Source organism: Mytilus galloprovincialis, chromosome 10 (assembly GCF_965363235.1).
Source record: "Mytilus galloprovincialis chromosome 10, xbMytGall1.hap1.1, whole genome shotgun sequence".
Classification (NCBI taxonomy): domain Eukaryota; kingdom Metazoa; phylum Mollusca; class Bivalvia; order Mytilida; family Mytilidae; genus Mytilus; species Mytilus galloprovincialis.
In genome coordinates, this window is record NC_134847.1 from 16,081,003 (window position 1) to 16,153,091 (window position 72,089).

General features: G+C 31.8%; 1 protein-coding gene and 2 long non-coding RNA genes across 4 annotated transcripts; 1 reads left to right on the forward strand and 2 right to left on the reverse strand.

The window, feature by feature from the left end:
• Window positions 1-14,458: 14,458 nt before the first annotated feature.
• On the reverse strand, window positions 14,459-17,581 carry LOC143049008 (uncharacterized). Its single transcript, XR_012969990.1, has 3 exons — window positions 17,467-17,581; window positions 15,584-15,703; window positions 14,459-14,666 (listed from the first exon to the last, which is right to left on the reverse strand). It is a non-coding gene; the product is annotated as an uncharacterized LOC143049008 (long non-coding RNA).
• Window positions 17,582-44,526: 26,945 nt separating this feature from the next.
• LOC143049009 (uncharacterized) lies at window positions 44,527-46,674 on the reverse strand. Its single transcript, XR_012969991.1, has 3 exons — window positions 46,628-46,674; window positions 45,566-45,721; window positions 44,527-44,813 (listed from the first exon to the last, which is right to left on the reverse strand). It is a non-coding gene; the product is annotated as an uncharacterized LOC143049009 (long non-coding RNA).
• Window positions 46,675-48,413: 1,739 nt separating this feature from the next.
• On the forward strand, window positions 48,414-53,650 carry LOC143049010 (uncharacterized). Of its 2 annotated transcripts, none has more exons than XR_012969992.1 (4): window positions 48,414-48,546; window positions 49,637-49,801; window positions 50,732-50,803; window positions 51,913-53,650. XR_012969992.1 is itself a non-coding variant. In XM_076222828.1 (4 exons), the coding sequence occupies exons 1-4, from the start codon at window positions 48,903-48,905 to the stop codon at window positions 52,891-52,893; spliced, it is 1,272 nt and encodes a 423-aa protein (XP_076078943.1). In that variant the 5' UTR covers window positions 48,825-48,902; the 3' UTR covers window positions 52,894-53,650. The 2 variants fall into 2 exon arrangements, 1 of the variants encoding a protein (XP_076078943.1); XM_076222828.1 differs by lacking the exon at window positions 48,414-48,546 and adding an exon at window positions 48,825-48,956.
• Window positions 53,651-72,089: the final 18,439 nt, after the last annotated feature.

Below are 72,089 nucleotides of genomic sequence, written 5' to 3' on the forward strand. Positions count from 1 at the left end.
TACTCGGCTGGAAACAGGAGTACTATCCTGCTATAGATCCAGTCTATTGAAGAAGCGAATCGATAAAAACTTTTTTATATGACATATAGCGATATTGTCTAATATCAATTGTAAATATGCAGACATTCCATGCGGAAAATGTTGATTTCACCAACGAAAAATTAAGAAAATACTAACTTTCAAACTTATTGTTCAAATATAAACAACAATTGAGTCTAAATGTACATTCAGAAGTTAGTAAGAAGTAAACGTTTATGTCGGTGTAAAATTTGAAGTGCTGTGTTTTTCTTATATACATAAATATGCAAATGCTATTATTTCTAATATCAATGCGATACTTTTTGAAATATCATAGCGGTGTTTTTGTAATATCAATATTAGTACTTATTAGTATTAATATTTGACTGCTGTACCAACATTTTGACAATTTTACCTATTATGTCTATTTTGTTCACGCATTGTTGTAAATATGACAGTATTTGATAAGATTGTCATACACGTGAGAGGTTTAGTGTTATAAAACCAGGTTTAATTCACCATTTTCCAAATTTGAAAATGCCAGTACCGATGGGTTTAAATAAACAATGTCGTAATCAAATAGATGAGTATCATAATTATTGTTCACATTTATAACGTATAGCAAATTTTATAATGAACGCACCAAAATAATATATTTCTGATATGCTCGCAACTCACGCATGGCAGACTTTCTTTATTGATAACCATGAAACTAACTTGTGACAAAGATGAATCATAGTATCCTCGTTCAGATTGATTCGACAAAATCTGACCTGTACTTTTGAATCTCCTTTTTTATACAAATTAGACCGTTGGTTTTCCTGTTTTAATGGTTTAACACTAGTATTTTTTTGTTCCTATGTAGCGTGGTGTTCGCTGTGAGCCAAGGCTCCGTGTTTAAGGCCCTATTTTCATCTATAATGGTTTACTTGAAACAAATTATTACTTTGATGGCAAGTTTTCTCATTCGAACTCATATCTTCTTATATCTATCAATCTTTAAAATTTCCCATTATAAATAATTGCTTTCCAGTCCTCCAAAAACGTCAGTTCGGTGCTGAATCTTTTGTAAAGTGCAATATGAACTAGCACACGTCTAAAGCTTTAGTAGTAACGACAGTTTTGGTGGTACAAGAACGATTACGTCAATAAAATTACCAAATAAACAGCACTAAACTATCTAAATTTATAATATAGAAAAGATACGGATTGTTATTTTTCACTAAGAAATGTTCGCGTATTGATACGATCGGTTACTAGTCAAAAACGAAAGTCAAATATCTGTGGCAACAAAACATTGGAATGCCCTCACGGTCATCGCGATGTAAAAGAGCGTCCAAGCGGCGAGCTGATTATGATCATAGAGATATCGATTTACCAACCGGAAAGTCTTTGATATCCAAAAAGAACTGTTTTCCTTGGCATTATTTTTTTCTATGTTAATAATAAACACATTTTCTGTTTGACAAGATTTTTGATTTTCGATGTATCTGAAGTTGTTTAATTATAGTCTGAAGACTTTTTTATTTTATCGTCTTGTTAAAGTTTGAATCCAGGTGTTTCATTGTTGTTTTTTTTTTTCCTACTTTCTCTTAATAACAAGTATGTTTTTAATTAAGAAATTGAATGTTTAAGACCGATCATTTAAAGTTTTGTTAATTTATTCAAAATGTTTCTAGATTTACATAGATTGCGTGCCTTCTGTCATGTTTTGACATTTATACCTACTTATGTAAGATGTTAATTGACTTATACGATTTTATGATTTATGATTAATTGGGTTTGAGACGTTAAATGGTTAATTTACATCCTTGTCAGAAACCATCCTCTACCAAAATAATGATTAAAAATAGAAGCCTTCGAATATCGTATCAACAGCGGTATATTATAAGAGGCAACAGTATTTTACCAGTGGTCAGTTGTCCCATATTTCTAGGAAACATCGGGGCTATTCTTCAAAATATTAAACAGCTAAAGATAACATAATGGTTTCTTATAGATAAATGATAGTCTTATAACTGAAAAAAGTACGGTCAAAAAAGTTTAATGACGTCACAACAATGTTTTCAACCAGTCGAGTACATCAGTAATGAAGGAACATACAATATATGAGTGATATCTTCTAAAACATATTGTAAAAATATTGGACAGGGATTCATAGTTATTCAAAGGCATCAAGAGTTCGTTCCGACATTTCTTTTATTTCCATTTATTTCTCGATAATAGTTAACAGATTTTGCTTAGCGGCCACCATAGTATCTGACATCATCTGAAAAAAGAAACGGATTTAAATAAATAACGTATGCATCATACATATGTTGTAGAATTAATATTCTCCCTTACATATTTCTATTTACATAAATTTTTGGTGTTTTGTTCTGCAAATTTCTCTTTTTTAATATTCAGCGTTTCTTCTTAAACATCTGTATTTCTATGTACATGAACCTATAACATGAATACTATTTGATGAACTAAAAACTGCAGGGATTTCTTATTCAAGAAGGGTAGTATGTGCAGTATTATATTCCTGTAATCATTAATTTTAAATTCTGTCGGCACAACAGTAATGATCACAAATGAAAGGAAAAAACACGGAGGTGAACTAAATTTTCCCAGAAGGATGAGGAATTACACTGAATGTTTTACTTGTAAAAACTGTGCATATAAGTTTATATTATGTAAAGACAAAGAATACCTGTATTGTGATGGCAGCAGTAATTTGATCCTGAGTGTATATATTTGTAAATTAGTGATCGTAAGATACATGGAAAAAAATCAGTTGTTTTTCCTTTTCTTCTACTCGATTCCTGTGTTGTACTGATGATCTAGTCGAGTTTTTAAATCTTCAAAATATTTTTTGTATATTCATCATACATACAAAAGGAGATCTTTCCACTTTTAACTAGCACAGTTCTGAATGTATAATTGATATTTGAAGGTATAATAGAACTCGCAATTCTAGTGTTTTGAAAGCACATAATCGCTACTTTATGTTTTCGTTACACATATTTGTTGACCAAAATTGATTAACTAATGCACGAAATATTCTTGTCTAAATAAAATGTAGTATATACACCAAGACTGACGTTCAGAATCAAAAATACTTACACGGTTGACAGCAATGTTGTGTATACGAACAATCTGGATGATTGTTTACATCATCCGCTGGATTGTAAAAGTATCCTTTTCTACATCTACGCGTGGTACAATATCCCCCAGTAGAGTGGCAGGGTAATGAGCTACCTTTAAAAAAATAATTTCATGTCTTAGTTTTTTAAATATTAATATTATACACAATAAGAACACAATGCACCTAAAAATACAAAGAATGCTAAAGGTGTGTCACACAAAAATAATAGTCCAACTGTACCGACCTACACATTTTTAAATGTATCAAATGTTACTTTTCAATCCGTTAAACAATAGATTCTTTTTTTATATTTCTACTTAATACGATTGAATGCCATGTATTTACTAAATCATATCCTGTCGGCATGTTTAATATAAGAATTTAATCATACATTCTGTCTTTATCTTTAATGCATCCACAGCTACCGTTTGGGAAAACAATGAAGTACAACGTCCTTCCCCCTATGACTGCCTTATTTATATGGCCTTTTAAATACACCTAACATTTAACCTAGGGTTGATTCTAGATTAATGATCTTTACAAATCAAATTCAACTAATTAAATATTTATTCAGGTAGTTCATTAACAAAAAGAATATCATTAATAGTTATCCCACGAGGACGTGGTGTGTCAGTGTCATATCACCCATATGGCCGGATGCCAGAGGGGGATCTATCAATGACACACCAAGTCCGAATGGGATAACTATTTTACATCCCAGCTGTTTTTTGATAACCATTTACAATTCATAAAAGCTAGATTAGAACACCACACAACCATTATAATATATGTTATATATTACTATTTGATGTATACCCTTTATTACCCCCGAACATGATGAGTAGATATCAAACAATGTCAACTCGCCCCACTGGTCAATCGCCCAACACTATATTACCACTTTATAAAAAAATCGCCCCACTCTTGTTTACCAACTAGCCCCACTTTTGAAAAAGTGTAAAATCAAATTGAACAATCAGTCTAACATCTCACTTATTAACGAAAAGGGTTTAAACCCCACTGAATAAAGGTCTTTCAACTCGCCCCACTTAAAAATATCTTCCTTTAAGTATATTAAATTACTGATAGTTCGTATCCAGTCGTCCTGGTGTAGTGGTATGTCGTGGTTTGATATGTTAAAGATCTTGAGTTCGTATGTTTTCTGCGTGAATTTTGATAGATAGTCTTTTCCGTATAATTAAAAATAAGTTTTATAGTGGATTTGACATTCCCGCCGACATGTTACAGAACAAAGGAAAGCATGCATAATAAAGGAACTCAAACTGGGGTGGTTTGGTAGGGATGATCTGGCTCAGATCTCCCCTGTTCGAACACAGGAGCTGGGATGTAATGATATCAAATTTCCTAACATAGGTTTTGATTTGAAAATAAAAACAACACATTATACATTTCTTGCGTCTGAAGCTTTTTTCCGGATTTACCTTCATTAGTGACGTTCACAGTAGATATTGCTTAGAATAAGCCTTAAATTCGTGAATGCAATGTTGCATATTGTCACCTTTATGAGTCTTTAATGGAGTCTACTGCAATATCAGGACCGATAAGTTTTTAGTCGTTTAAAGAATATTTGTCACTGTATAAGAACAATCGGTCATTCACTAGTAAATATGTAAATATTTTAAACATGTCTTTTCCTCAAACGAACTTACAAACTGTAAACTAATAACAATTCCAAACTCCTAGGAAAATTTCAAACGGAAAGTCTCTAATTAGAAACAGTAGAAAAAAAGAATTAATAATATTATTTTTCTTTTTATATTTCTTAATTGATAACATTTTTGTTACGTTTTGGGGATGTGTTTTTCAACAGACGGCATTCCTATATGGGAACCAATAGTGCCCCTTTGCTTTCCGCTAAAAATGATGTTCTCTCACTAAATAATTCACAATTTGGTGACGATGATGAATGCATCTATCCCATCGAACTAGAGATAAAGAATATAACAGATACAGTTAAGTATGACTCATATCTTGACTTATATCTAGAAATTGACAATGAGGGTCAGATGAAAACAAAGTGATTTTAGCTTCCCAATTGTAAATTTTCCATTTCTTAGTAGCACCATTGCAGCAGCGCCTGCATACTGAGTATATGTCTTCCAAATTGATACGATCCCACCATGATTTCCTTGATAGAGTGTTGCTGCTCACAAGGAAGCTATTAAACCAAGAGTTTCAAATGGTGAAGTTGATTGACTTAATATAGAGCAGTTTTCGTGCACAGAGATAATTATCTCGATTGGATAGTAGGAAATGAATATATGGCGATACACATTTTTTTCAAGGTCTCATCAATTCTTATTAAAATAATATATTTTCTTTTATAAAGTGATGTGTTATATAATTCAGCCAAAACTTTCAAAACACCAATCGATAATGTAACATGCTCCAAAAAATATAAAAAAAATCATATAATATTTCAAGTTATAAAAAAAACAAAGTCAACATAATCACTATTAAATCATGTCATGTTTAAATATTTCTTCGTAGATATGAAAAAAAGAAAGAAAGAAAAGGATAAAAAAAAATAAATGACAAGGGAAGGAAACCATTAACCACCTCTTCTACAAGGAGATGTAAAACAAAATATAGTGTAAGTTATAAAATCCTTTAACATACCTGTTGCAAGTACTGCTGCAAAAAGAAACAATGCTAAAAATATACAGTGTGCCTTCATCGTGATATATTTAATAGATAAAATGCAGAAAATTTCTTTTTAAAAGAAAACATAATCAATTTTGATTATGTACTGATTTTGCAGAACATATGCACGTCGTATTTCATAAACTTGATTAATGAAGGATAAAACAATCATTACTTAAGCTTCAATAGGTATATAGTTTTTCAAATACAATAGCATACGTTTATCGTGAATCATATAATAAAAATGAAAAACAACTTACAATTATTTCTACAGTTTAGACATCCTGGTTTTATAACCCCAAAAAAATACATCTAGAATAACGTCATTAAAAAAGAGTTTCCCCTTTATAGATTAACTTCCTTCATAAATATCATTTTAATATAGAAAACCTAAGTTGCTATAGTCATGAAAACCTGTGAAGTTCTGTAAATTGTTACAAGTTATCAACAACTATTATGTTATTACACAAACCGTCAAAAATGAGCAATAAAAAGGACTTCCATAATCCATATTTACAAATACTTGACGAATCAAAATCGGATTCAAGAGTAGCTAAAGATACAAGAGTGACAGTCATAACGTATATGACAGATAAACAGTACTCAGACTAAAATGCAAACTACTTTTTAAATTATTAAATATTGATCTTCCCAATGAATGGATAAGATTGCAAATGCGGGTTTATTCATCACTAACAAATGGACGTTCTGCAAGAGAAGTTGCTGTGATTTTTGTCGTTTTTTTAATATGAAATAGATTTTTCTTCAAGACCTGACAATAACAAATATATTTTGATTACTAACAGCAATTATTTGTTTTTTTTTTTAAAGTAGACAACGTCTTATCAAATAGATCAACAGATTAACAGTTATTTTCTTCTCAAAATAAAATGTTTGATCGAAGCAACGTGACATTAAAATAATAATGGCTTCATCATTCTCTGAACATTTCAATATTGATTTATAAACCTTTGATTGGCCATCAATCAAAACTAATAGCAGTCCTTTAATATTCAATGAATAGAATCAAATAAATGTAAAACATTTCTCACATCTTGAAGAACTGACACAAACCATGTGAGGACGAAATATTATTGTACAAGATATTTCATTTATTGTTGATGTATGAATATTATTGTATTTAAATTTGCAGAAATAATAGTTTTAAATCACTCAAAATTAAGAAAGTATTTCCATCATGCAAAAACCATGTACTGATTTTTATTTCCCGTTGTTCTGTGTTGTGTGTATTAGCTCTTTAAGGTTTGTGTAAGATTTTGACTTTCTGTCTTCAGCCTTAAATCTCACTCGGGAGATGAATGATTGTCACAATGCGTATCTTGGTAACTTAAATGTTATTACTACATCTGGGTCTTTACATTTGCTGGTTAACTTTTTGTTTTCACCATAACTTTAGCAAAAAAATGGTACTGTAATGAGTAATATACCGATACTTGTGCTGTCCATTTTAAATTTGCTGTTTCAAAAATTAAAAACGATTTCAAATTACGAAATTTAAAACCCCATGCTTTCATGCTTTTGTCAGGTTTTGACGTTCAAATATTGTGACCTTGAAAGCTGGAAAAACTTACATTACCGAAATGCACATACAAATTAAATATATTTAATTAAAACATTTACCACTTTTGTTAACATGTCTTTCATTTTTTCTGTAAATTAGCCCACAAATTGTAAAAGAGTGATAGAATTTAAAGGTATTACTGTTGCTATGTTACGTATTTTCGTTCATTATCTTGTATATAAATAATGTCGGTAGTTTTTCTCGTGTGAATTGTTTTACATTTGTCATTTTGGAGTCTTTTATAGCTGACTTGCTTACTGTTGAAAGTCCTACGATGACATACATATGTTTATTTCTGTGCCATTTGGTTTCTTGTGAAAGTTGTCTAATTGGCAATCATACCACATCTTCTTTCGTCCTTGTATTAGTCTTTGTGTAGTCTAGATGGTTGTATAAATCGGCGGACGGAATAATATATCAGTTAACATATTATGTTAAATAAATGTTACTGCATCAATTGATAAACATATGAAATGAATATCAAAGTTGATCGTCGAATTATGTTTTATGTATGTCCACAGCCTGCAAAGGAATTATATGTTACATAACATCGGTACATTATTCTCAAATGAACATTATATACATATTTATTAATTAACTACATTGTTATTGGACTAAATATGATGTAAACTGCCTATGCAATATAAGGTGTAAACTCGGCCAATATAGATTTTTTTCTGTATTGGCCGAGTTGACACAAATACAGGATTTCTGAACGTCTCTAGTTTTCATATCGAAAATATGGCAAGCCGTTTTGCTATTTATTCTTACTTCAAGACATCTCATAAACTTTATAAGATATATCATCTAGTTTATCAGATATTTAATATAATTGTCTTTATAAGATATCTCATAAACTATATAATATATCTTATAAACTATATGAGATATCTTATATATTATAAGAAATATCTTATATATTATAGAAAATATCTTATTTAGTTTATAAGATATCTCCTAAAGTTTATAAGATATCTCCTAAATTTTATAAGATATCTTATATAGTTTATAAGATGTCTCATATAGATTATCAGATATCTTATATATTATAGAAAATATCTTATTTAGTTTATAAGATATCTCATAAAGTTTATAAGATATCTCCTCAATTTTATAAGATATCTCCTAAAGTTTATAAGACATCTTATATAGTTAATTAGATATCTCATATAGATTATCAGATATCTTATATAATTGTCTTTATAAGATATCTCATAAACTATATAAGATATCTTATAAACTATATGAGATATCTTATAAACTTAATAAGATATCTTATAAACTATATAAGATATCTTGTAAATTGTATAAGATATCTTATATGAAAATTGTTTATAAGATATCTCATATACTTTATTAGATATCTTAAAAACTTTAGAAGATATCTTATAAACTATATAAAATATCGTATAAACTTTATGAGATATCTTATATAACATTAAAGATATATTATATAACATTAAAGATATATCATATAACATTAAAGATATCTTGAGACAACTGTCCACAAGAGACCAAAATTACACAGACATTAACAACTATAGGTCACCGTACGGCCTTCAACAATGAGCAAGCCCATACCGTGGGAATGACGTCGAAACGGCGTACGATAAAAAGCGGGAGCAGTTGATAACAAAAGTCATATCACACGGCTAAGGCAATTCTTCAAATTAATTTAAATAAAGTTTTTAGTGGGGTTTGTGTTGCTTTTTCTTTAGGTCTATATGTTGGGTTATGTGTACTATTGTTTGTCTGTTTGTCTTTTTCGTTTTTAGCTATGGCGTTGTCAGTTTATTTTCGATTTATGAATTTGACTGTCCCTCTGGTATCTTTTGTCCCTCTTTTACTTTATCACTGTATAAGAATTGCTGTATTATAAATTTGAACAAGAATTATTGAGATCTTCAGAATAGTTCATTATTCCACATATTCATTTATATATCCAATCGAAGGAACAATTTCCTTGCATTAATCACACTTTTCTCTTATTTTTGCGTTAATTTCCCATTTCTTGATCGGTGTGAGAAATCTGTTCTGGGCAAATGATTGGTCGAAATTTAATTATGACGTTTAATTTTTTTGGTTTCTTCTGAGTTTTCCTATTGTGACGTCATGAAAAAAGGCAACCATGCCTGATGACGTCAAATAAAAAGTACACAGCTTCCTTCAGATCTTTGAAAACGAAAGATAAAAATCATTAGGGAAACAGATTCCACCACTATAACTCGTTTATTATAATATTTCTCAACTCTCGACAATTAAATTTTAGCTTTTTAAAAAGCTCGACAAGCCTCGCGCTTTGAATATTAAAATTTAACTGTCTCGAGTAGAGAAATATCGTAACACACTTGTTGCAGTTGCGGAATCTATATTTCTCAGAGTTGATCAATATATTACATAAGATACACCAATTTTAATTTGTATTGAAATCAAGAAGCTTACTCTACTTTTTAGTCTATTTTACAATGAAAGAAGGCGTAATCAGAAAATTTGAAATCTATTTGCAAAGATTATTTAACTTAAATTAAACTTGAAAATATAATATATTATTTTATAAACAGCTTAAAAATAACGCAGTCAGGGACGAAGGAAGTTCTTTAACAGGTGTAATACCACCAAATCATGGTACGTCACATACGGTTGTATACGAAAGTAGGTCTAAAAAATATTCCCTTCAATTTGACAGAAAATTAACCCTGCATTTCAATGCACTTAAATTTTTCTGAGTCATAAACATGTATGTTGAGTGTCTGAAAGCATCATTCTTTTTTATTTGATGGTCTTATAAAATATTTTGGAAAGATAAGGTTACATAGTTACCAAAGCAGGTAACCAGTAAATAACAGTGTAAAAATTAGGTTACTTTCTTATATGCAATTAAATGTAGTGTGAAATTTTCACTGTAGCACTGGAAAGGATTAAACTTTATTCATGCAAAGTATTTCTTGGGTTGAAATAAAGGTAAATACTGTACATTTTTTTATAAAGTGCCAATTTAATAAAGACTAATAGGGGAAAATCAATGGTGGTATTACACCTATTTAGGGAAACTATACGTGCACTTATGACCTTATTGTACTTTCATTTTTAAAAATTATTACTAAACTAGTTCATATTTTATAAACATGGACCATTCGGAATGGATTGAGACACAGAAAGCACGTTTGAGGGAAAATTGCCTTAAAATGGGGATTTACGGGTGTTTGCTAATTCAAATGGATGGACAGACGAAGCTGTATTCAGTGCATAATGTTAGGTTTCCTTGGGACAGAAACAAAAAGAACATTGTATGGTCACAGGTTTGCACACATGTTGCACACTGAGAAATTTGACATTTCAGAGGAATTCGATGTGTCTCATCTGTGTCATCAGAAGCGATGCATCAACCCTGAGCACTTGTCCTTCGAGCCGCCTCTTATCAACCAAGACCGCCAAGTGTGTCGTGGTACACACCCAAAAAGTAGTCGAAAACACAAACCCTACCAAGACTGTTTGATTAAAAATGGTAAAACTATAATGGTTTAAATGAGAAGTCTTATTTCTCCCTCATATGATTTATGAAATACACTTTTGAATCCACATACATATATTACATTGAGACCTTTCTTGCCATGCTAATCCCTATTTTCATCCTCTGTGTCAAATTTTAAATCACCCTTACAGTTTTGTTTATACAACATGTGATTTTTTATTTCAGTGTTAACCATGTACTGAAGAGCATTCTGTTGAATAATCTTATATGTGAATTGGTCTGCTGATGACACTTTAGCATTGAGGTATATATCATATATTGTCATGTTTTTTTTTTTTTTTTTTATTTTTTTTTTTTTTGGCCGCAAAAGTTTACAATTTGCCATTGTGCCGTCTGCATTTTGTACCGACAAAACATCATTTGAACACTTATTTGCCCTGGATTTATACACATCAGAATCCAGTCTCACATACTTAAATTTCATAATTCTTACCAAATTTTGTTTGCAAAACCTAAAAAGCTAGACATATTTTAGTTTTTTATTATGTATGTACAATACACGATGTTATTTCGATACATCGACGATATCAATATGCATCTTTTACTGTATGCGTTGCAGCAAAAAAAAACATCTGCCGTCGATATCGATTTGATGTTGTCAGTTAAATAGTATATATTATACGTTAGTTTTGATTAAACTTAAGTTTTTTGATACAAACGATATATATCAATTCGATATCGGCAATTTATGTTCCAAGTGTGTGTCTGATACAATATTGTAGTTTAATGAAGTCCGTTCGAGAATTGAAATTCTGAGTGGGTCGAGGAAAGAAAAAAAATAACTGTTCTTTGTCATTTTTTACAGGAAGTAGCAAATCATCTCCTTCATTACATTCAAAAGCATTCAGAAATCATATATATTTTGTATTCATTAAGAGGCAATCGATAAATTGACGCCAGGAGTTATTTTCAGTAATCCGAAAAATACCTTTTGAAATGTACCTTTACTTTATAACTCATGAACTTTTCTTGACGGGTAGTTAAGATCTCTATAATATATTTGTTCACCATATATTCCTTTGCCAAAAAATGTTGGTAGTTAGTTTCATACTATATTCATTTATTTATTTATTTTTGAAGAGTTTCGAAGACGTTTTTTTTTATTTAATCGTCTAGTTTCAGTTTGAATCCAGGTGTTTCATTGGTCTTTTCCTTCTTTATTTTTATAACAAGTATTTTTTAATTCAGAAATTGAATGGGTTTTTTTTTCTCAATCTATTTGTGAATTTCGAACAGCAGTATACTACTGTTGCCTTTATTTACACCGATCATTTAAAGTTTTGTTAACTTATTCAAAATTTTTGTAGATTCACATAGATTCCGTGCCTTTTGTCATGTTTTGACATTTATACCTACTTATGTTAGATGTTAATTGACTTATATGATTTTATGATTTATGATTAATTGCGTTTAAGGCGTTTAATGTTTACTTTTGATTGCTTTTTAACTTTGTTTTACACAGTTCTCTTCAGAAAAAAATACATTAGGTATGACTGTAAACGAATCTGTAACAGATATATTTTTTTATATAGATTATAGATAAATCATTGATTTGGTTAATCAATATAATGCTGATCTTACTTCTTTTTTTAGTACTGTAGAGGATTATATAAATGGCAAACAAATTCACTTAGTGTGTTATAATTGTGCGTTGGAACATAAAATAGCAATTCTGACCAGTCTTCTTATTTAGAAGTGATCTATGAGTTTGACTGTCCCTCTGGTATCTTTCGCCCCCTCCTTTTTGAAATCAATTTGGCATTGTGTTCCTAAGTTATAGAATTTAATCATGAAATGAATTTAATAACAATATTGAACATTAAACACAATAACTTTTATTAGGGACTGTTTGTCTTGATGAAGTTTAAAAACAAAGCGAAACTTATTCATGATACTGAGCAACTATATTTATACTGAGCTAAAAATAATTCCTCAACCCAATCAAATAGGTCTTACAAATAAAAGTTGAATTACAAAAAAAAGCTAAAAGGGGTATAAGAAATGATGAGATTACAAGTTTGGTTCATAGGAAATCCGACTGTCGCACGATTATGTCAACGATAAAGGCTCAAACCAAATGGATTCAAAGAAGAAAATTTAACGTAGTTGGTTTATTGCACATACCCCGCATTTACTAAGGAGAGAGTCCAGAACCAGAACTATTTAAATTTAAACAACACTAAATAGATGTAAGCGTCTGTAGCGATTCTTGATTAACTTTCATCTAGGATGTTCAAAGCTGAATATTTGAACGTAAGTATGTTTAAGATACGAAACAGTTTCAAATGGCAGTTGCTTCTAAAGCGACATAACTCAGATCAATAAGGTTGAAGCTGTACCATTAACGTTATTTACTCTTCTCGTTCTCCTTGTTACATGTACCACATCTAAAAAAGGAAACAAAAAATAAGAAATCCGACACCTTTATGTTTGTTTGTCTTTTTCGTGTTTAGTCATGGGGTCAGTTTGTTTTTGGATTTATGAGTTTGAATGCCCCTCTGGTATCTTTCGTCTTTCTTGCGTGGTATTTTAGTTCGTGTTATAATCATTTATACGTTTTGACTGATCGGACAGATCGGACGGATTATTCCATCTGTATATTTGAAACTACCTTATGTAAATCAGAATTAGGCACAAGAAAAATGCTAAAGAGAGAAACAATCTATCTAATCTCTCATTTGTAATACACTTTACACTTAGTCTAGTTTTCCTCATTCAGTACTCAATGAAAGTGTCAAAAAAATTTAGTAAATTTTGTTTCATAAAAAACGAAAAACTAACGGTCATCAATAAACTTGTTTTGACTAGAGATAATCCAGTATTTGTATAAAGCACTTTGATTAAGAAAACAATCATGTAAAGATGATATCTTTGGGATACTTTAATTTCTTATGTACTAATAACACAGAGTTGCTATGTTTGGAGTATTTGGGATTTTTTTCAAAAGACAATTGCTTGTACAATATCCCTCAAAAAACTTACAATTTCGATGTAGCAACATTCCAGTAACGCTTGCATATTACGAGTTGATATGATATTCAAGAATCTGCGAATTCTATCATGAATTGTTTGATAAAGGTTTGTAGTTCACAAGGACGCTATCTACGTTTTTGCAGGTGAGAAGATGGTATTAGTTAGAACTAAAGAAGTCATGATTTGGTTAACCGTTATTAAACAACATCATCACAGATTGCCACAGATATGTTCCATGTGCCGAGTCACAATACATTTTTTCTATATTGTGACTGAACTAGACATACAAATATATCAACGTATGTTTTCTTACAATTAGTAAAACGACGGGTGTATATGTAATGATTAACATGCCGAACACATGCAATGACACTGTGTTTTGTTGGTTTTTTGGGGTTTTGTGTTTATCTATTTTATAATTTAATAGTTTTCAAAAGTTTTTTTTCGTTTTCTCAGTAAAATGTCGTCGGTTTCTTTTTGACATAATAAATTTTATTTTTCCTTTGTAACTCTGTCAGATGTTTGTTTTCAACTTTAAAGTAATAATTGAAGTCATAAAATCAATAAAAAATATCTTTATTCGAGTTCTTTGCAACAAATCAAAGGAATAGAAACAAAGAACACAATCTTCATATGCATACACATCAAAATGTTTTCAATGTTTTTCGTCAGTTCATAATCTTAATTCCAATCACGTCTCTCATATATATCATCCCTATCAGGTCTCTCATATCTATCATCCCAATCCCTACCGTTGTTATTATAGCCTACAAAGAAACAAACACAATACTAAAATTTCGTAACAACATGTACAATATATTGCTTTTCAAAGGCTGTTATTTCAAAATTAAAATTCAGTTGAGGTTAGGTTACATAAAAACACCTGATTACCAATTCTATATTTTTCTAGAAGCATTTAGAAGATTTAATAGTTATTTATCCTCAATGAGATACCTTTAATTAGCAGTTTGCTTCTGTGCATAATCTATTCGTCTAAAGAATTATTTTGAATAAAAAACGTATATTTGTAAAAAAAAAAAAAAGTAAGTCGTGATGCTTCGGACCGTTAATAATAAATAACTTGAGTAAAGAATGCAAGTATAAGGGACGACATCAAAAGATCAATGTAAGATAAAAAAAAAACTTAATTCAAATAGTTTAGGGGTGGGATGGGGGGTGGTTGAACTGCAGCAAGATTTGGTTATCCGACATTGATTTTTACATATATCCATATGGGTCAATCAATTTTTCCCAAATTAAGTTAAGAGGGGGGTGGGGGGGTGTCAGTGAAAAAAACTATATGAATTTAGTTTTTTATCCTTCATTGAACTTTTGATGTCGTCCCTAACTACATTAGACAGTTTAACTGAAATCCCACGAGGTATGTAAAAGCATGACAATTTATTTCAAAATGAATGTATGCACTTAATGGTTCTTCACTTTGGAAATCTATTGATGAGATAACTTATCTAATAGTTGTCAAAGGTACCAAGCTTATAATGTTGTACGCCACACTATAAAATGACAACATAATTGATATTCATGTCAACACCGAAGTGCTGACTACTTGGCTGGTGATACCCCGGTGACGAAACGTCCACCAACAATAGCATCGACCCAGTGGTGTAAATAATATAAAAAGGTACCAGTGTGTCTATAATAAATGTATAGTCACTTTACTTACTTTTAGCACAACAAGTTTGTCTATTCCAGCAGCCACTTACACCTCTCACCACGTAATATCCTCTACCACATCTTCCATTACTGCAATATCCTCCTACGCTACCACAGGTCCTAGCACAACCTTAGAAAACACGTATAAAAAGACAAAATCTACAATATATGTAACGTTTAAGATAACATGTCCAGCACAACATGAGAGAACATGTTTAAAAGATGTATAAGAAAGAAACTAAACTTAATACTATAAGTAAAAACAAAATAAGCGAAAAAATATTAATAGATTATGGAGCTGCTTTTTGAAATATTTCAGTTTTAAAAAATCGCAGGAAAAAGCTGACTCGGAGTTCAACCTTATATTTGAAATTATTCGGGTCTCAGATCGAAAAAAGAAATCAAGAATCGGCTAAAAATCATAAATGACCTTCTATGAGCTATTGAAGTCGTTTATAAAATAAAAAATGGGTGTAATGATGCAATACATGTTACCCTATATTGTAGGAAAAAAACCAAGGAGTCCGAACCTTACACAAATTTCAAAACCTCACCGTAGTACATCCTAAACCAGATATTTTGTAAGAACAATGTTACGCATATGATAAAGTTTATCTGCAAACCCCTTTTTTATCAAGACAATTATTTTTATGAAAATAGCTTCTAATTTGAATATGATTTAAAAGATATATATAACAGAAATGATTTATTTGGGTTGTATAACATTGAGTCCTTGTTTTTAAATGAAGATGTTAGAAAACGGACACGTACAATAATACGTGAAAATATATTAATATTTATAACATAATTATGATTAGTTATCCTAACACGACTAGGGTTATTATATTTTCTACCTTAAACTTCAGACATTCAAATATTTTTAACATAATACACAATATTTAGATAATAATGGTTGATGAAAAGATTATTTTTGCGTTTTTTAATAATTTGATTTTTCAATATAATCACGATAATGTGCTTGATATTTCCGATGCACTATTTATGTAGCTGCTCTACGCCAGTCTTTGATCCAGTTAATTTTAATTACTATTTGCAATTCACAAAATGTTTTCGTAAGCATGTACCCGTACAACCATCCCTTAACTATCATTTAGACTTTTGTGGAAAGTTGTCTTATTAAAAATTGAACTTTATTTTTTGTATTTTAGATGTATAAAGATATATCTTTAAGCCGTAAAATACAAGACAAAAGAAAGAACTAAATTAAAAAAGATTTTAAATATGGACATAAATAAACAAAAAATCAAATTAAAAAGTATCAAATATTCATAATTGAGAAAAATAAAAGAAAAATATGATTAATAAGAACTGGTTTTCGTTATTTATAGGAACACACTATCCCAATGTACAGTAGCAGTCGGAATATTTATTTGACTATGATATATAATGAAGACAAAGGGAAAATGATAATTAAAAAAGCCTTATTAAAACTTACTGAACAGTACACAAGACGCATTTTCTTTTTTAGCGGACTATCAAAAATGATAAAAAAATGATAATAAAACAACGAAAAGATAACCAGACAAGGACTTGGTAAATTGAAGTGTTGCTTAAACCATTTTTACTTGTTCTTACTACCTTCCCGTATACTTATTTAATCTTGTATGGCTTACAAGAAAAACACAAGCATTATGTAGCTATCAACAGAAAGAATTCTTAATTAAACAAAGAATTGATTTAGCGGACATAATTTCGAAAAAAGATGACAATTTGCTAGACATAACTTATTTATTGCTTAATAACTGCCTCCCAATAAAAACAAAAACAAACATACAATCTTACTATGAATATTTAAAAAACTAATAAAAAAATATAAGAAAAGACATGGCAATTATTACAACTACAATTATTTATGTTAAACATAAGGCTTACCTATTCCAATCAATGTTGAAAGAAGAAACACTGTTAGCAGAACCTTCATTGTCGTCATTGTGTTGTGAGTCTATCATCGAAGCTGCTTTCTTATATATGCAAAGACTTGTCAAATATTCCATACTTAATTATTTGACGAGAGTTGTCAAAGCGAATATGTAAATTGCAAAAAATATATGCATCGATCAACAGATCAAGGTAAATAAGTTCAAGAAAAAACAAAATTAACTATAAGGCAAATATTATTATAAAAATGTTTAATGTCCCTTACGTTTGTATATGTTCAGAGAAATAAGTAGAAAAAACAACAAAAGAAAATAGAATTTTCCTCGGAGTTTAGTATTTTTGTTATTTTACTTTAGATAAATTTCATGTGTCCGAAACACTTTACTAGATAAGCACTGATGTTCTCCTCATAAAAGATCATTAATTATTGTAGTGAGTGGTTTATATTGCCAAATAATGAATATGGACCACACAATCCTCGGGAAAACAAACCTCATCTTTTATACTAGTGTTCTGTCATCTTTAGGTTTTAGGAACACTAATACATTGCAAGTAATTTTGTATATTTGTCTTCCGATAAGCAGTACAGCAAATCCATCCATGGTCAACGTTGCATACTATTTGCTCAAAATTTGACATGTATGTATAGCTTGATCAACAAACAAACTCTCTTTCTCTTGTTGCAGAAAAATATATTGTTCCGCAGAAAACATCATAACATCTGCGACGGGCAAACACCTATCTTTATTATTTCAATATCTTGTATATCTATAGAGAAAATTAGAGGGTAGCCTAAGTGTACTTTGAAAGACTATTAGAAAACTATTATAACTTGAAATTGATTAATTATAGATTATTAGGAAAGGTATTCTTTAAAAAGAAGTACAAATTTGTAAATGTATTATAGTGTAATCTGACTAATCCGACACCTGAGTATTCCAACATACTGCTTTAACCGACACATTTTCATGGCCCTAACATATGCCTATCCGTGCAGGGAAAAACCTTAGTATTTCGACACCTGCTTAATCCGACACTTCTTTCAGGCCCCCCAAGTGTGTCGGATTACACAGGTTATACCGTAATTCTTAGCAATAATCATTATTTATTTCAATTGTCTGATAAACAAAGAAAGGTAGTAGGATGGCCTCTATGTACTTAAACCGCAAGGATGAAAAAACCACACACCTGGTACAATAGATAGGTAACGTTGATGATTTGACACACTTTTAAAGATTGATAGTAATTAACAGATTGTCTATATGCATTCTGACTATTGATTTGTTCCTAAAGTGAAATATGACAGTTAGTACATATAACGTGACACAGATAAGCGGTCGTATGCAGACGATATTGCAGTGTAAAAAAGTAAATAAGGCTTAATTATTCAGTGCATGCATTAAATAGCTTCCTTATTACTATTCTATTTTTCAAAACCGCCGTGAAACTTTCTACTCGTGATGAAACCTTACACCGCAATACCGGTTTAAACGGAATAATTAGATTGAATGGACCACAATGTGGTATTTTATAAATTAAATTATAAAATATGATATAATATTAACAAATTATGTAATATAAGGGACAAAAGGAAATGTATATCAACCAAATATCTAATTATTGTGTGACAATCTTATTTTTTCAATTCACACTCAAACGCATGCATTAAAACGTCCAGATAGTTATATCATGTGAATTTATAAATACATAGTAATTCATAATAGTTGTAGAATCATTGTTTATGGAGCACATTAAGTAGCCCAATATTTGTATTTAACGAAACTGTTTACGAAATTACAGTACAAACTTTGGTTTATCTTCATAGTCTTAGAAATGAGATAGTATACGGACACATGATACTTGTTATCATTAACTTAATGGTGTTATGATAAAGATATATGTCCTTGTTTCAACTGCATTTCTTATACGAGAGAAAACTGTCATGGAGTGGTTGAATACTGTCCATTATTTCTGAACCTAACGTGACCCTAGAGAACTATGATAACAAAACGGCGAATGCGTTGACTGGTATAGCACATTTGTTTAATGCAAAACGTTCTTACTCGGGAACCAGCTTAACCAATAAATGAATAATTAAAACCATTTTTTTTTTCATATTTGTATTATTTATATCCCATTAAGAACAAAATGTGGTGGAACATAATGATGGCTCATAACTGCAAACACATGTCAACTGCTATCATTATTGTGTGTCTCCTAAAACCAAACACGTCCTCTGTATGTGGTTAAAATAGGTTGTAAGTGACTCAATTTGAATATATTTGTCAATGTTTGCTGATTTGGCTGAATCTGACATGATGGATGTAGACATTCAGGCCAAACCAACAAGGTTTGACACAATTCTGCAGATAAATACAATGTTCAAATTCACACTGAAGATCCAGAGAGTACATCTGTTAACCTACAATTTAACACCCAATATGTATTTATTGATATAATAGAACATGATATCGAAACCAAATTTTACAGTCAACAAATTAAAAGACTACCAAGAAACTATTGCGCTTCTAAAACAATTTGCTGAAAGTGAAAGTGAAAAACGGAAACAAAAAATGCAAACTATTCAACCAGTTGAATCAGAATCTTTGTAAGTCAACTTCCTTTTGACTGGTCGTACGATTATGGTGGTGTATATGAGCCATCCTCATTGAAATTAATAGTCAGTAAACTGAAGAAAAAAATTATGGTAATGTAATTTTCGGACAACCAACACAGCAGGATGATGAAGAACGACAAGAGGAACTCTTAAGGATGGTCGCTCCTCTTTTTTTTTTGATTTTATGCCAGATTTTCAGAATCCTCTGGTTTTATCCATGTAGTACCATTAACAAATTTTAGCCATTGACCCTTACTTTTCTTTTTATAATTTGATTAAATAAAGTTTAAAAGGTTTTCTGTGAAAATCTTATAAAATCCTTGTTACTTTTTCATCATTGTTGAAAGGAAAAAGGCACCAATGTAAAGTGTATGAAAAATCTAGAGATGTTATTTCCTGCCAAATTTTCAGAGGTGTATACCTCGAAAACAAGCACATTGACCCTATCCTTTTTCATGCTTTTTTAGTTCCTTTATTACCAAACAATCAATTTATAACATTCTTTATAAAAACATTATAGAGTAGCGAACATCTTTAAAGCAAAGCAGAAGGTTTCTTGCATAAAGGCAAACATTTTGCTTTATTTTAAGACTCTCTGGTATATGTTTATTTCATTATTATGCATCTGACTATTAGTTTTCTACCTATATATGATATTTATTTGTCTATCGTGAGTCTTTGTGTTATCTTCCAAATGGCATATCGATTTCCATACAAATCTGTTCAGTTTTGTCTATTGAACTCTTCCTGAATCGCTGTCCTTTTAATAAATGGAATGAAAATATACAATCCATCATCCAGGGGGGGATTGCACAAAAACCCATTGATAATATTTTCTCTACTTCACTAAAATTCCAAATCCTGATTGTTTTGTATACGTTGACTATCTTTAAACGTATTAAGTACACTATAAAATGTATACCCCAAGTGGTATTATTTGCTATTGCATTGCCATCGTCACACCAAATATTAAAAAACAAATGCGTGTTAATCTATTAAATAATACAAAACAATATATATTGTTTATTACCCCATAAGTTGCACGAAAGCACGCAAACAAACTTCAATATAACTGACTTTGAAATTGCTATAACAGCAGATATTTCATTATGATATTTGTACAGGGCCATGCCAGAAATATATTGTTCATTCGTATGAGATACAGAAACAGAAAGAAGTGCATGGATTGCGGATAAATAATCATGTTAAAAAGCGATTTCTAATAAATCACAATTTTTCAACAGAAAAAAAATACAGTTATATATTGTATGTTACCATGCAATAGAATAACCTTGTCGCTTTATGTTTCGTACAAGTACAAATAAATCGACAGCATATGTACATGTATATTGTGGGAAAATATAAAAACAATTATTTGTACGATCTTTAGAAACAGCACAAAAAGCGAAGCTTGTCGAGGGTTTCTCCTGTTTAATTGTCTTTGCCTTATAAAATAAATCTCAAAAAAATAGGTTATGAATATCATTCTGTATTTTGATCTCCTCAACAATATTTAATTAGTTTTTATCTTTTTTAAGACAACATCGGTGGTCTAGAATCGAGAAAAATAATTCATTGGTAATTGTATTCTGCTGTAATAAACTTCCTGAAAAAATGGTACCGTTTGTGTTATTAATGGTCCACAACAGCTTCATGATAATCATGCTTATGTTTTGGCAATAGCTAAACTGAATCTTCTTTTGCACCAATAGTTTGGGTGTTAATGAAAAACTTTAAACAATTTGCATGTCTTTCAGTTATGACAACAATTGACGAAAAAAGTTAAATTAACATTTCTTTAATAATAGAAAGCCTTATCTCATTTCTACAAAGTATAGATAAATCAACATATTATACGTGTAAAATTATAGTTTGAGTTATGAAAAGCTGAAAGGTAAAGCGTGTAAGAAGTATGATTGATTATCGTCTAATTAACACCACTAGACCCGAATGCTTTAATTCAAATTACCCCCATGACCCATTAATATTGCATATTCAAAATCAAATACGAAGTTCAAGATCATTAAAAATAAAAATTCAAAATTGTTTTGCCGAATACTTTTAAGACAGGTTATGCCCGATGAGAGAAATCTTGGGTTTTTCGACATTTCAAGTAACAGTGTTAGCAACTAGGCTTGTGGTACCATTGAGGACGAACGTCCATCAACAGTTAGATCAAGCTGAAGATTTCAATTTCGAAGTAAAACAATTGCATATTAAATACTTATACGAAGATCATTAAAATATTTATGAATAAAAATTAATATCAACACAAACCTGCCTACTATAAAATCTGGAACAAAAACAATTGTTTGACTATTTAACCGATGGAACGCAGTATCATCGAAAATGTCTTTGTCAAACTTATAAAGGAGACCAGGCTGTTGATTACCTTATCTAGACGTGCATCTAGTCTGCATAAGACTCACCATTTGCCCTCGGAAGTTGGAAGGTTACATCGATACCATTTACGTAGTTGAACTATATTTAAACGCTAAAATTCCTAAAAAGATATGTCAAAAAGTGTATGGCAATCTATGACTTTAGCTAGAAAACCTTAGTTTTCCGAATGATTCAACGTTTTAAAAGCAGATTGTTCACGCAAATAGCGTATCAATTATGTTTCATGTCAACACAAACTGTGCATTGAGAAAGTTCGGGTACGAAATAAAATTTAAAACAAATAGTGATTTCTATAGCTAAGGTTAGCTCAAGAGAGAGAAGTTCATAAATCCTAGAGAAAATATGTCCGGCTATTTTAACCAAATGACAGTGTCATCGATCAAGCAAAGATACACGGCATATAATTTACTATGCCAGACACGATATTGTTTTGCGCAAGACGCCTCGACATAAAACAGTTAAACAGGATAAATCATATACGTAGTTAAATTTAAATTGAAAATTTTAATTTAAATAGAAAAACGAAAATTCTTTGAAAAGTAAAACAAATAATTAATAAGTCAGGTTCTATCTTTTATTCAAAATATTCATACAATTCGCTTCAGTCTTTCGAGTTATGTTTAGTAGATTTGCAGACAAGTCAGTGTGTTTTTAATGTTAACATGTGATAGCCGGCACTGAACAACTAAACATATACTTAAACAAATATTAATTGACTTCAAGCGAATTGCTTGAACGGAATTGATTTTTATCGGAATAATCGGTCTGGGAATTGACTAAAATCAGTCTGGGAATTGACTAAAATCAGTCTGGGAATTGACTAAAATCAGTCTGGAAATTGACTAAAATCAGTCTGGAAATTCACTATAAATATCCTGCCATTTCCCCTCTGTGTTTTTGTTTTTTATGTTTTATGCTTTGTATCCATATGACACAACTGGTTTGAAAAGTTTGTTTAATGTTGTAATGTAACACCGCTGTTTCTGTATTTAGGAGGGTTTGCGCCATCAATCTAGTTTAACCCCGCCACATTCTCTGTGTGTCTATCCCAAGTCAGGAGTCTATAATTCAGTGGTTGTCGTTTGTTGCTGTATGTCATGTTTGTTTTTTCGTTCATAATTTTGTTCATAAATGTTAGTTTTCTCGTATGAATTGTTTGAATTTGTTTATATTTGCCAATTCAGGTCCTTTAAAAGCTGATTATGCTGTTTGGATTTTACTTTCATGTCGACCAAAATAATGTGCCTACTAGTAGACTGTTGAAACATTAGAAACCAAAGAATGTATTTAAAACGCTTCCAAAAGAAGAAATCCATAAAAACCTGACGAAACAAAACTTTATCAACCAAGTAACCACAGCAACAAAATGTCCGCCAGCAGAGTCTTCGACCAAAATATTCATCAAGGATACCTGGCCTTTAAGTTGGTAAAATATTTAACTAATAGACATATATCATTTAATAGTAACAAAACATTAATCGAATCAGTTACGGATATATTTGACAGACTGACCATAAGTCGTTGAATAAAAAAAATTCACCACTTAATTATCAACAGCTATCAATCAGTCCATATCACTTTTCCAACTAAATGATGGATTTAAACTGTCTGATCTGTATTAACGTAAGGGTGTGCGATGCAGTAAGAGAGATGTTTTTACGGTATACAAAATGGCATAATGGTAAAAAACAATAATCATGTTTGCAAATGTGGTACAACTTCCAATGAGACAACTAAGCATATTGAACAAAAGGATATTGATGTAAGGTTTAAATTCATCTTTATGTATCTCAAATTGATTGATTATTATAATTTGAAAGGTTAAGAAATTTATCGATTTTGTAGGGTTTTTTTTCGATTAAGTACCAGTGACAAAAACAACAATAAACCAAGCCAGTGTTTGCCAATTTTATTTAAGCTATGCCGCTTTGTCCGACGAATATCACTGTAAACAACTTAAACTTAAGAAAAATAGAATATCATATATCGTTTTCATACCTTTACAGTCTAATTTGTAACTATTGTCATTATGTATTACAAGAATTGAGTCGAAAATAAAAGCTCATTTGTTTTTATTCTGAATGTTTATGATGACCGTTTAACAACAATGATTTTGTTGTGACGTTTTAAATAACACTAAGAATGTATTTCTCATAAATAGTAAAAATGCAAGATCCTGCATTTTAAGTAATTCTTACAAGAGAATATAGGCATCAACTAAAATAAAAGATGAAACTCTCATTATATTCACAGAAGTTAGCAGGTCTTTAGAGGAAGTTTACATATAAATTTGTAAAAAAAAATGTTATTTAAAGAATTTAGCAGGACCCTCCAGATCACAGAGCACTTCGGTTGTTTTATTTTGTGTTTTCGTATAGATAAGTCCTTTGGTTTTCTTGGTTTTTATGTTGTTGTTTGTCTTTTTTATTCCAAGGCGTTGTCAGTTTACTTTCATCCAATGAAGTCCAATTGGTATCTGTCGCCGCTATTTGAAGTCCTTGAGAACTACGATCATAGAATTCTAGTGATAATGTCCGCCTATATGTAATGTAATAACCATAACGGTACCAATTTATCTGCACCAGATGCGCCTTTCGACAATACATGTCTCTTCAGTGATGCTCGTGGCCAAAATATTTGAAATCCAAAGCTTGTATAAAAGATGAAGAGCTATGATCCAAAAGGTCAAAAACGTATAGCCAAATCCGTTAAAGGAGTAAGAGCTTTGCATGAGAGATATACATTCCTTAATTTATAATGATTTCTAACATTTTGTAACAGCAAATTTTAATTAAACAAAAAATCCGTATTTTCAAGCCAGTACCGAAGTACCCTCGGGGACTAACAGTTCAACAGCAGAGGCATCGACCAAATGGTAGTAATAACAATAACGGTACCAATTTATCTGCACCAGATGCGCATTTCGACAATACATGTCTCTTCAGTGATGCTCGTGGCCAAAATATTTGAAATCCAAAGCTTATATAAAAGATGAAAAGCTATAATCCAAAAGGTTCAAAAAGTATAGACAAATCCGTAAAATGAATCAGAGCTTTGCATGAGAGATATACATTCCTTAATTTATAATGATTTCTAACATTTTGTAACAGCAAATTTTAATAACACAAAAAATCCGTATCATACACCACATCTTCCTATATCTATTTGACCACAAATACATATCAATACGTATGCTTGTTTTCATAAAACAGAATGCGTTAACCAACATGCATTAACTACACAAAATATTAATAATACGTTTACTTGTTTTCATCATTATCATACCACAAAATTAAGTTTAGATATTGTTTTTAAATAAAATCTTTTGAATAGTGTAACCGTTACAGTATACGTTATACGTCAAATTATGTTCGATTTGAAAGAAATATTATACTATTATAGACATTGCCATGTTTGATACGTATAAAGTCTACCACTGCATCGAGTGTGATACGATATTTATCCACTGTAGAAAGTTAAATTTTCAAATCTTAAACGAGCGTTTTAAATGTTTAATATTTAACTGTTGAGATTGGATGAATATCGCATGGTTTAATCTGCTTTCCTGATGATTTTTAGTCGATAGTCGATATGCAGAGAATCTTATTTTTTCTCTTCGACGACCTGCAAACACCTGCGTTATTTCCATGTAACGGCATTAAGCATGGTAGCAGTGTATGGGCTGCATTAATTCTTCTATTAAGCTTTCTGTCATTTTGTAAATAAAGAGGAAGCTTTCTGCTGTTTTGTACATTAAGAGGACGATTTCTCTACTTCGTACATAAAGAGGAATGTTTCTGCTATTTCATACATAAAGAGGAATCTTTCTGCTATTTTGTACATACAGAGGAAGCTTTCTGCTATTTTGTACATAAAGAGGAAGCTTTCTGTTACTTCGTACATAAAGAGGAAGCTTTCTGCTATTTTGTACATAAAAAGGAAGCTTTCTGCTATTTTGTTTATAAAGAGGAAGCTTTCTGCTATTTCGTACATAAACAGGAAGCTTTCTGCTATTTTGTACATAAAAAGGAAGCTTTCTGCTATTTTGTTTATAAAGAGGAAGCTTTCTGCTATTTCGTACATAAAGAGGAAGCTTTCTGCTATTTCGTACATAAAGAGGAATATTCTGCTATTTTGTACATAAAAAGGAAACTTTCTGCTATTTTGTACATAAAGAGGAAGCTTTCTGCTATTTTGTACATAAAGAGGAAGCTTTCTGCTATTTTGTACATAAAGAGGAAGCTTTCTGCTATTTTGTACATAAAAAGGAAGCTTTCTGCTATTTTGTTTATAAAGAGGAAGCTTTCTGCTATTTCGTACATAAAGAGGAATATTCTGCTATTTTGTACATAAAAAGGAAGCTTTCTGCTATTTTGTACATAAAGAGGAATATTCTGCTATTTTGGACATAAAAAGGAAGCTTTCTGCTATTTTGTACATAAAGAGGAAGCTTTCTGCTATTTTGTACATAAAGAGGAAGCTTTCTGCTATTTTGTACATAAAGAGGAAGCTTTCTGCTATTTCGTACATAAAGAGGAAGCTTTCTGCTATTTTGTACATAAAGAGGACAATTTCTGCTATTTCGTACATAAAGAGGAAGCTTTCTTCTTCTCTGTACATAAAGAGGAAGCTTTCTGCTATTTTGTACATAAAGAGGACGATTTCTGCTTTTTCGTGCATAAAGAGGAAGCTTTCTGCTATTTTGTACATAAAGAGTAAGCTTTCTGCTATTTTGTACATAAAGAGGATGATTTCTGCTATTTCGTCCATAAAGAGGAAGTTTTCTGCTATTTTGTACATAAAGAGGAAGTTTTCTGCTATTTCGTACAAAAAGAGGAAACTTTCTGCTATTTTGGTACATAAAGATGACGATTTCTGCTATTTTATTACATAAAGATGACGATTTCTGCTATTTCGTACATAAAGAGGAATCTTTCTGCTATTTCGTACATAAAGAGGAAGTTTTCTGCTATTTTGTACATAAAGAGGAAGCTTTCTGCTATTTTGTACATAAAGAGGACGATTTCTGCTATTTCGTACATAAAGAGGAAGTTTTCTGCTATTTTGTACATAAAGAGGAAGTTTTCTGCTATTTCGTACATAAACAGGAAGCTTTCTGCTATTTTGTACAAAAAGAGGAAGCTTTCTGCTATTTCGTACATAAAGAGGAAACTTTCTGCTATTTTGTACATAAAAAGGAGCTTTCTGCTATTTTGTACATAAAGAGGAAGCTTTTTTCTTTTATGTACATCAAGAGGAAAGTTTCTGCTATTTTGTACATAAAATGGAAGCTTTCTGCTATTTTGTACATAAAGAAGAAGCTTTCTGTTATTTCGTACAAAAAGAGGAAACTTTCTGCTATTTTGGTACATAAACATGAAGCTTTCTGCTATTTCGTACATAAAGAGGAAACTTTCTGCTATTTTGTACATAAAGAGGACGATTTCTGCTATTTCGTACATAAAGAGGAAGTTTTCTGCTATTTTGTACATAAAGAGGAAGCTTTCTGCTATTTTGTACATAAAGAGGAAGCTTTTAGCTATTTTGTACATAAAGAGGAAGCTTTCTGCTATTTTGTACATAAAAAGGAAGCTTTCTGCTGTTTTGTTTATAAAGAGGAAGCTTTCTGCTATTTCGTACATAAAGAGGAATATTCTGCTATTTTGTACATAAAAAGGAAGCTTTCTGCTATTTTGTACATAAAGAGGAAGCTTTCTGCTATTTTGTACATAAAGAGGACAATTTCTGCTATTTCGTACATAAAGAGGAAGCTTTCTTCTGCTCTGTACATAAAGAGGAAGCTTTCTGCTAATTTGTACATAAAGAGGACGATTTCTGCTATTTCGTACATAAAGAGGAAGTTTTCTGCTATTTTGTACATAAAAAGGAAGCTTTCTGCTATTTTGTTTATAAAGAGGAAGCTTTCTGCTATTTCGTACACAAAGAGGAAGCTTTCTGCTATTTCGTACATAAAGAGGAATATTCTGCTATTTTGTACATAAAAAGGAAGCTTTCTGCTATTTTGTACATAAAGAGGAAGCTTTCTGCTATTTTGTACATAAAGAGGAAGTTTTCTGCTATTTCGTACATAAAGAGGAAGCTTTCTGCTATTTTGTACATAAAGAGGACAATTTCTGCTATTTCGTACATAAAGAGGAAGCTTTCTTCTGCTCTGTACATAAAGAGGAAGCTTTCTGCTAATTTGTACATAAAGAGGACGATTTCTGCTATTTCGTACATAAACAGGAAGCTTTCTGCTATTTTGTACATAAAAAGGAAGCTTTCTGCTATTTTGTTTATAAAGAGGAAGCTTTCTGCTATTTCGTACACAAAGAGGAAGCTTTCTGCTATTTCGTACATAAAGAGGAATATTCTGCTATTTTGTACATAAAAAGGAAGCTTTCTGCTATTTTGTACATAAAGAGGAAGCTTTCTGCTATTTTGTACATAAAGAGGAAGCTTTCTGCTATTTCGTACATAAAGAGGAAGCTTTCTGCTATTTTGTACATAAAGAGGATGATTTCTGATATTTCGTACATAAAGAGGAAGTTTTCTGCTATTTTGTACATACAGAGGAAGTTTTCTGCTATTTCGTACATAAAGATGAAGCTTTCTGCTATTTCGTACATAAAGAGGAAACTTTCTGCTATTTTGTACATAAAAAGGAGCTTTCTGCTATTTCGTACATAAAGAGGAAGCTTTTTTCTTTTATGTACATAAAGAGGAAACTTTCTGCTATTTTGTACATAAAAAGGAAGCTTTCTGCTATTTTGTACATAAAGAAGAAGCTTTCTGCTATTTCGTACAAAAAGAGGAAACTTTCTGCTATTTGGTACATAAAGATGACGATTTCTGCTATTTTGGTACATAAAGATGACGATTTCTGCTATTTCGTACATAAAGAGGAATCTTTCTGCTATTTCGTACATAAAGAGGAAGTTTTCTGCTATTTTGTACATAAAGAGGAAGCTTTCTGTTATCTTGTACATAAAGAGGACGATTTCTGCTATTTCGTTCATAAAGAGGAAGTTTTCTGCTATTTTGTACATAAAGAGGAAGTTTTCTGCTATTTCGTACATAAACAGGAAGCTTTCTGCTATTTTGTACATAAAGATGAAGCTTTCTGCTATTTCGTACATAAAGAGGAAACTTTCTGCTATTTTGTACATAAAAAGGAGCTTTCTGCTATTTTGTACATAAAGAGGAAGCTTTTTTCTTTTATGTACATAAAGAGGAAACTTTCTGCTATTTTGTACATAAAAAGGAAGCTTTCTGCTATTTTGTACATAAAGAAGAAGCTTTCTGCTATTTCGTACAAAAAGAGGCAACTTTCTGCTCTTTTGGTACATAAAGATGACGATTTCTGCTATTTCGTACATAAAGAGGAATCTTTCTGCTATTTTGTACATAAAGAGGACGATTTCTGTTATTTCGTACATAAAGAGGAAGTTTTCTGCTATTTTGTACATAAAGAGGAAGCTTTCTGCTATTTTGTACATAAAGAGGAAGCTTTCTTTCTCTCTGTACATAAGGAGGAAGTTTTCTGCTATTTTGTACATAAAGAGGAAGCTTTCTGCTATTTCGTACATAAAGAGGAAACTTTCTGATATTTTGTACATAAAAAGGAAGCTTTCTGCATTTTTGTACATAAAGAAGAAGCTTTCTGCTATTTCGTACAAAAAGAGAAAACTTTCTGCTCGTCTTACATGAAGAGGAAGCTTTTTGCTATTTTCTACATAAAGAGGAAGCTTTCTGCTATTTTCTACATAAAGAGGAAGCTTTCTGCTATTTTGTACATAAAGAGGACGATTTCTGCTATTTCGTACATAAAGAGGAAGTTTTCTACTATTTTGTACCTCAAGAGGAAGCTTTCTGCTATTTCGTACATAAAGAGGAAACTTTCTGATATTTTGTACATAAAAAGGAAGCTTTCTGCTATTTTGTACATAAAGAAGAAGCTTTCTGCTATTTCGTACAAAAAGAGAAAACTTTTTGTTCGTCTTACATGAATAGGAAGCTTTCTGCTATTTTGTACATAAAGAGGACAATTTCTGCTATTTCGTACATAAAGAGGAAGTTTTCTGCTATTTTGTACATAAAGAGGAAGCTTTCTGCTATTTCGTATATGAAGAAGAAACTTTCTGCTATTTTGGTACATAAAGAGGAAGCTTTTTGCTATTTCGTACATAAAGAGGACGATTTCTGCTATTTCGTACATAAAGAGGAAGTTTTCTGCTATTTTGTACATAAAGAGGAAGCTTTCTGCTATTTTGTACATAAAGAGGAAGCTTTCTGCTATTTTTTACATAAAGAGGAGCTTTCTGCTATTTTGTACATAAAGAGGACGATTTCTTCTATTTTGTACATAAAGAGGAAGCTTTCTTCTTCTCTGTACATAAGGACGAAGCTTTCTGCTATTTCGTACATAAAAAGGAAACTTTCTGCTATGTTGTACATAAAGAGGAAGCTTTTTTCTTTTATGTACATAAAGAGGAAGCTTTCTGATATTTTGTACATAAAAAGGAAGCTTTCTGCTACTCATCTGCTGCAGATGATATTTTGATACCATGGCTGCATTTTGGTTTATGCATATGATGCATGTAAATAGAAAACAACATTTGTTGAAGATAGAGTATGCCCGATCAAGTAGATCGCAGTGTAAATGGTTATTGGGTTGTGATAAAATAGCTGAAGGTACTTTCTTTAACTTTGAAAGATTATAGGCTATAGCATGTCGTTTCGGCCAAGTACAGAAACAGTTAGGTCATATTCGATTATTCTTATAAAAAAAATCCAGGCCAGGCGTGGATAGTCATTTATATATAATAAAAAAGGGGGGTATTAACCCAGGGGAATATTGCCTAGCTGCAGGAGAAAGGGGATTCAACCACATGTCACTATACACCTAAGGCCACACCAATTTGATTCCTTGTTCGACGGACCCGCCCGCACCTATTTTTTCAAAACAGAATATTTTTATTTTTTTTTCTATTCCCGCTTCCCGCATCCGGAAATGTAATCATGTCCATTTCCCGCACCGTTTTTTTTTTTGGTAAATATTATAAAAAGATATCAACATTTGTTTTTAAAATCACAGTCTAACCTGTATATAACGATTTTAAACATAAAAGCACCCCACCACACTGTGTAAATATCTGTGAGAACATTTGTTTTAGCATGAAACCTATTTATCAAAAGTGAGAGTGCTCCGATGTAAATTTATAACAGCGGGAATACCTGTAAAGAACAAAAAATTGGTTTCTTTCCCCCTTACTTATATTCCCTATCAAAAAGTGTTCGTTGTTAGAATAAAGTACAAAGAACTTCTGAATGATTTGCCTTCAACTGCAATTATATTGTATGCTGGCGAAACAAATTATCCATAGCCGCTGTATGTTTATGCACCTGTCCTGATTGATTCAGGGGCCTGTCGTTTAGCAGTTATCATTTGTTGATGTGGTTCATTGGTATTTTCCGGTTCGGATATATAAATTAGATCGTTGGTTTTCCTGTTCGAATTGTGTACGCTAATAATTTTGGGGTCCTTTTTAGCTTGCTGTTTGGTCTGTATCAAAGCCCTGTGTAAAAGGCCGTACTTTGACCTGTGTTTGTTATTATCAGGTTGAGAACAACCCTCCCTCAGACAAGGGGTCATTTTACTGATGTAGAAAAGAAAATAGAAATACCAAGGATTTGTATAGTTCTTCTATACAAAACCTTTGAAAACTTAGAATTTTGTACTCAAAAAGAGGAAAGTTACATAATATGTTAAACAACTTTTTCTAAAAGAGGGGTCCACTTATTTTGAATAATATTAAACTGTTAAAGTAAATGTGTTGACATGGTTAAAGTCCAGGAATATTACAAAAATTCTTGGACATGTTTTGACCATTTAATACCAGATAGATATATAGTTCTTTGAGAAAATATGAGCCCTTTTGAACAAACAAATATATATATTATATTTTATATTGATCCCTCATAAAACATGTAAAAGGGATATTTATAAAATTAAGGGGTTGCCCCAAAACTGATTATGACTTGGATTGAGAATTGTCTCATTGTCAGTTACACATACATAGACCAGATTTAATTATTTCTTGGTGAACAGGGAAAAAATACTTCAGAAATTAAAGAAATGTCAAAGTACAAGTGATAAATCAAGTTTTAATATTGTCAAAACCTACTATTTTATGTTTACAAAAAAAAATTATAATCGCTCGCCTTTACTTTTCAAGCTTCGCCTCAAAAATTTTCAAATTAAATATTTTCTTTTCTCATCACTTGGCTTCCGTCGCGTTTACTTTTACAAAAATCTTCTCATCTGAAACTACTGGGCCAAATTAAACCAAACTTGGCCACAATCATCATTTGTGTATCTAGTTTTAAAAATGTGTCCAATGACACGGCCAACCAACCAAGATGGCCGCAATGGCCAAAAATAGAACATAGGGGTAAAATGCAGTTTTTGGCTTATAACTCAAAAACCATTGAATGCATTTAGAGCAAATCTGACATGGGGTAAAATTGTTTATCAGGTCAAGATCTACCTGCCCTGAAATTTTCAGATGAATCGGACAATCCGTTCCGGGGCCGTTGTTGGGTTGCATGCTGCTTCTAAATTGGTATTTTTAAGGAATTTTTGCAGTTTTTGGTTGATATCTTGAATAGTATTTATGATAAATATAAGTTGTAAACAGCAAATATAAGTGATATTGTTGTCTTTTTTCAAAACTACCTCTACCATTTTTTTGGGGGAAAATGCATCGTTTTTTTGGAGAAATTGGGAAATTTTGAGATATATTTAACCGGAAAGGAACATTAGTGGTAGGGGAAAGAAACGGATACAATGACGGTATTTAATACATTGAAAACCATGTGTGTTATAAACACCCCGATGATTTGAATCAGAATCCCTGATCTCAAAAACGCTTTCATTATATCAAAATAATAACATGAATATGAAATTTACGTATCATTACTTACTGATGCCATCACTGTTTGGGAAAAATGTACAACTTATTGGGAGGAATTCTAAGCCATTTTATTTTGTAATTGGGAATTTTCTCTAGGGGATCAGGGGTAATTTTAGGCTAACAATATCACTATATATGTTCAGCTAAGTAAGATAGATCTACAAATAACTCTGTATGACCAAAATTGTCAATTGACCCCTTAAAGAGTTATTGCCCTTTTACAATGTTTAGGACAGTTTTACACAATTTGTTTATCATGTTTTCTATTTTTAAAAAATCTTTTCCTCTAAAACTGCTGAACCAAATCCAAAAACTGCATTTTCAAACACTTATTAATAAACATTAAACCAAAAAAACATTCTATGATGAAATTGGACACCTAAACTCTTTAAATAAACGAAAGATAAATGCAAAAAATCAAGGTGAGCGATTCAGGCTCTTCAGAGCCTTTTGTTTTTATAATCTTAGATATCTAATACTTATAATTATGATTTTAACCTTATTTTACATGATTTTCGAAGCATCAGTAAATTCAGGTGAGCCACACAGGCTCTTTAATTAAAACCTCTACTTTTCAATTATTACACATTTTGATCTATAAACATGAGAAATTCACATTTATACTTTTTTTCATACTTTCACTTGAAAGATGAAGTGGACCAATCTGAACATGCTGAATAAATCAATCTCAAAATAACTTTCATTAGTTGATATTACAAATTTTTCTTTTCATAGGTGACCTTAGGATTGGTGTAGTTCATGATACTTGGCCTTGGACCCAATGGTTCCATTTTGATTGTTTTTGGGGAGATGACTTTGAAGAATTTTATAAGAATAATAGAGGTAAAGTGATAGGTGTTGATATTGAGGATTTAATGGACGGCTACAGGTCTATAAGCGAGGATGATCAGCAAAAGGCAGTTGAATCTCTTGAAGAATGGATTGATATTTGTAAAGCTTTTCACGGCGGGGATGAAGATGAAGATGATGGCAATTCGGTTGCGACAGAAGTTGAAAATCAGGCTGATACATCAGGAAATAACGGGAATGGGAGTAACAAAAACAAAGAAAATGTACCAAACAACCAAAATGGGAATAAAACACCAGGAAATGACATTAATGGGAATGTCATAAACAAAGAAATTTTGCCAAACAACCAAAATGGGAATAAAACACCAGGAAATGACAATAATGGGAATGTCAAGAATAAAGAAAATATGCCAAAGGTCCAAAACGGGTATAAAACCTCTGGGAAGGATGAAAAGAAAGTTTTGATCACCAAAAGAGTTGCTGAAACTTCAACTTTAAATCAAGGGTTGAAAACAGCGATTGATCCTGTGCCAAAAGTACCTGAAAAGAAAATTAGGATCCTGAATTCCTTTGTTGGATTCCTTTAGATATCTATAGATGTAAGATTTGACCTGATCTAAAAATGTTAAAATTTATTTAGTTAATACTTTTTTTGTGTATTATTGACAATGTTGTTCATGTAGTATTACTAATTCATTGATTTCACCTGACTGGACATGGTTTTCAACAGCTGTATAAATGATTATCTTGTGTTTATATTGTCACAATACTTATATATTTAGCTGCAATGAATATATTTGATCACCAGTTAAATCATGGAAATGCTTTATTTTTAAAGATTAATTGAACTGATACTATATTTTGCAAGTGTAAGGAGACAAAAAAAATTAATCAAAAGAGAATTTTTCAAGTTAACTTTTGATTCTGAATCTTTAAAGCATTTCCTCTACAATTAATTCTTTCAGAAGAAAAGGGGAGATAATTTCTAAATTTTTGTCTAGGTTTAAGAATTTTTTTTATAATGTTATTTATTTTTTTACAATTCAATGAATTCTAATAAATTATTGTAGATTAATTTTCTTAACACAACATACATGTAGCTTAATTAATACACCATTTGCACACTCTAACTTACCATCTTTGTTCAGTGTTTGTGAAAGCTGAAGTACTTGACTAACGAAATTCAGGCAGGTCCACCAATTTTGAGTGTGTTTTGAGTTTCTGATGTCCCACTTAAAAGTTTGTGGTGTTATACTTATTCTTTTACAGGCCAGCTGGAATAAGTTTCACAAAAATTTTGCAACTAAAATTGGTCATTATAGCAGTAAGTCTTAACTTTAACATGTTTCTAAATGTGCTGGAATCAATTTCTGTTGTCACTTTTTTTGTGAAACTCATTCCTGGTATTTAGTATGCAGGTTCCATTGTATATTTATATCTGAGATTGAACCATATAATTTTTTGTAATTTTGTAATAATTTATACATACATCTATGAAAAAATTTGATGGCAAAAATGTTCTGTAAATACTCGCTGGAACACCAGATTTTCAGTCTACATGTTCCTAAATAATGACCAATAAGTTGTAGGACATGCATAATGGTGGTTCTAAACACCTTTACAAGAATTATTTGGGCTCATTTAATTTTCATAATATTTTCATAAGATATTTACCTTGACCCTTAGACAAAAATGTTTAAATTTCAAAAAATTTGAACAACAAACTTTACTGGAAAAAATTCATTGAATATATACCAATTTGACAAACATAAATTTTAAATCATTTTTTTGTGACAAGAGCAACTGCAACCTAAAAGTAAATGGTTGACAAGGTCAGTACAATTGATAGTCATCTTTTCTGGATGAATTTTTCTGTTTTTATCTGATATTAGAGTAGAAAGCTTAATATTTCCTTAAACATGTTAAACATTAGAACATGATTTAAACATTCAGTTGATTTTTATACGCCCGTCGTCTTTTAGACGGGGCGTATTATGGTATACCGTTGTCCGTCCGTCCGTCTGCCCGTCCGTCCGTCTGTCTGTCCGTCCGTCCGTCTGTCCGTCCGTCCGTCGTCCACACTTCGGACAATAACTCAAAAACGCTTTCACCAATTTCCATGAAACTTAAGTGAATTGTTTATATCTATTGACGTAAGCTCCCTTTCGTTTTTTTTTTTAATATGGGGCTTTATTCATAAAAAAGGGGGATTTTCAACACTTCGGACAATAACTCAAAAAAGCTTTCACCAATGTCCATGAAACTTTGGTGAATTGTTTATATCTATTGAAGTAAGCTCCCTTTCAATTTTTTTAAATTTCAGATTTTAAGTTTTGGATTTATGGGGCTTTATTCATAAAAAAAGGGGGATTTTCAACACTTCGGACAATAACTCAAAAAGGCTTTCACCAATGTCCATGCAACTTTGGTGAATTGTTTATGTCTATTGATGTAAGCTCCCTTTCAATTTTTATAAATTTCAGATTTTAAGTTTTGGATTTATGGGGCTTTATTCATAAAAAAGGGGGATTTTCAACCTTTGGACAATAACTCAAAAAGGCTTTCACCAATGTCCATGAAACTTTGGTGAATTGTTTATATCTATTGATGTAAGCTCCCTTTCAATTTTTATAAATTTCAGATTTTAAGTTTTGGATTTATGGGGCTTTATTCATAAAAAAAGGGGGATTTTCAACACTTCGGACAATAACTCAAAAAGGCTTTCACCAATGTCCATGAAACTTTGGTGAATTGTTTATGTCTATTGATGTAAGCTCCCTTTCAATTTTTATAAATTTCAGATTTGAAGTTTTGGATTTATGGGGCTTTATTCATAAATAAAATGGAGATTTTCAACACTTCGGACAATAACTCAAAAAGGCTTTCACCAATGTCCATGAAACTTTGGTGAATTGTTTATACCTATTGATGTAAGCTCCCTTTCCATTTTGATAAATTTTAGATTTTACGTTTTCTTAAGTAATGAATTTTTATACTTAAAAAAGGGGGATTTTATGAAACTTTGGTGAATATATTAATGTAACATCCCTTTTGATTTGTATATATATTTATAGTTGATCATATAAATTCATTTAAAGCATAAAAGACAAGTTAAAAGAGCAACGGGCGTATCATGCGCTAAAGCGCAGCCCTTTATTACAAAGTTATCTCCCTTTAGTGTTGTATATCACTTTGAGTCCTTGATTATAATTTCAGAATTGGTCAATTATCAAAGCCTTTGATTTAAAAAGATAAGAAAAGAAATTGATATACATGATATAAGTTGCCAAAAAATATTCAGATATTTAAACTTTCACATTTCAAAAGAGCAGTATATTGGGTTGTAATTTTTTCATAAAACATGTACAATAGTAATCTGATATTAGTGTGTTTTTGATTGTATCATTGGAATGAATGTTGTTGTTTTATACTACAGAATAGACTGTTGCCACATGTTGCACCTTCAGAGAGCACATGGCTTTGGAAAGATAATATTTTCAGGTACAATGTTATCTGTTGCATTTATGAAATATATATTACATCAGGAATGTAATCAAAAAATGAATTAAAATGCTTATATATTTATGCAAGGAAATAAGTATTCAGTAACGGTATCAATTTTTCAGTTTCCTAGTTGTAATTTTTTTAGTTGTTTAAGTTTCAATGTAAAAAAGTATTATAAATTATAATGATATGATATACAATGTATTTGTTTGTTTTTTATACACCTACTTTAAATAAGTGGGATTATACTGTTTTACCTCTGTCTGTCCCTCCATTGGTCAAGCCATCCCATGAATAATTTTCGTCGCATTTACAAGTATATTACAGTACAAGGATTTTGTTTCAGTGTTTATATGAGTCAGGCTCAGCGTTACCATGTGCTGCATTTTCAGATTCATCACTCAACAAATTAATGTTTACTTTATGCTTTTAGCGGGAAGGAGTATGATATTTGATTAGTGGCTCACAGATTCATTTGTTTTTCTTGCACTTTGGTGGTATGAATCCCTGGTCATTGACCCAGTGAGACTACTGTCCAACAAAGTTCAAATGAAGTAGATGCATACCTGCTAACTTTCACGATTTAGGCGTGTACTACACGATTTTGACCCTTTGACACGACTGCACGATCGTGATCGTGAAAAACCCTCTAAACACGATTTTGTGAAAATCTACACGAAAAATATGATTGTTCCCGATTTTGATCTGTGTCTAATGGAATACAATTGTGTTCAGCCAATCAAATTCTATGTTTCTCATGATCAAATTAATCAGCCAATCAAAAAAGTTTTCTCTCAAGAATATTCTAACATCCTAGATTTTGAACTTGTGTTGTATTCCTCTGTTTGTTAAAATCGTGAACATGGCAAATGGTTTTTCACCTGCAAGGAGGTTCTTACATAAGAATAAGAATAAAAGCATGACTGATTGACAAACTTGAATGATGCAGTACTACCATAAAGATAATAAATAGTAGTTTATTCACTAATTTATTGATATTACACTTGATGTAACAAATGTTATAAATTTATGTATTCAATTAAATTACCAAATTAATTAAAGTACAATGTACTATTCTTTATTTTTCACATGGACAAAACAAAAACCCCCCACATGAGGAATCTCTTAAATGAGGGACTTCAAGTTAGTCAAGGGGTCATTTTACTCTTGTAAAAAATAAAATAAAAAAATCATTAAATGTAGATTTTTTAACTTAAAAATGGGAAATTCTATTAACATTATATTCAAAAGAACTTTTCTAAATGAAGGGTCCAATTATTTTGAAAAATAAAGAAGTTATAAGGCCAAGAACATATCAAAATTCTTGAACATGTGTTGACCATATAATACCAGATATATCATATATCATATCATAGATGTATAGTTCTTTGGGAAAAGTTTCTTCAAATATGTGCTCATTTTTACTTAAAGAAAAAAGTGGTTTTTAATGTCTTTACATTGAGGGCTTACCCCTAGGTGTTGTTCCCAACCTGATAAAGGTCCTTCTTTGTGCATAATTTTAAATTGGAAAAGTCAACAATTATTTAATATCCTTACACATGAAATTAATTCCTGGTCTTGCAGCCACATGTTCATCTTTTCTACTGATATATAATAACTAGAATCATGCAAATAAAAATAAACTTAAGAAAAAGGCATGTAAGCTCATCTTACAAATATGACACTTTTTCTAGACCATAAAACAGCACGCGCAAAATAGTCGTCGCAAAGTAATGTAACTATGGTAAGCTTTGAAATTGTTTTCGCGCACTAAAACCCCCATGGGCACTTTCAAAAGTTGGCAGGTATGTAGATGTAAACATTTATAGGCAATTTTACAGACTTTTACAGTGTCAGAGAATAAGTCATATCCTTTAGTCTGCTATGATAGGCACTGACATGAAATTTAATATAATTTATAATCAAGTCAATTGAGAAAAACTAACAGCCTATTTTATAACACATGGAGTATGAAAAAAACATAAACCAAGGACAACCATTGAATTATAGGATCCTGACTTGGGACAGGCACATACATAAAGTAGAGAGGTTAGATTAGTTTGCTAGTGACAAACCCTTGGCAGCTAACCTGGTTTAGTGGTTCAACAGTACAATATATAAGATCAAAATATAAAAAAAATCAGTTAAAAAGGGCTTAACTTGACAAATCAATACAAAGCAGAAATCCACACAATTACAGGCTCATGATTTTGGATACGTGACAGAATGTTGAAGGTTTTAACTTGTTTGTCTGCCTCCAACCCTCCAGCACACTAGGAATAGAATTTACAGCACACCATTATGCCAAACTCCAAATATGATTTGAAAGGGCTTGACTCATGAGCTGGACATAAAGTATAAAAACATCCTTAGCTAGTTTGTGATTTTTCACAAAGGATCATTTGAGATCTTGTCCATCCTCATTTATCCAACAATCTTCCCAGAGACGACTTGGCCAAATAATTCTAATATTCCTTAGAAAACACATTTTGCCCAAAACAATGTCTACATAAAAATTGGAAATATATATAAGAAGATGTGGTATCAGTGCCAATGAGACAACTCTCCATCAAAGTCACAATTTGTTAAAGTAAACCATTATAGGTCAAAGTATAATCTATAACACAGAGCCTTTGGTCACACAGAACAGCAATCTATAAGGTATCACAAACCTATTTTGGAGATAGTGCCCCTGATTGTCCCTGAAATGTATTTTTTAGAAATTTGTCTGATCATTATCTTGATTTCTATTATAGATAGAATAAAGCTGCGTAGTTTTAAGACCAGAACATTGATACCAGTCAAGATTGCCAACTTGTCAATCGACTCTTCTAGGAGTAATGGCCCTTGAATTTCTTGTTTTGCATGCAATAACTATGATGGAGAAAACTAATTAGCACAATAAGATCTCTAGATAAGACATCATGACCGAATTGACCCCTTATAGTTGTCTATTCTTTCATTTCTCTAAAAACTGTTGATTATGAGAAACTAAACCGCAAAAATGTTCAGCATAATAAAAACTAAAAATAAGCGTATATCATCAATTGCCTCCTTATAGACAGAGACATATAGACACATATATTTGTATAAATATCTCTGTTATAGGAGTGAAAATTTCTTTGAAAGACAATTTTATTTACTTTTTTCTGCTTTTTTTGTTAGACATTATAAGACAAACAGAAACTGTAATGAGAACAAAAAAATGTTCGTCACAATAAGATCTACAAATAAGTTAACATGGCTACATTTGTGAATTTATGATTTATACGAAATATGTCCTGGAAATAACCTTTTTATCAATCTTTGCGTTTTTACACAAACTGTGATAGAAAGAAACTGAAAACAGCAAACATTACTTCATCTTCAAATTATTTAATCAACATGACCGAAATCGTCAATTTATACATGTACTGTATAGAGGTTATTGCCCTTTAAAGAGTTTCCTATTTATATTTTGTTAAGTTTGTGCTTTTTAGAGAAATGGCTTATATTATATGTCCCCATTCAAATGCATTGATCGGCCAAAAAAGGGGGGTTTCAACCCCTGGATCCGCCACTGGTATTCATGGCTGAAATAGTCAATCAAAACCTAATCGAATTGTTGACCTTGAAATACATGTTATAGCTATTTGCATTATTTGGTAGAGAACATAAGATATAGAGAGAAACTGTAACAATCAAAAATGTTGAGCAAAATGATATCTACAAATGACAAAACTTGTAAATAATCTGCAGGAGTTGTTACCTTTGAAAGATTATTTTATCCGCCGAGTTTTTGTAAGACAAATCTATCGAGAAAACCTGTAAACGCAAACACGTTTGTATACATAAAAAAGAAGATGTGGTATGATTGCCAATGAGACAACTGTCCACAAGAGACCAAAATGACACAGACATTAACAACTATAGGTCACCGTACGGCCTTCAACAATGAACAAAGCCCATACCGCATAGTCAGCTATACAAGGCCCATTATCAATAACTATCGCTTGAAAGAAGTTTAAAGTCCCTGAAAAAACAATTTTTTTCGCTTTTAATAAAACTTACAAAAAGCAGGGAGAGAACCTGTAAAATCAAAAGATCGTTAGCACAATTAGACAGTTATTGCCCTTGACGGGTGGTTTCAACTTTCTATCCAAACTTACAGATAGAAACAGGTTTTTAATTGGTAAAAAAGGAACAGCATTTTAAAATCAGATATACTTGTTCATCCCAATATTTGATAGTTTACAAAATAAAATTATGTCGGATTACCAGAAAATATTAGACACATAAGCAATCTGAACAAACCAATGTGAATTAAAATAATTATATTCATAAGTGCATCCGAAGTGTTTGTCTGATGGCATTGCTAACACAGTTACTGGCCCCCACTAAACAAGTTTCTAACACGTCTCTGTCTTGCCACGTATCAATCGAAATCGTACCCTGAGAGAAAGGTACAATGTCACTGTGCTTAAACGGCTGTGGGTAACTTAAGTTACCCACAGCCCAAGATGGTGGACTCTAAACTCGTTGATATTTAATTCATACAAAATGTACCTTTTGCGACGTTTTTCATGCACAATGTAAATATTTATAGGATTATTGAATGAAGAAATAACTAACAATTACCATAAATTTGTTAATATTGAGTTCACTAAAGCGCAAGACCAACTTTAAAAAATGCATAAGACGTCCGTAACTTTTTGATCGAAACTAAGCAGACTGTCCGTAACTTTATTTTCAGATGTGGGTAACTTTTGATTTAAAATTTTAAGAACTATAATTTCAACAATTAGAAAATAAATAACATCATATTTGTAACCTTCACGGCCGTTTATACTCATTCACCACCAAATGTGATTTTATTAACGCATCATACTTACACCACAGAGGTTTTATGTGGGGTTTGTGGTACTCGATCCTGGTTATGGTTTGAACTTTTATTAAATGATGTGCGTCGTATCTGCCTGCGGTTTATTTTCACCTCTGTTTCTTTTTATGTGTATTTTGATGAATACTCTTTGACCGTCGGCTCGGTATTTATACATCCCACCAGTAAGTTATAGTGTTTTTTATGGTTTTTTTTTTATTTCTCTTTGTATGTTATCAGGGATCGTGAAACTATTAAATCACCCTGTTGTCTTAGTTATTCATATTTTCATATACTATTTCTAATTGTTACACTATGTTGATTGCTCTATTCCTTTTAAGTCACTGAATTTTAACTATTGTGTCTTTCAGTTTAGTTCAATTTAATGAAATTTAATGCAACTTTCATACAAGTGAAATATGCAGCTAGCTGTAAAACTAGGTTTTATTCATTTTTACAAAATGTCCTTTCTTCAAGTTTTCCCATTTACTGCAAATCTGACTATAAAGTTCGAGCATCGAATGCAACAGGCCACTATAAATTCTAATCGAATCGTAATGTCATTGGACTTAGAATTAAGTGATATTTTTTTTAAATCAATGGAAATGAATGTCTTTTGAATGTAATCGTTTTTGGCTGAACCTTTGATAATTGTCATGTGATTGCGAAATTTTGGTACCCCCCCCCCTCCCCCCCCCCCCAAAAAAATTAATCCCGGATTTACGCATGATCTACTCTTGTCGTTGCTGGCAGAAAATCATTTAGTCCATACACGCCACATGCATGTGTAAAAAATACTTGTGTAGTCTACTTGTTCAAAAGTAAAAATCAACAATGATGTTTCAACAGATTATCTGCAATGGTAGGAAACCACCCTCCGAACAGGGCGATTTTGGTATCCCGACGTTATAAAAAATCAGACCCGAGTTTAACGGATTTATCGTTATTTTTTTCATATTATTCCCAATTTTGTCTTCCATTCTAATTCAAATGAATTATATCATACTAGAGATCTACTTCCTTTCTAATTATGTATTCGATGCAATCTCTATCATAAGTAAAACATTACATCCACGTATGTCGATTCTTTGAAAGTTACGGACATTTCTATTGGTATAATGAAAAAAGTTACGGACAAGTTGTTTTTAAGTTACGGACAGCCTAAGCGTTTTTTCAAATCGTGCTGTGATCGTTTATTTTGTAGAATTTAATCACCTGTTAAGTTTAGGGGTTTCCCTAAACGATTAATACAACTTTTTAATTCAGTGGTTTAATTGATGCATCCATGGTATTGTTATTCTATAGAAGAGAAGTCCCTAACCGACGCAAGGCGGCTCCATCTTGGGCTGTGGGTAACTTAAGTTACCCACAGCCGTTTAAGCACAGTGAATGTATAACTTTTTTGAACCACAATATTAAAAGTTATAACTGTTTTCTAAATCTCTTGTATACATGTTATTTGCTTATGGGTTTGCTCATTGCTAAAGGTCATAAGGTGGTTTATATTTGCTTAAATCAATGACACTTTGTACGGTCAGGGTCGCATCCATACAGCCATTTTAAAAAGGGGTTCCTAACATAGAACAAAGGGAGGTTCCAACTACTTGTCCCCATTCAAATGCATTGATCGTCAAATAGGGGGTGGGTGGATCCCCTTCTTGCATCTGCCACTGCACTGACTCTAATGAATTGTTTTCATTTTCAGTAATACCATATCTCCATATTGTTATGTTCTGTTTATTTGTATGTGAAATAAACCATAAATGAAATAGAAGATATCATGTGTATATCTATTCAACATGTTTAAAAATATTAGATTTTGAAACCAGTAAAAGAGGACCATTCACCACCAAACATGTATGTTCCTGTTCCTTGAGTTTTAATATAAGACTATGCGTAGCTGACATCTGCTCGGGTATGGCGGAAGCTTGTGCATGGTTGCCTACAATTACTTTGCCATTGTGCACAATTTCTGTAACGAAGTTAGTGCCTTCATTAGCTAGTATTGTCCAGGAAAAGTAATATAGATCGTCATATGGGGCTACAAAGTGTCCCTTGGAAGAATCATATCCACTACCAGTATTAGTGACAACTGAATCAAAGACCACTACTCCTTTTACATTTTGTTGTGATTTGGAACTCTTAGCTAGAAATCCAACCATTTTGTTATTGTCTAAAAAATAAAATATTATAATTGTGTTGTGAGAATGAAAATTCAAAGTTCAAATTTTTACAAGAAAGAGTTTATGTAAGTTTTTGTAAGACAAATCTATCGAGAAAACCTGTAAACGCAAACACGTTTGTATATATAAAAAAGAAGATGTGGTATGATTGCCAATGAGACAACTATCCACAAAAGACCAAAATGACACAGACATTAACAACTATAGGTCATCGTACGGCCTTCAACAATGAGTAAAGCCCATACCGCATAGTGAGCTATAAAAGGCCCCGATAAGACAATGTAAAACAATTCAAACGAGAAAACTAACGGCCTTATTTATGTAAAAAAATGAACGAAACTTGAACAATTATGTAACACATAAACAAACGACAATCACTGAATTACAGGCTCCTGACTTGGGACAGGCACATACATAAATAATGTGGCGGGATTAAACATGTTAGCGGGATCCCAATCCTTCCCCTTATAACCTGGGACAGTGGTATAACGGTACAACATAAGAACGAACTATAAAAATCAGTTGAAAAAGGCTTAACTCATCAGATGGACAAAAATACAAGTGGACGTGGCCCGGTACTTATACCTGGTCATTGTACAATTGACTCTGTGCTTAGTAGTAATGGTATATATAACTAATGGCATTGTCTTGTCATTTTATTTTATTTCGGAAAAGATAGAGAAAATATGGATGAACATTTTACATGTTTTGATTGCATTGTGTTAGACATATATTTACTTACTTATGTCCTTTGATCCACAGTCACATCTACCATCAGAACTCTCAACCAACTTTAATTGATATTGGATACTTTTCCATTTGGTTGGCATTTTTAGAACATTGTTTGTGTGCAATGACCGATGCCAAAAGGCCTATCCATGCAATTAATTTGAGTAGACTGAAAACAATAATAAAGAAAAATACTTTATTTTACGTTTAAAATGAGCAAGCTCTATATTCATGATATAAACAAGTTTCTGAATAAAGTAATCAACTCAGTGTGTTATACTAATTACTATACTAGACTTATGTGTTTAAGCCTTGAAAATATTTCTTCCATGCAATATAGTACTTTTAGCAGACTTGCTTGTTTCAATTTGGTTAGTCAAATAAGAAAATGAAACGGTTTACACTTCAATATAAGGACGTAAAACAAACTCAAATTCATATCGAAATACAATATATAACTTGAACTCAAATCAACACTGTCAGGGTTAAAAATGATACAGTCATGACATTATGATTATATTATAAAGTACATTATAATTTATAATAATTTAAGGACAAGGAAATAATAACTGCCAAACTCTCTATCTCAAAATCGCATGAAATAATTTTAAGGAATATGACATTAATAAAGGGAAACAACGTACATTTCTATATATGTTGTGATGTTATACTATTGTTTCAGGTAAGGATGAAGGTTGGTACCTAGTAAAGCATTTAAACCTGCTGCATTTGTTTGCACCTGTCCTAATACAGACACCTGATGTTTAGTAGTTGTCGTTTGTTGATGTGGTTCATAAGTGTTTCTCGTTTTTTATTATAGATTATACCGTTGGTTTTCCGGTTTTAATGGTTTTACACTAGTCATTTTTGGGGCCCTTTATAGCTTGCTGTTATGTGTGAGACAAAGCTCCGTGGTGAAAATCGTACTTTGACCTATCATGGTTTAATTTTACAAATTGTGACTTGGATGGGGAGTTGTCTCCTTGGCACTCATACCACCTCTTCTTATATCTATTGCTGACTACTACCATTAATTGTTTTCATTATTTTATAAATTTCTAAAATTTATTCTTACCGCATGGTTTCTTTATGGTGTTGTTGAACTGTTGAAGTATCAGTTCAGGTTATAAAATTGTATTGTTCATTGTTATATTTTCAGGTAATCTTATATGGTGCCATGTAATATTAAACCTTTGCAGAGACACGCAAATTGCCCATTATTGATATTTAGTAATTCTGTCTAAACTGTGGGTGCCTTTCTTGGAATTTTCATAGTTTTGTTGTTGTTTTTTTTTTTAAAGTCTGTGTCTTCTAAAGTACACATTTAGATAGTTTTATTAATAGTTATAGCATGGGAAAGATAAAAGTCATGCAACTAATCATGCTGAAGATTAAAGTATAAATTTTTAGATAGATGTGTATATGGCTAATATATAAAAAAGAAGATGTGGTATAAGTGCAAGTCACAATGAATTATTCAAAATAGAAAAGATTACAGTTATATCAACTGTTGGCCATTTATATAGAGATCTTTAGTAACGTCTATGCAATGCTGTAGACCCCTGCAGTAGCGGAGGGAGTATCAAATTTTACCCTTGTATGTCCCATTGTTGGTTTCTGTTCTCTAACTTAAGTTTGACACAACCAAATGTTATGAAACTTATACACAATGCTTATTACCACAAAACATTTATCAAATTTGAATTTTGGAGGCATCACTATAACCGTTCAAGAACTTTGTTTTTTTGAATGAAAAAAAACTACTTCTTCTCAAAACTGTAGGCCCCTGCAGTAGCGGAGGGATCATTAAGTATTACTCTTGTCCGTCTGTATGTCCAATGGTTGGTTTGTGTGCTCTAACTTTAGTTTGCCTCAATCAAATAGCATGATACTTTTTAAACAATGCTGATTACCAAATAATACAGATCAAGAAAGAAATTGGGTGCAGTCACTTCTGTTTAAGTTATGCCCCATTATAAACATAAATATTCCATAATTTTTCATTTCTATTCTCTAAATTTAGTATTAAACTTATAGTTACTGTACACAATGCTTATAACCACAAAATACAGATCAAGTTTGAATTTTGGTGGTGGTTTACAAATAGAAAATTGCTGAAACTTTCGTACCTGTTCACTAACTTAAGTTAGCCTCAATCAAATGAGACTCATACACAATACCTATTACCACAAAACTCAGATCAAGTGCAAATTAGGGTAGCGTCACTTTTATCCTTCTTCAGTTATGTCCCTTTATTGTTTTATTTGATATGCAAGCGGGAGCATCATCTGTGTCCCATGGACACATTGACCATTTATTTTGTGAGCGATGAAAGGAAGCTAGCATTTTCTTTTACCTCACGTTCGTCTGAAAAGATGATACTCTCTAAAAAAATGTATATTGCCTCGAAAAAAGTGTTGAAAGTTTAACATTAGATACATTTTTTATACAGATTAGACCGTTGGTTTTTCCGTTTGAATGGTTTTTAATTTACACTTGTAATTTTTGGGGCCCTTTATAGCTTGATGTTCGGTGTGAGCCAAAGCTCCGTGTGGAAGGCCATACCTTGACGTAATATGGTTTACTTTTATAATGTGTTATTTGAATGGAGAGTTGTTTCATTGGCACTCATACCACACCTTCCTATATCTTTTACCCAGAATTTAAAACTTTGTAAAGTGATTTATCCAACCTTTCCAATTTGTACCGAGTATTAGGTTAACAATCCAATCTCCAAGGCAACAGTTCTACAGTCCACATGACTTATCACAAGTCTCCTGGCCATTCCAAATTTACATTAAACTTTGCGGGAAAGTATGTTAAAGCAAGTAGAAGGAATAAAATCACATCTGTGACGTACACCCTGAATCTCAACGTTAAATTCTTATCGTGATCCATGTTCATGGACAAAGTCAATATGGACAAGAGGATTTTTACTAACAGAATGTTCAGGATTTGCTCCTGCTCGACGAGACTAGGGGCAAATTACATAAGGTATATTGAAATTTATTTTTTCTATTTTATTTTGCTATTGATTTTTTATATATCTGACAAGAAACTGTATATAACTTACAACTGCTGTCAATTTTATTTTACCAACACTTCTTATAAATATATAAAGCAAATCAAAAAGCCTGGTAAACAAAATAAATATACATAGGAACTAGGTGCAAAAATAATAATAATAAAAAATAACCGTACTCCCGTTCATACGTTGGTACCGTTGAAATAACGTCGAATACCGGGAACGTCACAACTATTGTCCACCCGTAGCTACATAGTTACGCTAAAAGATCGTGCATAAATTCGCTCCAAATTCTCACTGCTAAATATTTCTTGAAACCTTGAAAATGTTGCAAAAGCTTGAAGATTTCTGGACTTATAAAGATTGGGAAGTTTTGCAAGTAAGTATATAGCTTGAAATTACAAAAAAAAAATCCGTTTTATTCACAAATTACTTAAATTTGATTTGTAGACCTGTTTGAGTGATATCTGCCTCGCCCATCTTCCAATTATAGCTTTAACATATGACTTACTTGACCTAATTCACTTCGTCCCAAGGGGGACATAGGACGACTACAGTATATAGCACCTCGCTAAATTTATCTTTATCATAGTGGGTTACCCAAATAAAATATGGTTTCCTTATATGAACAAATCAAAACATTTGTGTTAAGTTTCCCAAAGTAGCATGATAAATGGCTGCTGAACGTCCAGTGGCAAATTAAATGTATGTTTTAATCTTACATAAATATCAACTCTGCAGTGTACTAAATCGACATGTTAAGTCGGAATTTTAATTTGACAGCACAAAACGAGTAACTGTCTATACAGGAAGACATGTCATCTTGCCTCGACACATCATTCTAACTTTAAACCGAGAAGTCTTTTATTCTTTCATGTCGCGTGTTTGTAAAACAATTTTAAAGTCTTTAATTGTCCCAGATGGATTCGAAAACCCACCAACTTCACAATCTAGTTGGACATGCTACCTTTTTACCATGCTCCAATAAAGCTACATTATCATATATATCAATAACAATGACTCTAAGACTATTTATTTAATTCTGCCTTTTTGTTTCAGAACAAAGAAAAGAGACCAAGATTTGGTCCGTTACGAAAAGTCCAAGATTCATCTTCTGATAAATCAACACCGGTAGAATGGCTGAATAGGACTACAAAACATCAAGATTCAGTTAGATTCGCCGGTGGGTCGGGAGAGCCTGTGAAAGACGTCCACAAAGTTTTGGTAAGGATCTTTGTTTAAAAAAAATAAACTGTCTGTACATCGCATATGCATAAGGGTACTTTTATGATAAAAAATCTTTCACCCAACTTGATTAAATTCAAAGCAATTACAATGTCACTTAATTGCTGTTCTTTATCCTAAAAATAATTTGAGGCTTTCGCCATTATGTAAAAACTCTTAACGTTCTTACCTCATTTGAAACGGTACCTCCTATTTGTTTTGAAAAAAGCACACTTACAAACATAAAAAAGATGTGATATGATTGGCAATACAGCCAATATATATACCAGAGATAAAAAAAAACGAAGGTTTGTGCATCTATATATGACAAAAAAGGCTACATTAATAACAATAGACAAAAGTGGTATCGAAGCAGTCATTTTATGTAATTTTGTTAAAATGTTGATTCATTCATTTTATTCTTTGAGGATGCTGATTTTAAGAAACTTCCCAATACTTCTAATGTTCAACAATCAAATACTAACGAGGTAAATAAATTTTTGCTTATATGTATATGTAAAAGTATATACATGTAATAAAATTGTGAAGAACCAGTAAACTTTCAACAAGTTGTTTCCTCTTTTTGTATACAATGTACCACAAAAAGGTCGCGGACAATTCGTTATTTATAGTAACCCCCTGTACTTTTGGCCAGTAAACTTTCAACAAGTTGTTCCCCCTTTTTGTAAACCACCAAAAGGTGTCCATTCGTGAAGTAGTAACCCCGGTACTCCTGGCAAAAAAAAATGTGTGTTCCTGATTTTTGACGACCCAAGTTTTAATTTCCTGGAACCGCGACTTCTTTGTGACATTTTTACACATGTATAAAACGACCATTTAGTTTCTGTCAACGATTCAAAATATAAATGTTAAAAATCTATCTTTTTACGGACTACACATAGCATTACAAACAAGATATTTTTGTTTCAGACTAGTGACAATGTTGCTCCAGGCTTCTTCAATATCCAAAATTGGAGAGAAACTTTTGAACGGAAAATGCAGGTATTTGGATAGAAATTTCATTTACTTTAAATTAAAAACTACCGCAAAAAAACAGACTGGATATTGTCCGTTCTAATCTATATTTTTGAGCCTCAAATAAAGTGTTTTTCTTGGCTGCTATGACGGTCAGGATTGAAGTTATTTTGTTTCTTTGTTCTTTAATTTTGAGACCATGACTCTCTTATCTTGATTTTTATTTGGCCATTTATTCTCTTTTCTTTTTAATTTTGCCTATTTTTCTCTCCATTCTTTATTATTTTTGTCCTCTATTCTGCACATTTGCCCAATATTCTCTATTCTTTATTTTTCGGCATATTTTTTCTCCATTCATTATATGTTTATGCCCTCTTTTCTGTTACCCAATCTTGGCCCTCTTTTATGCAACTTTGGAGTTTTGAGGTTTTATATAGGAAAATAAAAAAAGAATAGAAAATTGGCCCAAAATTAGAGAAAAGAGAAAAATGGCCTAAAGTATACAGAAATGAAGGACATCCAATCCAGACTCTCATATTATAGATTCGGACCTCTTATTACGGAGTCGGACATGATTTTCCATTTGTTTCAATCAAGTGATTTTTTTTTTGCTGTTTCTATTGTATTCAGTCATCATCTTTATTAAAAAGTGTAATCGTATAATGAAGATGAAATTATGACCAGAATCTGTGTATTAAAACTATATAATGTTCAACATTCGTAGTTTATAATTCTTAGACATATAGAACTTGAAAATAAGTTAGTTTAAACAATATTTATTCAGATAAATCAACATTAAACGATATTATACAATAATGAAATAATATTAAGGATTCAGAAACAAGCTATTTGCTTTCACAAATCTATCTCCTTTTAAAAATAACGGTTAAAAGTTAATAAGGGTAGGTTGATACCAAAGCCATTAATCGAGAGAAAAAAAAACACATTGCCAAAACATGGCAAATAACCTAACGAAAGGTCAAACAATATTCCAGAAAACAAGATTAGGCAAAGCGACACCACAAAAAAACGGTTGCACTCAGGTGCTTCGAAATTTTATAAATATCAAAGTGTTCTGAAGAAGTTTTTTTTCACATAAAAAAAGCACCAACAATAAATGACATCTTTAATTTCAGATGCCAACGTATACTGGCTGCTGCACTTCATACACCGACTATTCAGACCACCTTGATTCTCACTGCAAAGATGTCTCCCTCGAGGACGACCAATCAAATCAAGAGGACCTTTACTGGAAAGAAGAATCCTATTACCGATCTGCACAGGAAATCAGAGAACATAACCGAAAGTCCGATATATCGAAGCTAAATCTCGCTTCCGGAATAGATAGCGATATAGCAGATATTGCTGCTCAGTTGATGCAAGGAGATTCTGTTCTTGATGTCGTAGACAAAATGGCTGCCAAAGACGACTGGAAAAGCAAAATTAGTTTCAGTAAAACTGATTTTCAAAGTCAGCCTGCCAAAACAAGAACCTTGAAATTAAACGATTGCTCTGAAATTCTCGTCAACCTAATCGAGAAGACCCATCCAATGCTTCACAAGAAACCGATTTCCAACACCAAGACGCCATGTCAAACGCCATTTTTGCCAGTTCATCGACAAAACGCCTTTAATCAGATTCCGATTTCTACAAACTCGCTACTTCAAAGGTCAAATGTCAAACTGAACTTCCTGTCAACAAAGCAGAAAGCAGATCCTTCCACTCCACTTGTTCGATCAAAATCAGACTGTGAGGTGAATTTCAGCAACATCTGGGACGGTACGCATCAGTGTTTTGTCGTTTGCTCTGCCTATGAGAATAGAAGATTAACAAGGGAAGTACCAGTATTTACTTCCACGTCATTAGCAACTGTACCAACAGCGGTAGTCACCGAAAAACGCAAACGAAAGTCTTCAACAACATGCATTAACCAACCAGCTGCAAAACGCCAGAATAACGGTAATAAAAAATCTCAAGCGGCATCTCGACTGAAGCAGGCCGCATCATCATCATGTAATGATCTTTTTGCTACACCACTTTTTATTCCATCCAAGTATAACCAGACCGTTTGTGTTTCATCTGTAAATAAATCGTCAGTAGCATATAGACATCAATGATCGAGAACAAATGACTTTATATGACAATTCTAAGCTTAACTGTGATAAATTAATTTGACAATACGGGTAGTTTTATAACATCTATTTTGTATTATTTTTTCTTTTTTTATAACATTAACTATGGCTTTTATGGTTTCACTATGATTTTTAGATAAAGGTAAGTATAGAAAATTTATAGGCATTGATCATGATACAAATTCATTATAAGGATAAGGTCTTTATTTAATTTGGCTGCGAATTTCATACATTATATATATCATTTTTGTATATATGCATGAGTGTACGATTGTGTGGTTGTTTGAATGGATGAATGGTGTGTGTGTGTGTGTGTGATGTCTCCATGTGTTTGTTTTGTGTGTGTGTGTATGGTGTCTGCGTGTGTTTGTTTTGTTTGTGTGTGTATGTGTGTTTGTATGGTTGCATGATTGCTGTGAATGAAGTTGTATACGCTTGATTTTTATTTGTGTTTGTAAGTGAACACTTGAATAATTTATGAATGATTTGTAAAACTGAATCTTGTTTGTATGATTTTTTTTTGTTTGACATTGAGGGTCGGGATGGGGTCCTCATTTCGGATTTCTTGTATTTGTTTAAGCTATTTTCTTTATTCTTATTTTTTTTTTTTTTTTTTGCCATTTATTCTCTATTCTTTATGTTTCAGCACACCATTCTGTATTCTTAATTCTTTTTTGCTTTTCTTTATATGTTTTAGCCTTTGTTCTACATTTTTTTGTCTATTAATTTATTCTTTGAACCCCACCAGACCCTCGTGTAAGCATTGTGTTGATTGTACAGTGGAGATCAGTTCTAACCTCTCATAAATTCTGTCAGAATCTGTCAGGAGAACTGTTCTAGAACAGTATGTAGAACTGTCAGCCTGACACCTTTTAGTCAGTTCTAGGTTAGAACTGTTCTAGCTAGAACTGATTTGGTCAGTTCTACCTAGAACTGATTTGGACAGTTCTAGCTAGAACTGATCCTGACAGTTCTACCCTAGAACTGATCCTGACAGTTCTAGCTAGAACTGATCCTGACAGTTTCAGCTAGAACTGACCAGATATTTGGTCAGTTCTACTTCTAGAACAGTTCTACGGTTAGAATTGATTTCAAATTCTACGGCTAGAATTGATTTATAAATTTTACGGCCAGAATTAATTTATACTTGAAATTCTACGGCTAAAATTGATTTATAAATTCTACGGCTAGAATTGATTTATAAGTTTGAAGAAATATTTGTCATAATATAAAGGCTTCGGCAAAATAGCGATTAATATTATATAGAGTTTTGCTATTTTGCCGGTTTTATTTCAGATTTATAATCGGCAAGAGAACATGTTTAACCTCGCCATATTCTGCATGTATGTGCCTGTTCCAAGTCAGGAGCCTGTTATTCAGTGATTTTCTTTGTTGATGTGTTACATAAATTATTTGTTTTTCTTTCATTTTTTGAACATAAATTAAGCCGTTAATATTGGGGGGGGGGGCGGGGGGGGGGGGGGTGGGGGGGGCATTATTATTTCATTTATTTTACATTTGTCATTCGGGGAGTCAGGATGACTCGTTTTACATAACAAAATTATCTGACCTTAATGTAATACGTTATTCCGGCCCAAACCACCAGGGACGGATCCAGCAGTTTAAAAAAAAAAGGGGGGGGGGTCCAACTAAAATTTATTGTCCTCATTCAAATGCATTGATCTTCCATAAAAAGGGTGCTGTACAGTAATTCAGTTATAATTTTAGGTCAAGAGGGACTGTAATATATACAAGTTATAGCAATATTGGAAAACAATGACCTCAAAATTTTGTACGCATGAATTTATAGTGCCAGCATGTCCTCTTTTTATTCAAAGTATTGAATCCTAAACAAATATCAGTAGTTTTCATACTTCAGACTGAGTAGTGTAATAAAATCTTTTGACCGCATCAATCTAAACTGACCTTATTTGCTCTTTCTTTCTGCAAATCTATATAGCTGTACAGTAATTCAGTTATAATTTTAGGTCAAGAGGGACTGTAATATATACAAGTTATAGCAATATTGGAAAACAATGACCTCAAAATTTTGTTCGCATGAATTTATAGCGCCAGCATATCCTCTTTTTATTCAAAGTATTGAATCGTAAACAAATATCAGTAGTTTTCATACTTCAGACTGAGTCGTGTAATAAAATCTTTTGACCACATCAATCTAAACTGACCTTATTTGCTCTTTCTTTCTGCAAATCTATATAGCTGTACAGCAATTCAGTTATAATTTTAGGTCAAGAGGGACTGTAATATATACAAGTTATAGCAATATTGGAAAACAATGACCTCAAAATTTTGTACGCATGAATTTATAGTGCCAGCTTGTCCTCTTTTTATTCAAAGTATTGAATCGAAAACAAATATCATTAGTTTTTAAACTTCAGACTGAGTCGTGTCATAAAATCTTTTGACCGCATCAATCTAAACTGACCTTATTTGCTCTTTTTTTCTGCAAATCTATATAGCTGTACAGCAATTCAGTTATAATTTTAGGTCAAGAGGGACTGTAATATACAAGTTACAGCAATATTGGAAAACAATGACCTCAAAATTTTGTTCGCATGAATTTATAGTGCCAGCATGTCCTCTTTTTATTCAAAGTATTGAATCGTAAACAAATATCAGTAGTTTTCATACTTCAGACTGAGTCGTGTAATAAAATCTTTTGACCGCATCAATCTAAACTGAACTTATTTGCTCTTTCTTTCTGCAAATCTATATAGCTGTACAGTAATTCAGTTATAATTTTAGGTCAAGAGGGACTGTAATATATACAAGTTATAGCAATAATGGATAACAAAGACCTCAAAATTTTGTTTGCATGAATTTATAGTGCCAGCTTGTCCTCTTTTTATTCAAAGTATTGAATCGTAAACAAATATCAGTAGTTTTCATACTTCAGACTGAGTCGTGTAATAAAATCTTTTGACCGCATCAATCTAAACTGACCTTATTTTCTCTTTCTTTCTGCAAATCTATAAAGCTGCACAGTAATTCAGTTCTAATTTTAGGTCAAGAGGGATTGTAATATACAAGTTACAGCAATATTGGAAAAAAATGACCTCAAAATTTTTCGCATGAATTTATAGTGCCAGTATATCCTCTTTTTATTCAAAGTATTGAATCGTAAACAAATATCAGTAGTTTTCATACTTCAGACTGAGTTGTATAATAAAATCTTTTGACCGCATCAACCAAAACTGACCATATTTGCTTTTTTATGTGAGTCTATATAGTTGAACAGTACTTCGGTTATATTTTTTTTACTGTAGTATATATAAATAACTGCAATATTGGAAATTGAACAAACATGACTAACTTATGTCTATGGGCGCTGATAACACAATAACGACAGAAGACCCATTACATCCAAACTTAAATTATTAAATAATGAACCGTCACAAAAAGTGAATTTTTATTTAGTCAGTAGTTCATGATGGTTTTTTTTAAACAGAACTATTTAAGGGCATCATCCAACACTCACATCACTGATTCATATACTTTATTTTAAAATGAAAAGTACATGTATGAGAAGTTCTCTTCTTGGAAAGGTATACTGACTATGCTGTTAATATAATTTGAAGAAGGAAGATGATTGGTTTTGTGTGTAACGTGACGGTACCCAAATTGCACCTATTTTGACAGTTTTTTCATCTACGTTTTTTTATGATGAAGACAAAAATGTCCATTCTGTGTTTATTTTGTAGCCCTATCCTTCTTTATTATAAAGGTACACCAATTTGATTCTTATTCCATATGGAATCATAGAAAAATTGGTCTAAACTGACCTCCAAACCATCAATGATTCTGAAATTAGGAGTACCCAAATTGCTTCCATGCTTAAATTCACATAGTCAAAAGTCTAATAACAGAGCTTTTGTTTAATTTCTTTAAATATTTTGAACAATTGGATATTAGTCCATGATTACTCTTCCTTATTTTTTAAATGGATACTTGTAACATATTGTATTTGCTCATTTTAAAAAGATGACGTTTTGATGACGTCGCATGGCGACGTTTCAGTACATTTTGCTTTTTCAGTAAATACTTCATCTGTTGATAGATACTGTGAACGTTTTGTGTATATCTAAATAGTTTTACCTATGTTGAAAGATGTGCTTAGTATCAAATCATAAAAAAACAAGTTATTTAGTCTCTAGAAAATCTTGTAAGATTTTCGCTGCTAGTTTTGCTAAATAGGTGCAATTTGGGTACTCGGTGCAATTTGGGTACCGTTACGTTAGCCTTACGTCCAGTGGCAAATATTTCATTCATGTTCAGATCGAGTATATTTTTCTGACGTTCCAGACTCCCAGATATTATTCATTATCGTTATGGATAAGTTTGGCAACGAGATAATGCAAATCTGAGACCTCAGTGCAAATCTCGAGGTGCAAATGTACATAGTTTTCTTGCGTTTAACACGGCTGTGTTCATTACTATGATATCCCATAATTCATCCACTGTACAATTTTCGTTTGAGCATTTGTCCAAACAGAATCTTAAATCATGAATGTAAATCCAAGGCAAACAAGGTAAATTAAGATTAAATTTACTTGAATTAAATGCAGAGTTATATTTACGAAGAGACTGTTAAAAACGGGGAACGAAGAAACGTAAACAATGATGTTTCATTTGCAATCTCATAAAAATATTTCTCCGATGAGTTGGATAACCTCCTATCCACCGATATTTGTATATGTAAATTTTGATCAGTAAAAAATATAGAAAAATCTGCTATTATATATAGTAAAGTAATTGGAACTGATTTTTTCTTCTAAATTCTAAATTGCCCTTTCTGCAGTGACGTCATTTAGAACTGTTCTACAGTCCTGACTGATTTAGTCAGTTCTGCTGACAGTTCTACGGTTAGAACTGATTTGGTCAGTTCTACCTAGAACTGATCCTGACAGTTCTACCCTAGAACTGATCCTGACAGTTCTACCTAGAACTGATTTAGTCAGTTCTACCTAGAACTGATCCTGACAGTTCTACCTAGAACAGTTCTAGGGTAGAACTGTTCTATCTAGAACTGTTCTAGGACAGGTTAGAACAGTTCTATGACAGAATATTCTGACAGTTCTAATGAGAGGTTAGAAGTGATCTCCACTGTATGTTGTATAAATGTGATTGTATAAACATATTTTTTTGATTTTTTTTGTTGTTGTTGACATTTTTCCTTATGCCAATAATTTTATATAGAAATAAGAAGATGTGATATGATTCGTAAAGAGACAATTATCCCCAAGAGACCAAATAACACAGTAGTTAAAATCTATAAGTCACTGTACGACCTTCAACAATTAGCAAAACCCATACTGCATAGACAACTTTAAAAGTCCCCGAAATGACAAATAAAAGAATTCAAACAAGAAAACAAACGACCTAATTTATTAATAAATGTACAGCTCTATGGGAAAAGTTTCTAAATTAATTTTAAAATCAATTTCGTGGTTCTCTAAAAGAAGACATTTGTATGTATTGTTTATAGGGTCCTATGTTAAACAAAGTCTCCCGCTAGTCATATTGGACGATGGATCAGCTACAAGGAGACAATACTTGGTCAGCACACCTGTTTCATTTCATTGCGTGTTTCTCTAGAAGAAGTTCAAAATGTAAAAGTTTAACGACGACGACAAGACGACGAACAACGATGGACGTCAAGTGTTGAGAAACGCTCACTTGGCACTTCGAGCCAGGTGAGCTTAAATGAAGAGCAACATTTAGTTTAGTTTTTAATATGCTGAAACTAAAAATGCCTTTGAACTTTTATTTAATAATATCTAGATCCAGCCATGTTATAAAACTTTTACAGATGCAACATTAAGTCACCGTTCGACCTTCAATAATGAGTAAAACTCATATCGCATATAGAAAAGGCCCTGGAATATATTGGTTCAATCTATTTATGCTACTGTTAAAAAATTACAATCATGAAGGCATTGGTCCTAGCTTTATTCTGTTGGCGTAAAGAAAAATTATCTGCTTTGAACTAGCTGTCAATTGTCAGTCAGACTAGTCTCGTTATCGAGAAAGAGGTGCTATTTCTGTTAAATAAACGTCAAAAGCAATACACTTTAGTTTGTTAATTTTAGTTCGTTTATATGTTTAGGTGTTTTAAAGTATGACGTTCATTTTCACTGAACTAGTAGTCTAGTTCATTTTATTTGTTTAGGGGCCAGTTGAGGTCCGCCTCCGGGTGCTGGAATTTCTCGCTGTGTTGAAGACCCATATAATTGCCTTCGTCTGCGATTGTTTACTCTTTTGGTTGGGTTGCCTCTTTAACACATTCTCCATTTCCATTCTCTGTCTAATTTAGAGACTATATTCAAATTTGAAGATTTTATATGATTGCTATAAAGAAAACTCTACACCAGACCGTAATGTTCATAGAAGTTAACAACCAATATAGGTGACCCGTCAGAGTACGGCATTCAACAATGATCAAAACCAATACCGCATCCTCACAATTAAGACTGGAAATAATCATAGATGGTTTGATGTAATATAATAAGGCCAACCATGTACCGCATTTCAGATCCCATAAAATGATAAAGAAAACTTGAGTGAAAGGCTTAAGAATTTTAAAGGCCCCGAAACGTACAAAATAATAACAAAAAACAAATATGATATACAGAACAAACGGCAACCACTGAATTACAGGTTCCTGAAAAATGATATGCTCATATATATATGTACAGAATGCAGGGACCAAAACATGATTGCTGCCACCAAACGTTCCTCGTGGTATGGGACAGTGGTATAATAGTACAACATTAAAAAAAACTTTAAGAAAACGGGTTTCACTCAAGAGATGAGCAATGAGCAAACCCCAAAAAATCTAACAAAAAAAAAAAAAAAAAAAAAAAAACCCACATCACAAAAACATTTGGTACATATTCTGAGACTACTCGCAGTTACAAAATGCTAGTTGAATACTTATAACAACAGTTAATTTTCTAACACAACAAAAATGTATTTCTATAAGACTCAATAATTACCCAGTAATTATAAAAAAGAAGATGTTGTATGATTAACAATGAGACAACTCTCTACAATAGACCAAATGAAAGAAATTAACAACTATAGGCTAACCGTACGGCCTTCAACAATGAGAAAAAGACCATACCGCAAAGTCGGTTATAAAAGGCCCCAAAATGACGAATGTATACAATTCAAACGAGAAAACAAACAGACTTAGTTATGTACAAAAAATCTGAACGAAAAACAAATATGTAACATATCATCAAACGACAATATGCATAGATTACGTTCTAACATTGAAATTCAAAACACCACTACAGACACGTGACATAGCGAACGAGTTTTGGGTATGTACATACTATGTGATCCATACTATAAGATAAAACATAACCGTTCAAGATGGAAACATTAACAATATTGGATGGGAAAACAAATCTTGTCGTAAAACTAGTTACTTGTTTTATAGTGTGTTGCTTTTGAATCTAATGGTCATCGGTTTAGGAGAAAATTTTCAAAACCAGTTAATTCAAAATATGTTTAATTAATAATATAATTCTTCATTTGAATGTTGTCGTTCTACTAATTATATATAATTGTTTAAATTTTTCACTTCCTAAATTCTCCCTTGATATTTGCAAATTTCGTTAGTGGACACATTAAATAATTTCAAGAAAAATGCATCAACTCTTGTAATCAGTGCCCCCCTCCCCCTTATGACAATTTCCTGATCCGTCACTGAATAAGCCGGGTCCTTCATTATGATTTTTTTGCCCCTTTTTTAAACATTCGCTCATTATTCTTAACCTTTAAAACTACAATTAATTGATAGCTGTATTCTTTTTGTAATCAGTATATTTTTACCCTATTCTTTAATTTTTGCAGTTATTCATGTTCTTTTCTGTAATCGGTATATTTTCATCAAATTATTTAATTTTACCAATTCTTTAATTAATTTTCCATTTTCTTAGTGTTTAGTTTATATTTTAGCGGAATCTATTTAGCACTCCATCATTCTCTATTTTTTATAATGCTTGCCCATTTTTCTCTTTCTTTTATTCTTTTTTGCCAATTTAAACGATTATTAATTATTCTCTATTCGGTAAACCCCTAAGTTAGCTCGACCTTTTCTTTACGCTTCACCGAACCACTTGCATTGTGGGCTACTATTGGCGGGAATTTCTATTGATCTAATTTATCAACTCTTGCGGAAGGATCCATTTTGATAAATAACACGTTACTCTGAACGGCTGTTAACACATTTGTTTTGAAAGGTTGGTTTTATTCTTTCTTTAAATTTAAAAATAACATATGGCCTAGTATAATTTGTTACGCAGTATAAATATCAAGTTTTAAAAGTTACATAGTATCGGAATGTAAATTTCAGTTTCGTCGAAAAAAAATTGTAATCACTTTATAAAATAAAAATACGTTTGTGAAAAAAAGATAAGAAGAGAAAATTTCAGCATTTAATATTAAATGCCAATATTGTATTTAGTCTCTGGTTCAAAGAATTGGACTGAACTCTGGATTTTCTATTCGAGTTGACCGGTATGCATGTGCGAATCGATTTGAAATATTATGCCATAGACAAGTAAATTGTTTTATATGATATGGGTAATTCGAGTTTTATCCTATAAAACAGAAATGATCGTAGTGGAAAGTGTCAGTTTACCGGTTGAAATAGAACAAAAGAATCAAAGCTCTTTGTTAGAGAAGGCGATAAATGCTTACTATAATGTTTACTATAGTAACAAAAAAATTTAAAGTTAATAGAAACAAATAAAATGACAATTTTCTTCTCAATTACGAAGTGTTCTATTTTCAAAACACCATTTGCATAAGATTTCAATGTATCTATTACATAGTTAAGCAGAATAATTAGATATCAAGTTGGATGTAGAAAATGCATAACCTCCGATTTTTTTGAAAAAAATTCCACGGACGGAAAACATATAAATCTATTAGTTCAGTAATTTGTGTGTCTGCCCTTCCATTATGAGACTCAAGACTGCACCTTTTTATGTTAGGGTGTGCTTGAGTTGAATATTTTGTCTCGAAAACCTACAAAGCAAGAATATTTGATATATCATCTCACATCAGATTCTATCATTTATATAGCAAAGCTACAAGTTGACTTTATAACATAATAAAATCATAGTACTAAAAGATGAAATATATGGGTCAAGTGAAATACCTGTTTAATGAATCATAAAAACAGAGTAGGTGTGTTCAAATAGCTATTTTTACTAAAAGTGCTTGACAGTCTTTCAAGTTGGATGATGAACATTATGAAAATGCATATCTTCGAAAAAAAAAATTTTTTTTTGTGTGATAACTAAGGTTTATAGTCGTCAACCACTAAAAAAAAATCTAGTCTGCCTTTCCACGAAATATTTAATTAGAATTTTTTTTAATGTTTATGAATTTTCAAAAATTCCACCTGACAACCAATTAGACAATTGTTTTAAGTTGAATCAATGCAGACAAGATCACTAACTGATGCTCATTAGCTTGTAGATACATTTGTCTTTTGAAATACAACTGACATATAAGAGGGGGGGCAAGGGGTTTAACTGTTATGCTGTTATGGGGCAATTTAATTCTTTGTTATCTGTTATTTTGAAAATATATTTGCTGTTAGCTGTTATTGTCTTATTCTTTGTTAGCTGTTATTGGGCTATTAGTTTTTTTGTTATCTGTTATTGTGATAATGTATTTGCTGTTAACTGTTATTGAAAATTGGAATGTTAACATTTTTTTTTTGACGGTCAATATTCGGTATAAATTGAAGATCATTGGACATTGGGGTCTACCACTACTAATATGTTTGTCCCGTATTCAGAGAAGGATTTCATTAACATTTACCCATCACAGAAGTGAGGTCCAGGACAATTCAAGTATATCTTATGATTATCCTTTGCAATAAATTCCATTTTTTATGAATGTGTATTTAGAATTATCTTAATTTTTGTATGAGAATAATGTTCGTTTCCCGTACGAACATATTAAAACAATTCTTAATATGACAAAAAGGAAAACATATGGCCAGGATATCTGACAAGGATCTCAATTAAGGACTAGGTCATAACAACCAGTTAACCTTTTTTTATAATATGGTATATAGACTCAGCTCTGTGATTCTTTTCAAAGCAGAACCAAATGCATTGTACAATGAAAGTTCCAGCCATGTACTTGGGTCCGAAGCTGCACATAACTCATTACTAACAAAGATTTCTTTCGTTTCAAGCCATTGTTTCCCTACTAAACTATGTATTCTACTTACTAGTACACTTGGTACAATCAAAAACCTCAGCTGATAAAAAATTGTTCAAATAAGGCCTTTGAAAATAGTGGAATAAATTGCTTTTGGAGTGTCAAAATTCGTTCGAAGTACTTGATAAATTGTCTGCTTATAATTGGTACTTTTGATTTTGCTACCCTATATACCACTTTGTCTCATAGTCTTATTAAGAAAAATTCACACACCTCATTAAATGGTCATTTAGAAAAAGTCAGAATATTCAAACTCTTTTAGGTCATTTTTTGTATAAGCAACAAAGGGAGCTTCAGTCAATATATATAAACAATACACCAGCGTTTCATAAGAACTGCTGAAAGCATTTTTGAGTTATTTTTGAAAACTAGAAAAAATACCACCTTTTTCTAATGAATAAAATCCCTTAACTCAATAACATAAAATCTAAAATTAATAAAAATCGAAAGGGAGTTTACAACAATAGATATAAACATTTCAGCAAAGTTTCATGAGCACTGCAGAAAACATTTTTGTGTTAATGTCTGAAAACTGGAAAATCCCCCCTTTTTAATTAACTCGGAAACGTAAAATCTAAAATTTATAAAAATTGAAAGTGACCTCATGTTAATAGATATAAACAATTCACCAAAATTCCTTTCTTTGTGAAAACATTTTTGAGATATTATCAGAAAACTGAAAAAAAAAACCACCAATTTTATTGAATAAAAACCCATTACCCAGAAACTTAAAATCTAAAATTTATAAAGAAAATAAAAAGGGAGCTCACGTCAATGGATATAAACAATTTCCCAAAGTTGAATGCAAATGGTTAAAGAGTTTTTGAGTTAATGTCCGACATGTTGACAACAGACGGACAACAGTATACCATAATACGTTCCGTAAACGAGCGTATAAAAAATATTATAATATATTGAGTAGTAATTTAAACACATTCTAGATACATAAATAAATACTAAAAACATAGTCATAGAAAATGGAATGCATTACAAAGGATTATGTCCGCAATAAGAAATACTGATTTGTCAAAGACCGAATTATTTTAATATTTCATTTACTGTTATCTGTTTTTGTCCATTTTAATTCCTTGTTATCTGTTATGAGCCAAATCAATTTGCTGTTTTGCTGTTATTGGGTCCCCCCTTGCCCCCCCTCATATAAGGTTCATAATGGTGCTATGCGGATAATTTTATCGGTTTTCAAGAGCAAAGTTGGCAGCGCGTCATCCCTAAAATGGCTTCTATTTCTACGATTTTGAAAATTAACTGCTGTAATGGGGAGATAATTTTGACGAAGTAGATTCCTGACTGTTTATTATTGCAGTCTTAAGGTTCCAGAAAAGTCAAAATATAGGACACTACAGAAATATCTAAACTTTGCCTGTATTTTTCTCACATGGTTGAAATTTAAATCTGATGCCTCATGTAAAGAGAGTCAGAGTGCCACTTTCATGACTTTATATTTTGCACATTAAAGAACCCTGCTACAACTCTATAATGGGTACATAATTGGCCTGTTGCAAGGCAAAATTTCTTTCCTCATTAAATATGAGATTTACTTTTAGTCGAGTAGCAAGTATCAAGTTGCAAAAAGCGAGTATCAAGTTATGAAAGGTGAGTATCGAGTTATAAAAAGTGAGTAGCGAGTAACAAAAAGCGAGTATCGAGTTATTAAAAGTGAGGAGCAAGTAACAAAAAGTGAGTAGCGAGTTATAAAAAGCGAGTATCGAGTTATAAAAGTGAGTAGCGAGTAACAAAAATGAAGTATCGAGTTATAAAAAGTGAGTATCGAGTTATAAAAAGTGAGTAGCGAGTAACAAAAAGCGAGTAGCGAGTTATAAAAAGTGAGTAGCGAGTAACAAAAAGTGAGTATCGAGTAACAAAAGCTACCATTTATATTTTTGGTTTTTCAACGAATGATCATCTCATGGTTTGTTTCCCTTTTCATTACTTACTAATTCTGAAGGCTTTCAATACAATTTGATACCTTGCTATTTTATATGAATTCATTGCAAAGGATAGTCGTTTTACTTTATTTATAAATTACTCTAAATCAGGATAAATGTTTTTATTTCGTCATCTAACCTGATTATTTGTTTATAGTTTGCTTAGTATCGACCCGATGAGTTAAAACTTAAAAGCTGTTCTCTTCAGAGTTTTACTTGGTTGTTCTTATGTTGTGCTGTACCGGTAATGCCACTGTTCTATGTTAGAGGAAAGGGACAGATCCTGCACATACTTTTAACCTCCCTAAATATATATACGGTTTCCTAACTTACCTGTTCCAAGTAAGAAATCTATGATTTTTGTTGTCTCTTGTTACTGTAATTCATATATACATGTTTTAACATTGATGATTTCGTATTTAAATCTGGGTGTTGTTTAATCTCATCTGAATTGTTTTACATGTGAAGTTGGGGGATTACAGCTTACTTTGCGGCACAAGCCAATGCTCCATGTTGAAGGCTGTACTGTGACCTATAATTGCTTACATTGAAGAGATTTTGTCATGGATGGAGATATGTCTCATTGGCAACCAAAGAGGGGAGCAAGGGGTTTAACTGTTATGCTGTTATGGACCAAATTGATTCTTTGTTATCTGTTATTCTGAAAATATATTTGCTGTTAGCTGTTATTGTCTTATTCATTGTTAGCTGTTATTGGACTATTAGGGTTTTTGTTATCTGTTTTTGTGATAATATATTTGCTGTTAACTGTTATTGAAAATTGGAATGTTAGCATTTTTTTTTTTTGACAGCCCATATTTGGTAGAAATTGAAGACTGTTGAACATTGGGGTCTACCACTAGTAATATTGTGGTCCCGTATTCGGTGAAGGATTTCATTAACATATATACCCATCACAGATCAACACATAAACATATTAATATCAGTGAGGTCAAAGGACAATTCCAGTATAATTCATGATGATTATCCTTTGTAATAAAATTCATCTTTTATGAACGTGTAGTTTGTTGTTCGGTGTGAACCAAGGCTCCGTGTTGAAGGCTGTTTTTTTTTTTTTACCTACAATGATTTACCTCTATAAATTGTTACTTGGATGGATAGTCTGTCTCATTGCACTCATATACCACATTTTCCTATATCTATGTATTTAGAATCATTTTTTTTTTGTCTGGGGATAATGTTCCTTGTTTCCCGTACGTACATATTAAATTCGAGCATTTCTTTATATGACAAAAAGGAAAATATATGGCCAGGGATATCTGATGAGGATCTCAATTAAGAACTACATGTAGGTCCTTACTACCAATATTAATATGCATTTTTTAACAAAACTAATACAGATATAGTGTATGTTTCCTGGATTATTGCTTAACGTTTTGATAAATATTCCCATAATTAGCTAATTTGTAAAGGAGTAGGTCCGGTAAGGGCCGATTTCGGCCTCAATTTTCAAGTTCATCTAAAGAAAGATTTCATACACTTTTTAAACACTTAAGTGTCTATTTCAATTGATTCAATTAGTTTATGTGAATGATTTTAACTGATTAAGTCATTAAAAACGCTCCTATTCAAGCTTAAATATGAAAAATCTATCAAATATGCCAAAAATCGTCACTTTTCAGATGGTTTTTGTCAAAAATGAAAGTGGCCGCATCCGTGTTCATCCTCAACCTTTATATATATTATATATTATCATCAAATACAACTTACTTTTCAATATTATGAATGAACACGAATGCGGCCACTTTCATTTAAGACGGAAACCGTCTAAAATTTAACTAAAATGCTAAAATTGTGAAGATTTCAGTAATTTAGCATGACTTAAGGATGCTAGTACCCGATATATGTGCATTGTATTGTCAAAAACAGCCCATATTTATGTAGCAGAAGCATTCTACTTTTCAATAAATATCTTAACGATTACATTTTCACAATTTTCTAAAACTGCCATATTTTGGGGCCAAAAAGGGGTCTTACTGAACCTACTCCTTTATTCATAAAAATACAAAGTGTAATTATGAAAAATCTTTTATTCAAACACCAATATACAAATTGAAATTATAGCCTCAGTCCTCCCCGGAGTTATGTTGTTTCGTTTTCCAATACAAAGCACTAGCATGTCAAGAAGAATACTAATTAGACTTGTATTATTTTTAATTTTTGTTTCTTGTGTACAATTAGGAGTTGAGTATGGTGTTCATTAGCAATGAACTAGTTCATGTAGTATAGATATTTGTTTATGGGCCAGCTGAAGGACGCCTCCTGGTCTGGGAATTTCGCTCTGCATTGAAGACCTGTTTGTGACCTTCTGCTGTTGTCTGTTCTTTGGTCGGGTTGTTGTCTCTTTGACACATTCCCCATTTCCATTCTCAATTTTAATTCATCTCCAAACAAGCGTTATGGTATGGTTATAAAAGTATTCTTTCACAATGGAACAAGTAATGAAATTCATCACCTATATCATTACTAGAGCAAAAATTACAGTCATAGGTTTTGAATCCAAAAATTACTATTTAAAGTTCCAATTGAGGATAACATATTATAAACTTTGTCATAAGTTTACAAATTCAAAATTTAATTTGAAAAGTAAAATTCTTTCCTTGTATCTATTTTCAGTTCCTTAATTGTAAAGAAAAGGTGTATTTTACAGATAGGTTTTCACTATTATTTTCATTATTTTTTTATACTAATTGGAAATTTCAAGCTGACGTACTATTTTAATAAAGATGTCTCTGTTTATAGTTTAATATAGACACATGATCATCTAGGGGTAAGGTAGTTGGCTGTGACACAACGAAATGGGCGTAAGCAAACTTAAACACACATGGGGGTCTTGCACAGTCGTACTGCATTTATAAGAATGATATGTATTTTAGTATATTACTTTAACATTAGTTCTTTCAAAATGGCAAACAAAATATATCAATTTAAATTAATGAATTAAAATGAATATCCTTTGCAATGAACTATGATGCGCTGATATAAAAATGATAAGTACCTTTTGTTACTCGCTACTCACTTTTTATAACTCGATACTCACTTTTTATAACTCGATGCTCGCTTTTTGTTACTCGCTACTCACTTTTTATAACTCGATACTCGGTTTTTGTTACTCGCTACTCACTTTTTATAACTCGCTACTCACTTTTTGTTACTCGCTACTCACTGTTTATAACTCGCTACTCACTTTTTATAACTCGCTACTCACTTTTTGTTACTCGCTACTCACTTTTTATAACTCGATACTCACTTTTTATAACTCGCTACTCACTTTTTGTTACTCGCTACTCGCTTTTTGTAACTCGATACTCACTTTTTATAGCTCGATACTCACTTTTTGTTACTCGATACTTGATACTCGACAAAAAGAAATCCTCATTAAATATACCCTCATTTTCCAGTGGCAGTTCTTATTTCCCTAACCATCAGCGGTGGATCCAGCAATTTTTAACATAGATCCAAACCCTGGATAAAGGAATGGAAAGGGGGGGGGGGGTCCAACTTAATGTCCCCATTCAAATGCATTGATTGTCAAAACAGAAGGGGGTTCCAACCCCTGAACCCTCAGAGGGATCAACCACTGACCCTGACAATCATCCCGGATGGCCTCTTTTTGAGACGTGTCTGTTGTATTTGTTGTTGACTTGCTTTCATTATTAATATTCAACATGCATGAAATATTTGCCACTGTATGTTTAGCAACCACGAACAATCAATAAATCATTCTTTTTAGCTCACCTGGCCCAAGCGAGCTTTTCTCATCACTTGGCATCCGTTGTGGTCGTTAACTTTTACAAAAATCTTCTCCTGAAACTACTGGGCCAAGTTCAACCAAACTTGGCCACAATCATCATTGGTGTATCTAGTTTAAAAAATGTGTGAAATGACCCCACCTGTGAACCAAAATGGCAGCCATGGCTAAAAAAAGAAAATAAGGGGTAAAATGAAAATTTTGGCTTATAATTCTGAAACCAAAGCATTTAAAGCAAATCTTACAAGGGGTTAACTTGTTTATCTAGTAAATGTCTATCTGCCCTGAAATTTTTAGATGAATCAGACAACCCGTTGTTGGGTTGCTGCCCCTGAATTGGTTATTTTAGGAATTTTGCCCTTTTTGGTTATCTTAAATATTATAATCGATAGAGATAAACTGTAAACAGCCCTTATGTTCAGCAAAGTAAGATCTATAAAAAAGTCAACATGACCAAAATGGTCAATTGACCCCTTACAGAGTTATTGCCCTTTATAGTAAATTTTTAACAATTTTTGGTAAATTTTTGTAATCTTTTACAAAAATGTCCTCTGAAACTACTAAGACAAATTTAACCAAACTTGTCCACAACCATCATTTGGGTATCTAGTTTTAAAAAATGTGTCCGATGACCCTGTGAACCAAGATGGACAACATAGCTAAAATAGTACATAGGGTAAAATGTAGATTTTGGCTTATATCTCTGAAACCAAGCCATTTAGAGCAAATCTGACTGAGAAAATTGTTCATAAAGTTAAGATCTATCTGCCCTGAAATTTTCAGATCAATCAGACAGCCCGTTGTTGGGTTGCTGCCCCTGAATTGGTAATTTTAAGAAAATTTTGCAGCTTTTGGTTATTATCTTAAATATTATTATAGATAGAGTTAAACTGTAAACAGCAATAATGTTCAGCAAAGTAAGACCTAAAAATAATTCAAGCATGATAAAAATGGTCAATTGACCCCTTCAGGAGTTATTGCCCTTTATAGTAAATTTTTTACAATTTTCTTAAATTTTGTGAATTTTTGTAAATTTTTACAAAATATTTTCCACTGTAACTACTGGGCTAAGTTAATTATAGATAGAGATAGTTGTTAGTAGCAAGAATGTTCAGTAAAGTAAGATCTACAAACACATCCACCATCACCAAAACACAATTTTGTCATGAATTCTTTAGAGCCTCTAGTTTGTCTTGCTTGACAGAGTGAGTCATAGGTATGCTGTTTTCTGGCGTCTGCAACGACAGTGTCAACTGAATTTATTAGTTTGTGATTAATTTTAGTTTATGGTGAACCACTAGTGGTAGGTCAAAGATATTTGGTATGCAGTTGTATTAGTATCGGCACATCTCATTGCCATGGAGATTATTTGGCCCTGCCCTTAGTTATGGTCTTTTTTGTAATACTATATGCCATAGGTCAATTATATTTGATGTATGGAATTATTTGTGACGTTTATTTTACCATGAACTCTTTTTAATGGTTCATAATGCTCAGTGTTAAGTTTTTGTGTGTTGATCTGTTTTTCATGGTTAAGTTTGTCTTCTTAGATACTTTAAGCAATAGGTCACCTTTTTTAATGTATCTATTGATTGTTAAGTGTACATGTCTGTCTGGCAAGGTTCAACTGACCTTGGCCTCATTTTCATGGTTCATTGGTCAATGTTTAGTTTACTTAGAAACTATAAGAAGTGTGTCAACTATATATTGGGTATATATATAAAATGATATTTGTAAGGTGCACATGTATTTCTTGTTTGCTTTATTTGACCTTGACTTTATTTTATGGGTCATGTTATGTTTATGTGATATTTGTAAGGATTTATTTATAGGACTATCAACATAAAATCAATAGTTAGTATTAAATAAGACAAGATATTTCACCATGTAACTCTTGTTGTGTTTTGGTCTGTTTTTGGAAAGTTTGCTATAGCTATAAACTTTCTGAAGGCATCGGCCTTAACTTCTGGTGAGACAGACTATCTTACTTTAGGAAGAGTGTCGCCTGTCACCTTGAAGTAACAGAAGTCTGTCAGCTTCTTATAAGCTCTATATTTTAGAAGGTGGAAGACCTGGATGCTTCATAATTTGTATATAGATGCCTCATGTTATGAACTTTCCATCAGTTACATGTCCAATGTCTTTGACCTCATTTTCATGGTTCAGTGATTACTTGGGAAAAAGTTGATTTTTGGTAATGTTAATATCTAGCTCTCTTATTTTAAGTAATAGAATAACTATATTTGGTATGTCCGTACTTTGCAAGGTCCTCATACCCGTCAGAAAGTTTTCACTTGACCTCGACCTCATTTCATGGATCAGTTAACAAGGTTAAGTTTTGGTGGTCAAGTCCATATCTCGGATACTATAAGCAATAGAGCTGGTATATTCGGTGTATCGAAGGACTGTAAGGTATACATGTCCAACTGGCAGGTGTCATCTGACCTTAACCTCATTTTCATGGTTCAGTGGTTAAAGTTAAAAGTTTTTGAGTTTTGGTATTTTTTTCTTATACTATTATGCGATAGGTCAACTATATTTAATGTATAGAAATATTTTATGATCTTTACGTCAGTCACGAAAGTTTTATTTGACCTTGATCTCATTTTCATGGTTAATTGCTCAGTATGAAGTTTTTGTGATTTGGTCTGTTTTTCTAAAACTGTAAGCAATAGGTTAACTATATTTGTTGTATGGAAGAATTTTGATTTGTACATGTCTGCCTGGCATGGTTCATCTGACCTTGACCTCATTTTCATGGTTCATTGGTCAATGTTTAGTTGACTTGGTTAATGTTATTGTTGAGTATATGTGATAGTTTTATCAATAAAGCTTTATATTTAGGACTATCAGCATAATATCAAGGACTAAAAAAGAAGGCGAGACATTTCAGTGTGTACACTCTCCTTAATACTTTTACAGGTTTAGTTTTACAGATTATAATTAATATTTGGTTGGTTATTTGTATTCCTGCTGTGATAGATACATTAGAAATTAGGTCAAATATAGCAATCATGAAAGGAGATGTAAGAAATAACATGTTTGACTGTCTTAGACAAAGACAAAACATTCAATAAAGATCTATAATTAATATTGAGTTTTAAAATACATGTACCATCTTTCAAATATTTTTTACAAAACCCATTTTTTACAGGTACCCAATAAATGAGCATAAGTCTGCCAGCCTGTCA

What these genes read in the sequence shown, in the direction of transcription:
- LOC143049010 (XM_076222828.1), top strand. Translation starts at nt 48,903, where the DNA reads ATGTTGCAAAAGCTTGAAGATTTCTGGACTTATAAAGATTGGGAAGTT. An exon ending in AAGATTGGGAAGTTTTGCAA is followed by an intron (nt 48,957 to 49,636) that starts GTAAGTATATAG and finishes TTTTTGTTTCAG; the next exon opens with AACAAAGAAAAGAGACCAAG. An exon ending in AAGACGTCCACAAAGTTTTG is followed by an intron (nt 49,802 to 50,731) that starts GTAAGGATCTTT and finishes TTTTTGTTTCAG; the next exon opens with ACTAGTGACAATGTTGCTCC.